The 72,089-nt window shown below is 38.5% G+C and overlaps 3 protein-coding genes and 1 pseudogene across 6 annotated transcripts; 3 read left to right on the forward strand and 1 right to left on the reverse strand.

Annotated features, from left to right (window-relative positions):
- Positions 1–6,663: 6,663 nt before the first annotated feature.
- Positions 6,664–7,721, forward strand: LOC144712389 (death domain associated protein). The gene has a single exon (XM_078586647.1). It carries the CDS (start codon positions 6,800–6,802, stop codon positions 7,313–7,315), a length of 516 nt encoding a protein of 171 aa, XP_078442773.1. The 5' UTR covers positions 6,664–6,799; the 3' UTR covers positions 7,316–7,721.
- Positions 7,722–21,442: 13,721 nt separating this feature from the next.
- Positions 21,443–22,689, forward strand: LOC144712488 (nicotinamidase 1 pseudogene; annotated as a pseudogene).
- A 16,579-nt stretch (positions 22,690–39,268) lies between these two features.
- Positions 39,269–43,109, reverse strand: LOC144711933 (WAT1-related protein At3g30340-like). 3 transcript variants are annotated; one of them, XM_078586090.1, is made up of 6 exons: positions 42,645–43,108; positions 42,328–42,390; positions 42,119–42,235; positions 41,426–41,822; positions 39,571–39,722; positions 39,269–39,500 (listed from the first exon to the last, which is right to left on the reverse strand). In XM_078586090.1, the coding sequence occupies exons 1-6, from the start codon at positions 42,833–42,835 to the stop codon at positions 39,338–39,340; spliced, it is 1,083 nt and encodes a 360-aa protein (XP_078442216.1). In that variant the 5' UTR covers positions 42,836–43,108; the 3' UTR covers positions 39,269–39,337. The 3 variants fall into 3 exon arrangements, with proteins under 3 accessions (XP_078442216.1, XP_078442217.1, XP_078442218.1); XM_078586091.1 differs by having other exon boundaries at positions 39,269–39,496; positions 42,645–43,102; XM_078586092.1 differs by lacking the exon at positions 42,328–42,390 and having other exon boundaries at positions 42,645–43,109.
- Positions 43,110–62,196: 19,087 nt separating this feature from the next.
- LOC144711604 (Calcium-binding endonuclease/exonuclease/phosphatase family) lies at positions 62,197–71,835 on the forward strand. 2 transcript variants are annotated; one of them, XM_078585585.1, is made up of 11 exons: positions 62,197–62,346; positions 62,843–62,965; positions 63,044–63,148; positions 63,209–63,314; positions 64,355–64,575; positions 64,659–64,735; positions 64,820–64,934; positions 70,733–70,858; positions 70,951–71,061; positions 71,155–71,262; positions 71,388–71,835. In XM_078585585.1, the coding sequence occupies exons 1-11, from the start codon at positions 62,239–62,241 to the stop codon at positions 71,616–71,618; spliced, it is 1,431 nt and encodes a 476-aa protein (XP_078441711.1). In that variant the 5' UTR covers positions 62,197–62,238; the 3' UTR covers positions 71,619–71,835. The 2 variants fall into 2 exon arrangements, with proteins under 2 accessions (XP_078441711.1, XP_078441712.1); XM_078585586.1 differs by lacking the exon at positions 62,197–62,346 and adding an exon at positions 62,550–62,748.
- The last annotated feature ends 254 nt before the right edge of the window (positions 71,836–72,089 follow it).

The raw sequence follows: 72,089 nt of genomic DNA on the forward strand, positions 1-72,089 counted from the left end.
GGTGTGATTGATCCAACAATCAGTGACCATTACGCACTTGATGAAGTCTGATCGGAGCTGAGGAGCTTCCCAACCATCAGAAAATGTTCTAAAGGCTATAAAAAAATCAGAAATAATTGGAAAAAATGCCTGAAAAAAATCAGAAAACCCCTAAAAAGGGGCATTTTCAAAAGGCCATTACTATTGATCCGGAGGGTTTTTGACTTAAAATTTTTTTGGTGGTTTCCTCTCATAACGCCCTATTTTCTAACAGCTAGACTGCATATAAATAGGCCTTGAAGTAATTTTAAGTTTATGTTTTGTTGTGTACTCAATTTGTTTGCAATGTTGTAAAAGAAAAGAGTTTTTCATAGCATCCAATTCTTATGTTCTTTGTGTGGCTTCTAGCAAATGCCTAGTCTGAGTGAAACAAAGCCCAAGGAGATGTAAAGAATTGTGTTTTCATCAAAGAGTTAGAGAATTCCTTCTCCTCTCATTAGTTGGTTCATGTTGGAGTAAGACGTCAAGACACCGGGCCAAAAGTATGGGTTCGTGAAGTTATGAATGTGAAGAGAGCATTACTTTCTCAGAGGTGAAAGCAAGCTTAGTTTAGGAGTCATTTTCATTTTAATAGTTTTATAAGAACCAATTTAGGTTTACATAAATACTCATAATTAAATATATTACTTAGATCTTTGTGTTTTGATCTTTGAAAGGAGATAAACACTTAAAGACTATTCAATCATCCTTCTCATCTCTCCATATTCTTAAAGAAAACTTAATTTAAAACTAGATACCTATCATCTCTGTGGATCAACCCTTGTTCACTCTATATTAGGTTATTTATGATTATGGAGTTATAAATTTTTTGTGTAAGTTTGATTTGCCTAAAACAACACATTATAAACACTTAAAAATCAACTTATCATTTCCCAAGAAGGATATTATTCTAGAACTAATAGGACCTGCAGAAAAGTAGCTAGAGCCCCTCAAAATCCTCTGACATATTTTCTCTAACACATTTTCTTTGACAAGATTATCTCTGACAGGATTTTATCTAAGATCCTCAAACAGATTTTCTCTAACTGGAACCGCTGACAAGATCCACAAACAGATTCATTTGTAATACAATTCTCTGAAAGAATCTTCTTCTATAGAGATATGCAGAATATCTCTGCTCTAACTTAGAGTTGCAGATCTTCTGTTTTGCCCCATCAATATTTTCTTCAGCTACACAAATATGTCCTTACAACTTCAATAGGCCCCTGAATCTGGAGCATATCTCTGCTTAAGCCTGTCAGGCTGCTTATCCTCTGTTTTAGTTTGTTAGAGTTATTTTTTCTGAATGTTTTAAGTTGTCCTTTCATTGGTATTGTCTGTATGGATGACCATGCACTTTTTGTGGCTTATATAAGGCCCCCATTTTCCCTTGAAGGACTATTATTGAAGTGTGTTGTTTTGTTGAAACTCTTGTTTGTCCCCTCTGTGTTTCATTGCTATAGAGTGCTTTAGTGCTTTTGGATTCAAAGACAACCCTTTTTGGACTCAAGGGTTGGAGAAGCTAGTTCTATGGACTCAAGACTTGGCTGCTTCAAGTTGAGAAAGGCCTATTGATTCCAGTCATGTTCCTACATTATTTGTGTGCATAGGCGGCATCACCTTATCACTCCCTGTGATTGGATTTGATCCAAACAGTTAAGACATCAACGATATCTTGATTTCAAACCTTGATCTATGTCCATGATAGTCATAATATTTTAATAATATTTCCCAAACCAAATTTGGGGTTAGTTACATACTTATTTGCTTTAATTGAACTGACCCTCATAAAAGCTTAAATGAGATCCAAAATGATTGTCTTGTCAAATGGTCTATGTTGAGGTGTCTATCACGGTGTAGGTTTCCGCTTCTAGTCCAAGTGATTTCTTGGAGTTCTCTTTTGCTCCAATTTTCATCCAAAACAAATTTATTTACCAAAGTCCTGTATTTCAAATAAAATTCTAAAAAAGGTTGTCACAATCCACTTGACTTAATGAATTAAGTGGGTTTAGTTTCCTTCATCAATAATTCCAAAAAAACAAGGACACATGAAAATAGTTTGATATTTTATCATTTGAACTTTACATGGTTTCTCATTTAATAATTGTTTGCATTATATGACATGACTCTTAAAGAAGGGCATAAGTGTGATCCTATATGATCCTCTTGTCTATTAGAGCTTTTTTCACATCCCCATTGTGGCCTTGGTTTCTTCTTCTTATCCAGCTCATGTATTGGACATATTTTTTCACTTTTTTCATCTACAAACTCACATTTTATTATCATAAGTCCTGTCTTTGATATCCAAACCCAATAAAATGTAACGAAAATATGCTAGACTCAAACACTGAGGTGGGTTTAGCATTGTATGACAATAAAATGCTAAATAATAGGAAAAAAAATAAAAATCAAGATTTTATAATTTAACTTTAAATGGGGGTTATTTTATTTATTTGACCTGACTCTTTAAAATGGCGTAATTGGGATCTAAAATGATCTTCATGTGTATTTAGCCTTTTTCCAGTTCCCTATTGTGGCCTAGGCTTCCTCTTTTGATCTAGTTGATATCTTTCATTTGTGCTTTCTCCAATTGCATCTAGAAATCAGAAATTTCTATACCTCAGTCATGTGTTACAAATAAATTCCAAGACAACATGAGAACCATCCACTTTGATCAAAGATTCAGGTGGATTTAGTTTTATGCATCAACAAAAAATGAAAAATGACATAAGAGAATAGTTCAAGACATCATAATTTCCCTTGGGAGAAGTGACTGATGATGTCAGTATTTTAATGGAAATTCTGAAGTAACCAAAATGTAAGTTATATATTTAAAAATTAAATGAAACAGAATGTATATATGTATTGTATTTTTTATTTTGTGTTTCTCTGTCCCTTATCCTGATTGGTATTATGGATATATAGTCTTATTGGAGGGGTTCTCTGATCCAAAGACAGGCCCCCATTAAAGAAGACAAGTCTGGTTTCTATAACTCATCCAATGCATGCACCGGGTTGATTCTATATATCGTCACATACTAAAAATGATAGATTTTGTACTTTATACATCCTTTCTATAAATTAGTCTCATTCTCACATCATTTATGTTAACCCAATCCATAAAGTGAGGAAATCATTTGTAAATGATGCAACCTTATATGATTCAAGTGAAACTAATTCCCATGTGAGCAAAAGCAATCATGGTGAGAAAGATAATGCACGAGCCCAAAAATATATCCAATAAATGTTTTCAAACAGCATTAGGAAAAAACCACATTTGTTTTAGTGAAATCCTTATTGCATTTCCTCCCAATTTTAACATCCTTTCCTGCCATCACCACATCCTCAACCACAGCCTTTTAAGAGACCACTAACCATAGGTATCTCAAGAATCTCATGTCACCCTCGCATATGATAGAAACAATGTATAAATTGAATGATCTGGTTGTAGAAGACATAGTATTATTTTCTTGTAGATGTGTCTTTATCTTTGAACACTTTATTCAAATCCTGTAGTTCATACCTGGTGGTAATATATGTGCCCGACAAGTCAATCACACATTCCGTACCTCGTTCAATATTAGTTAATAGAACATATTCTTTATATTTCACGTGTGACGCTTATAATGAAGTCTATGAGTTTATGATCGGACTTAGTGAATTATGATGGAATCATAATGCGGTTATCATTAATCTTGAGGCATGTGCTCTAAATATTCCTATTTGAAATATAATCGAGAATGACATCAAAGTATCTAGATAGAGTAGCACTATCTAGCCTCACTCACTCATATGATGAGTATGGTCAATCCCGTAGCCATTAGTGTGGAGACACTAAGGATAGATAGTGGGTGATTTTTAGTGGAAAGAGTTCACTGAATTAATCTGTACAAATTTGTCAATGGTATTATACCAAACTTCCAATCAGGTTTATTCACGTCATGCTTGTGTAAGTGGTCCGTAGACATGAGACACCAAAGACGTCTTCTAGACGGACAGATGTACTTTGACTATGACCTAGGTGTCCCTAATGATGGGATTCTAAATAGCCTTAGTTCGGGTGCATCAAGAAGTTAACGAAGATTAATGGGATCATCCGCCCTTGGAATAAGAGGTGATTACTCTAGGAAGACGACGTGATGAAGTCCTTGGCCAAGGCAGTGAAATGTGGGGAGAAGAGTTCTCTGATGATTTTCCAACGCATAGTACTAAGTAGGATGACCGACTAGGGTGTGATAGTTAACCATACCCGAAGTTGTCCTAGGAGTGTCTAGTGGATGGACTATATATCCACGGTAAGTGATGACGAATAGGTTTTATGAGTGAGTCAATACACACTCCTTTCTATCTTCTAGAGCAAGAGGTATAGCTTGGCACCCTACGGGTTGGAAACTCAACCTATTGATTGGATAAAATTGATCCGATATTAATTAATATATATGATGATATAGGTAATTAATTTCGAAAGCCAATAAAGGTTATTAGGCCACTAGCATTGTTAACTAGACTCGTACATGGGCCTAGAGGATCACACATAAATGGTCTTTTGGACGTCGCAAAATATACTTAAGTTTTCGACTTTGATGTAAAATATCTACTTAGTATAGATAGGGTAAGGCTCTGAACAAAATTCACCCAGCCCATAATTGTTCAGGGGTTTTTTCGTTCTTCTCCTTCTCCCATGGTTCCTCTCTATTCATGATGCAATCTGGACGACGTAACAACGATGATGGAAGTTGAATGGAGCTTGTGAATGTGAAAGAGAAGACTAGACCTGTAGAGGACCACGTGGATACTTCTAGAGGCTTCACACGTGAGCAGTTCCACATGACTCGTTCGAAGATTGAAGGAATCACGCATGTGATCTATGCTGAGGCAATTTGGTTCTTAGTTTTGTCTAGGCCATTACGATTCGTTAAGTTCTTCTGATGTCTATCATTTTGAGTTGTCCATCTAAATCAATGCCTCTAGAGCCCAACAATACCTACTATATGGTTTCCCTGTCATCCTCTGCAGTGTTCACACTTACAAAGACAGAAAAAGGAGTTACAGTTAGCAACTCATGATGTATTCAATGCAGTAACCTCTTTCTCCCCGTAACACTATTAAGTCATTTTGTTAAATATTTAATCTTGAGATTTATATTAATAAACATATATATGATAGTAGGTATATAGAAGGGAACTTAGGGTGACCTCTACAAAAGTTACGTGATTAAGATTTGATATTTATATCCGTTATCTTTTACCAGACAGAAAAAATGACAAAATAAGAAAGAAGATAAGAAAATATTGTTAAGATGAGAATCACATAAAATCAGTACACTAAAGAGGGTTGATTATAATTGAAACTATGAGGAATTCATTTTACAAGGTATGAGATGGTCAGAGAGAGGGAGAGAGAGATAGAGAGAGAGAGAGAGGTAGGAAGTAGACATGGTCCAAACCGTGCGAGCAAATCCCGCTCGTGCGGTTGGGCGCATGTGCGCTGCGATTGTGCGATCAATCGCACAGGATTTTAGCACACCGCACAAGGGTCGGTGCGGAGCGAAAATTTGCTGTTGTGCAAATTTTCAGTGTGACTGCCTCCTCCCCCCCCCCCCCCCAGCCCACGCCTTGGATTTTAGCACACCGCACAAGGGTCGATGCGGCGCGAAAATTTGCCGTTGTGCGAATTTTCAGTGTGACTGCCTCCTCCTCCCAGCCCACGCTTTGCCGCCGGCTTCCCACTCTAGCCCGCGCCTCCTCCGGCCTCCCCCTCTAGCCCACTCCGGCCGTCCCCGCCCCCGTTCCCCCCCCCGTTCCGCCACGCCGCACCTTCCCCGGCCCGCGCGCCCCCTCCTCTGCCCGCGCGCGCCCCTCCGCTCCTCCCCCTTATTATTAATTATATTAATAATTAAACATAGTAATTATACCACTTATATTAAGAATTAATATAGTTATTTTATTTTCCAAATCGCATTTAATTTTTTTAAAATCTTTCTAAATGTGCAAATTTAGTGCGCCGTGCGGTGCGCTTTTCCGCACAAAAGCGCACCGCACACCGCACTGGGCATTTTGTGCGTGCCAAAATTCGCACACTCAGTGCGAATTTTCGCACCGCACCGCACGACCATCTCTAGTAGGAAGAGGAATAGAGAGGGGGAGAGAGAGGGATAGCGAGAAACAGACAAAACGACAGAGAGATAAAGAGGAGAGAAAGAGACAAAAGGAAATAGAGAGACAGGGAGAAAGAAAGAGAGCAAGAGAGAGACAATGAGAGAAAGAGAGAGAGTGGAACGAAAGAAAGAAAGAAATGGAAGGGAGAAAAAGAGCGTGGAGGGAGAAAGAGGGAGTAGAGGGAGAAAGAGAGAGTGGAGAGAGCGAGAGAAAGAGAGAGTGGAGGGAGCGAGAGGAGAGAGAGTGGAGGGAGAATGAGACAGGGGAGAGAGAAAGAGAACGTGGAGGGAGAGAGAGGAAGAGAGAGAGTGGAGGAGAGAGAGAAATACATAAAGTGGAAGGAGAGAGGGAGAGAGAGGAAGAGAGAGAGTGGAGGAGAGAGAGAAATACATAAAGTGGAAGGAGAGAGGGAGAGAGAGGAAGAGAGAGAGTGGAGGAGAGAGAGAAATACATAAAGTGGAAGGAGAGAGGGAGAGAGAGGAGAGAAGAGAGAGACTTACACGGTTACCCCACCCGCCGACCCGTGAAGTTGTGGACCGCGATCATTGGAGAAGTCGAGAAGAGAACAAAGTTTCCCAAGGGAGAAGCCCAAGTCCTTTATCATTAATCTCTTCTCGGGAATAATGATCCTTGGTGGGGCGACAGCGGTATCGGCCTACGCGGCATCTCCAAAGCCGCAAAGCTCGCGACTCGCCCACAGCCGCTCATCTCCCGCGGCGGCGGCGGTCACCTTCGCCAAGCGGCAGCGGCGGTGGCGCCGCCAGGACCCGGCGGAGACCGACGGCTCCCCCGAGCCAGGTGAGGGCGGGCTCGAGCTCTTGGCTTCTCTCCAGTCCGAGCCCGTCTCGTGGAGTGGCGCCGAAGCCGAGCCGCCGCAGCCGGGAGCGGCGGCGCTGAGAGGCGCTGATATTCTTCGAGCGCTTCAGCAGAAGTCAGCCACCGCCGCTCCGAAGGGCGCGGCCGCCGCGAAGGCGACGAAGGGGAGGAGGCGCGGCGGTGCCGAGGGACAAGCGTTAGGAGAAGCTTGGGATTATGCCAACGTCAGGGACTTGGACGTGAAAAGCGACTGGGCGGGTCGCCTTGATGAGCTCGATAGGCTCCTCCATGAGCTCCAGGCGCAGCAGCAGCAGCGTGATTAACCAAAGTTGAGTTTTTTGTATAAACGCTCCCCTGATTACTTGTCTCTTTCTCGTCCTCCCCCTCTCCCTCTCTCGCTCCCCTTCTCTCGTTCTCTCTCCTTCTCTCTGCTTCTCTCTCCCTCTCTCCTTCTATCTCTCTCTCTCTCTCCTTCTATCTCGCTCTGTTTTTCTCTCCTTCTCTTGCTCTCTCTCCTTCTCTCTGCTTCTCTCGCTCTCTCTCTCTCTCCTCTCGCTCTCTATTTCTTGATCTTTCGGAAGAGAGAGATTTCCTGAATTTGACGATTTCTTTTCGTGGAGAGAGGACGAAGAAGATCATGACGAGGGAATGTGTCTTGAAATGTCCATGTCCCCTCTTCGTGAAATTAGAACTATGGCGATTCATGAAAAATTAATCAAATTATAGATATATCGTGACGTCGTTTGCTGTTGGTTTGCGTCGCAACTCCATTTCAGCTATGAAAACAGTGGTCTGTTGGTGTGACAACATATAAATGTTTTGTCCTCGGAATATGCATCTTGTATTAAGTCAATGATTAACATGTCATATATCATCCACTTACACAAATAACAGTCATGGTAAAGGTGTTACTCGACCGATATCGAATCTCATTTGTCAAGTTTGATCTTAATTTTTTACTATGATTAATAGGTATACATATCTTCGAATTGCAACAAAAAATTAAGCTCACTGTGAAATATTAAGATTTGGTTGAATTTACTAGAAAGACAATGGGCCTATCTCAAAATCTAAGAAGAATATTACATATCTCAGAAATCATATTCTCCTTGGTTTTATGTAGCACTATATCATCTCTCCTTCTCAACTTAATCAATTTTTGTTCCTGCTTAATCTCAATGTATCAAAGCAGTAGAGTTTCCTGTCCTATTCATGCCTCCACACAACCTGTATTTTCCTGTCACCTGTGCCACATCATGCACAACCTAACACATGTGATTCCCCATATCATACCCTATTGCTTGTGCCATTACATCATCTGCACCATCAATGCTGATATTATATTTTTCGAATGATATTCTGATTTTTCTGAATTTCAGGTATTTTAGAAATTTTCTTGACATTAAATTCATAAAGAAATTAATTATATAAGTCAATGTCTATTTGTGCATTAATTAAATGTTTGAATCCACTCTGCCTTCGGGCACAGTTTGATTTGTTTGGATAGTAGCCAAACATTAGTTAGTTACGGTGATTGGTGGCCGCCAGCCATTTGCTATGGTCAATGATTAGTTGTGTCGATCAAAGCAAAAATTTTGTATGATCTTTGAATTGAAAATGGGTGGCAATTGAAGAAGTGGAAATTTATATTCTAATTAATTTGGTCTGAGACTCAAGACGCTTGACAGATGAATTAACCACTTAATCAAAATGAAATTAATATACTTATTTCATTTAAGGTGCAAGGAGATGAGGCAAAATGTGATTAATTCCCTGATAATCTCAAAATTGGGGTAAAAATTATGTCGTTGAAAATTTGAGTTTAATCAATAAAATCTATAAACATTTACTCGTAAAAAACTTAGTTAGCAAGTGACAAGTAAGGGTCATCTCCACAGGAAATGAATATTAGGGAAAGTCGATCTCAATTGGGTGAAGCACGACGATGGGAAGAGTTATGTACATGGTAGTGAATGTGTGATGAGAGTGAACGATAATATAAGAGATGGCTAATTAGGGTTTTACTAATTAGGGATTTAGAATGGAGGATAATGAAGAAATGAGATGGGATCGTGACGATGGCGTGGCAGATGGTGGATACAGTGAGTGATGTAATGGTTTTGAGATGGGATGATGAGTTGAGTAAGGAGAAAAGAACAATAAAGGTAGGCGATGAGATCATCACGGTGTGAAAGGACACGTGAAATTGGGAAGAGTGGATGATATTGGATGATGAGGGAGTGTATGAATGATGGTAATGGATAAAGGTTATAGATTTTGAAGATGGTTAAACTAACTAACGTGTTGGCAATGATTCAATGTAAGGTGAAAGGCTAACCTTAGATCCCTCTATTTGGCCACGGTGTCTTCTTATTGCAAATCAACCTCCCACGTATTTGTTGAACCTCCCTAAGCACCAGAGGCCCCAAGGAACACTGACTTCTATGCTCAGCATGGGTCATTTGATGGCAATTTTGAGGGCATGTATTTGAAACACACTTAAAACATAGTTATGCGCAAATGTGTCACCTGTTGGGCAACTTTGAGAACTAGCATCAATGATAGAATTCAACTCACATTTAACATTTTGATTCCAATATTTGGGTTATCCAATTATTTCATGCCATAATGGTGATCCATAGTAACAATTGAGAATAAAGATATGATAAACAGTCTGGAATAATCCAACTTTAAAGTATGATATTTTATGATCCAAAAGGAATTTTGGAGTCAAAGATTGAGGGAATCTTCATATTTATTTATTTCATCCATCCACTATTTTTCATATTTAAATATACCCTCTGTCTATGTAAAAAGTATCTTTCAAAATGTTTCCTAATATTATCAATAAATTTCATGGTAGGCAATAAAGGGTTCATATTGAACTTATAACAGCTATAGTTGCTGGAAGTGGAAAAATAGGGTTATATTGCATTGCATGAGGATTACTATAACCTAGAGTTTCATGTTGATCATTTATGAAATAAGATAAAGTATACCATCACGAATTGGGATTACCGATAGCTTGAGATAATACATACCTAGCAACATGCTGTCTTACGAAACCACATATCACGAATGTCTGGACTTTTATATCGCTATTTCTTCGGGTAATCTACATTTTTTTAAGAAATTTGTTGCACCCACAACAATTTATACAATGACCGATAAGAGATGATGGTATCGAACGTCGACGGTGTCGTCGTCCGACGGATAAACCCTATTAGGTCGATGTAACTACGATGCAAAAATGAATGTCCTACGTATCATACATGCAAGCTCCGACTTGAGGGTGGCACCAAGCTCCTAGCTTGGACGGGTCACCGAGTGACGGAGATGGTGGTCTCTTGAACCTCACCGGAGCGTCGAAGTCGTCTACGACCGAACGGATTCAATCCGTAGCGCTCGCACATAACAGACATTCTCGTCCATACCAGTAAGACACTCAAGTATGACGTAGTTTTCTCTCAAAACCTCTCTCACCTACCCACCCCGAGCGCGGTGGAGTCAAGACAAAAATTTACTGCAAGCGGTAATTAAACGAGCGATGGGAGAGGACGACATACCTTGTCGACGTGGCTCGTGGTGCAGAATTTGTCGATGGTCGACGGCGGTCGAAGCTGGTGGAGCGGAGAGGCGCCGGAGAGTGTACGGCAGCTTGACGAGCAAGATGATGCTGGAACTCTAGGGTAAAGATCGAAGGAAGAGGGATCGTGGTCGGGGCTGAGAGGAGGCGGCTTAAGCGTAATTCTGAACTCTCGCGTGCCCCTTTGGAGGACTGGCGCAAGCAGATTCTGGCACGCGACGCGAGCAGAAATGTTCGGCACTTTGGCAGCACGCAGATCTAGGCACGGAGGACCACCGTTCTATCAATTGGTACTTTAGGAGTTTTGGCGATCGACTGAAGTCGAACCAACAGAGCAGTGGGTCAGATGGCGGGTGTCGATTGAGCTTCTGCTGTGTCCTAAAGTGGGAATTGTCGACAATGGGCGCTCCTCTTCGCGGGCGAGGGGGAGGGGCCTTTAAGCAGGCTCAAGAGCCTCGTTTGGTGGCGAATTGTTTGTTCCCTCAATCGGATTGATCGACGTTTCGGGATTCCGATCGATCAGAGGGTTCGTCCAGCTTGCCAGGGTGCTCGTTGGGGGACGTCCTTCGCTCAAGGGGAGGCGTCAAGAGTTGGCCCCGCGAGTAAATAAACCGGCCCCTTGAGAATTTACCGGTTCCCGTTCTCTGGCGTGCGCTGGGAGATCGGGCACATCGGGAATGAACTATGTGGGGGCAGGGAGGAGGACGGCCCTGGCAATAGTATTGCCGGGAATAGTCAAGTCTTCCCCTAGAATATCACGCACCCAATAATTGACATGTGCGGGCAATTTAGATAGCCGGAATTTTGTCCTTGCGGTGGAGTGCTCGGGCAAGGTGAGAGAACTCCGCCATGAGAATTGGCCGCCTAGAAGGAATGGACATCAATACTCCGATCAGAGAAAAATTGTGGGGGTAGGGAAGCGTTCCTGACCCCCCAATTTCCACCTTCTTCCCTTACGCTCCCTCTTCCTCTTCCTCTACATCTTCTCTTGATCGAATAAGGGAGACTAGACGAAAATCAAATGTAAACTTCTCAATTTCTCTTGGTCTGAATGTTTAGGGCACCCTCTCTTCCCTTACAAAGGGGAGAGGTCAATGGGTCACCAATTGAGTCAACAAGAGGGGGAAGAAAAGGGTCCAATTAAGGGGGCCCTTATAATGGGCCCCCTCATTACAAAATTAAAGGGTAAATTAAAAATAAAAAGAAGAAAAGGAAAACAAGAGACAAGGCCCAAGGAAGGGGGTCCAAAATGGATAAGGACCCTTCACGTGTCGACGATGAGGGACATACAGGACACGTCACAAATGCGACAAAAACACAGCAACGAAACAAGAAAAACACAAAACACGAGAAAGAACGAAGAAAACAAATCATGATAATTCAAGCAATTTCACCCAATCTTCGACGATGGTGTCAGACGGCACAGACGACGACGTCCACGATCTTTGATGGTGTGCGCCATCATTAAAATTTATTATGCTCATCCCTCATTGATTTTCATGTATAAAATTATTCAGAATTATTTGTGTGGCTTATTATATCAATTTCTCATAGCTTACTACTAATTCACCTTTACAACTATATTTATTTTTAGTCAGCAAATTGATTTTGTAATTTAAATTTTATTTTGGTTGTATTATTTATTTTTCAGAGTGAAAGATTCAACAGTTAAACCAATCAACATTAGCAAAGAAGAAACACCTCTCGTCCCCTTGGGCACATGATAATGCGGTTGATGTAACACAAAGAGTGCCGGGATTGAACGGCTCGTGTTACACCACAGGGAAGGGGCTTACGTATAGATATGTGGCAATGAGGAGGCATGATGCGAGTGTGTAAAAATCAATGAAGTACACGACAAAAGCTACAGACCTAGGGCGTAAGACCAGGATAACAACGCGAGGGGTCTTGATGATAAGCCTAAAATTAGTGAGTAAGCAAGGAGTCGAACCATAGGGAGGCACTAAGCAAGAACTTTTGTCCTATTTCAGACAATTAATTCAAGAATAAGTTAACTTTGGTCTTAATAGACTTCAATTATGTTTAATTCTGTTTATAATTAATCAAAATTAAGTAGAAACTTAATTTTGATCTTAATGTTTTCTCTCAAGACACTCAAGATACGATAATTTTGATTATAGTATCAGATTAATTTGGATTACCAATTTCCCAATCAAGATAACTTTTTAAAGATAATTTTTATTTATTAAAATTGTGAATTAATAATCAAGAAAGGGATTTTTTAAATTCGACTTTAAGATGGACAACTTTTTGGATGAAATTTTGGATTTAGGTTTTTTATATATTGAATTAAATTTTTAAACAACCAATTTTGAAATCTAGAGAGATAAAGTAGACGAATTAACCTAGAGAGGAAAAGTGGAAGAATTTGGGGGGAAATGGATTAAAGATGAAATTCGACCCTAATCAAAAGATCTAAGATGCCAAATTGGATGAAAATCAATGTAGAACTAATGATAAAAATCAGATCTTGAATCCAAATCAAAATGCAATGCTAATTTCATATCAAATCAACTTTAAGGGCATGAACATTTTGCCCATGCCATGGCATTTTAGAACCTTTCAATAAGAAATTCAAAAAGCAAAATACAAACATACAACTTTCAATGATGAATCAGGATCTGTCGACTTTTAAAGCATCACCTATGTCCTTCCTAGCCTCTATTTAAAAAGTGAATTTCACCTTCTTCCTAACCTCTATTCAAAAATCCAACCATATGGATTGTAGAGGGAAAAAAGACAAACATGCCCTCAAAATTTCAGCTGAATCGGACGGCTAGATCTCAAGATATCGCCATTTTACCAGTGTTTAATCTCAATTATTGGATTGTTTCATCTCTCTTCCACGCAGCTAAAAAATCTCTTTTTTTATTAGCTGATGTCTTTTCCTCATTTCCACATCCTCGGATTGTTTTCTGACATGTCTTTTTGTGCTTCCAAAGGTCGCAATCATCGCAAAATGATGTTGCGTTTGAACGGAGGAGAATGTGCCATGTCGTGCATGTTTTTTAAATCAATCGTAAAAGACAAAATACCCTTTTCGTTAGAAATTATTACACGCCATTTTTTATTGCTACGTGCATTTAATGCACATGGCAAATCGATTACCGTGTGTAATAAATATAATGAATATAGTCTTTTATACATGCACGTGCCGTCGGTTGACGCATGCAATAAATGCACCCGGCTAACCAACTGCGCGTATGAGGAATAGTCTTGCTTTATAAATGCATGTGGAGCTCGATTCTTGGCGTGCATTTATTACGTGAAAAAGTTAATAAAAAAACAACAGTTACCTTTTTCCTCGTCACCTATTCCAGTGGTTTTCGAGACAGTGATTTGCTCATTATGGCATCACGTCCGTTCTTTCGCTCTTAAAATCGCCCTGGCACTATTGAAGTCTTAGATCTCTCCAGTTGATCTTTAACCAGCAATACGCACATCAACAAATCAAAGAACGTAATGCCATAATGAGCCAAAAGCATTCAATGAAAGCATCCAATCATCTGCCCAAATTTTTGGGCAAATGACATGGATGCCACAAAAATTCAAAAGAAAAATCATTTAAAATACTAAATAAATCATTAAAAATATTCATTTAATTCTAAAATTCATTTCTTGGCTATAGAATTGTCAGAAAATTAGTAAAGCCTTTGCCAACCTCTAGCCAAGTATTTTATGCCCTGTAAAAAATATTTCTTCAATGCACTAAGGTTAAGTACCATGTAGAAAATACTAAAAAATTAGAAACAATCATAAAATCAGAGTGCAAGCCATTTATGTCCATTTATGTATGATAACATGCAAATATGGCCAACAAAACACACATATTTAATGTAATATACATCAATTGAAAATCATAATTTGCAACTTATCACTAGGGTAGCCGGCATGCTCCCAATGATCCAAATAATCAGCTCAAAGGTTGACGGGGTGGAGGACAATATCTGTCTGCAAGTGTCTACGACCATCGTCGAGAGCGACATGATCCAACATAGAGAACAAAATTCCTATCTCTAGACTCAATGGCTAACCTATGACTTGAAAATTCGTGGCACCACAGTAGAAGAGGACAACATTGGCAAAAATAATAATACTGAAGTAAAAGGGGAGAGGTGGTGTGACCTTTGGGTCGACGCCCGGACGCTCAAGGCCGTGTATTGCTTGTTAGTGACAGAAGTCGAGGGATCACTAGCTCGATAGTGAGCGTCATGGTTGCTTGGATAGATGGTGGGTGGCGGGCGGCCTCAAGTGGGAGACACATGGGCATCAATCGGATATTGGCAGGGGCAGTGGCAGGCATGCAAGGGATGCCTACGTGGGCATGATGGCGAGAGAGGTGGCGGGCTCAACAACAAGTGTGATTGCGAACGCAGCGGCAAGCACGGTGACAGGCACGATAGCGATTCTGCGATTGGTGCGCGGGAGCACAGGCGGGCGAGCCAGACCCTAGACGATGAGCGTGGCTGGCGGGCGCTAGGATGGTGCCTGCTAGGGTAGCCCTTGTGGAAAGCGACTAGGGCAGCCCTCACTGTCAGCGGCTAGGACAGCCCCTGTGGGCCGGGGTCACTCAAGGACGGCTATTTCAATGACTGGATACGGTCAGGGTCACTCAAGGACAGCAAGAGGCAATTAGCGATGCCTGGGGACAGTCGGGATGGCTGGTGATGGCCGGGGATGGCCGGAATTGGCCGTAGGGTCAGAAACTCAATGGGCTACCGCAAAGGCGGCAATCAAGGGCGACAACCTGGGGCAGTGACTGATGTCAGAAACTCGATGGGCATTCGTGGCGTGTGCGACGTTTGATCTTTTGACTGCAGCAGCAGTGGCGACGACCGTCAATTTGGCGGCGTCGTGATGATGACGCTTAAGGTATCCACTGACGAAAAAGGACATATAATGACGATAAGAGGAGGCGACTGATCTTCCGATGGCAGTATTGGCTTTGCAGTAGTGAAATGGCGGTGGAGGGTCATCCTGCGTTTGTTGACCTTGAGTCCATTCTAAAAAGCAGTATGATAAGTCTCCATGAAGTAGAAGGGCATGAGCCCAAAAAGTGAATAAAACTTCATATTTTCATCTATTGAATTTTGAGTGGTTCTTTGGGCATACCTTCACTTTTATAGGGTAGGGAGGGTTGCCCTAATGAGCCCAATTAAGGGAACTTCTAAAGCGCAGGACTTCCCCTAACGGCTGAACAAAAATGAAAAGACACGAAAAAGACGTCGAGAGCCCAAAACACAGGGGCCCTCAATAAAATCCATAACAAAAATAAACGTTCAGAAAATAAACAAACTATTGGATGCCTATCATCCAGCTAGATACTCGAAGATCCGGTCCTTCGTGTCGACTCAGGCTCTAGGGATCAGTTGCTGACGAGCTTGGGCTTGATCTTCCAGATTGGTCCTCCATTAGAGTTGGTGAGATATTCTCTCTTTTTCTCTATGACTTCTTCATGACTTTCCTTAGGTTATCTTCTTAGAAGATAGCCTAGATCCTCACATTTTTACACATTGTGATGGTCAGGTGTGCTTGCTAGAGTGTGCCCACTATTCACATCTACATTAATTGGAGGCACATATTTGTATCTGACTTTACTCTACCACTTAAAGTGTAGTTAGAAGTTGTGCTTTGTAAAATTCAATTACCTCAGACTGTGAGTGATCAAACATCACTGGCCCTACTGGACAATTGGCTATGGTAATTTTCAATTAGAATTGACTATTATTTGCTACTAGAAAATTCAATTAATTCCTGAAATTATTATATATAACTTGGTTAAATTAAATAAAATTTTACTTTTTAAAACCTTCACTCTATGTTATTGACCATCAGCCAATCTATGCTCACAGGTAATGTATAAATATTTTTTATGACACAAAATTTTAAATGACATCTTAAACCCAACTTTGTGCTTATCAATGTCTCACCTACCTGCCCAAAACCTTGGTTATTTCACACCATTCAACATAAGGAACAACCTAGTGCCTTCAACTGGAGGACTAATATTTATGTTCTACATGTTGTGCTATTCTCTGCCACTTGATGCCACATCTTTGCATGCCACATTGTGTCATATCGTTGCCTGCCACCTTATGCCATTTCACCACTACCTACCTCATAATCTCTTAATGACATGTGCCATGTGATCGCCATATGTTACATTATTTGATGTCATCACCATATCACCTATGAGAAATTCTATTTTGAAAGGACAATAGGTCTGTCGGATATTTCACTTCCGCACATTTTTCCAAAACCAAATCCAAAAATTCTGAAAATGCTTTAACTGAAGATTCACCGAAAGCTGTATCCCAAATCTTTTAAGCTTTAGAAAACATGAAAAACAAATGATTGGGATGAGGTTGAAGTAAATTAGTGGCCTGATTTAATTATGTTTGAAATGGTATATGTATGTTTGATGATATTATGAATCCATATAGTGCATTTAATTGATGAAAATTCAATTTCTACGAATCTAGAGAATTCTTATGAAAGTAATGAGATTATTAGCAGGAAAATGTTTACTTATGAAAATTAAGATTACAAATTTATATGTCCTTATGATAGTATTCATGGCATTAACAGTTTTTTGTATGCTAAAAGTGATATTCATATGGATGAATCTTGTGACCAACATGTGACAGTTTTAGGATAATTTTTTTTGAAGAAACTAATGTTTACTTTTGTCAATGCTTCATAACGCTGAGAGGTATTAGTATTCAAAAGGTCTTCAACCAAGACAAATCATAAGAATTTTACGAAAAATATGTTTTACCTATTGTCTTGATAGATTCTTTAATATACATTAAAAAATGTTATTCTTCAAATTTGTGTTGTAGTGAAAATTCATAGTTCACAAATAAAGTCATGATTATTTAGATACATTATATTTGTTGAAGTTTTGGGAAAAAACATTTTTGGGCCAAAATATTCATGAAAAAATCATGAAACACATTTTTTTGTATGGATATTGAATATCTCGTAAAGAAAAAATATAGTGACATAACGAAAATTATTTATTTTCTTTCAATGAATTTTATTTAGTTATTTTCTATGTATTATATTGTATTCTAGTTGATGTCTTTATTTAGTTATTTGCTCATTTCTCTTTTTTGAAAAAAAAGTTTTGGCGCTCCTTCGAGCTCCCTCTCGCCATTTTTGCCCGCGTACTCTCTCCCCGGCAACCTCCGGCGATCACCTTAGAAAAACCGTTGTGGCTCCCTTTGAAAAACCCTGCCTAATTTCCTCTCTTCTCGAATCGTGCTTACTTTTCTGCCGAAATTCACTAGACACATAACGAATCGTGCTTACTTTTCTACAGGAAGACATATTGCAATTAGGGATGTGAGCAGATTCCATCATTTTAGGCAGGGTTTATGTTCCTGTGGGGACTATTGGTGAACATTTGCAGAATAATTCCATCCCCAGGTCAGACTTTAAATTTCTCTGATCTTTTGGAGTTAATGATTGATAGATATTTGACCAAAGAACTATGGTTTGTTCTTACCGACTGTGCATTATTTTATCTTTGTGGAAACAGAAAATTCTTTGAATGGTAAGTTATGTGTCTTGAGAAACTGGAGTTCTTCCTTTTTGGTTGTTCATTCATCCATGTATTCTGATTCAGTGGCTTGCTACAAATATGTGATCTAGGTGGGTCTCGGAGTAAGCTTCAGTTAGGTAATTTTTAGATGATGCTAGTTTGGACGAAGTTCATGTTCAATCTTTTTTTATGATTTTAGAAAATATTTAGCTGGTTTTTATTTTCTTGCGATATACGTTGATTATCATACTTTAATGTTCACTCAGGTATTCTGACTCAAATCTAACGTTCTCATTTGATAGACATAATCACTGAGATTCACATTTTACACAGTATGTGACACAAACTTCTTGGAAATAGTTAACACACTAGAATTCCCAAAGGAGAATGTACAAGTTTATAGATCAGAGAAGAGGTTACACTATCACAAACTCTCTCTGGACTTAACTACTAAGCGATCACTCGCCCCCACTCTCTTCAGTACTTCTTAAGAGCCTTAGGAATCACTCCTTCTCTTGAGTGTTTTTCCTGGCTATACAATCATAATTATACATTTATATAGTGTCATATTTAGGTCGCTTGTTTTGGCAAAACAATTCGATTTTTATAGAATAGTAACCCGTGTTTGTAAGAATAGTGTACAGGGGCTGTATCTTGATTTTTGATACTCGCAATAAGATCAGATAAGGAAATATCTTGTAAAGATTCCATCTCCAATTGTTGCCTATCCAACCAATGTGTCAAGGTAATAGCGTTGCATTGAGGAAGGACGGGAGGATGAGATCTGGATAAGGAGTCGGCGACGATGTTGTTTTGTCCAGCTTTGTATTTGATCTCAAAACTGAATCCCATTAGCTTAGTTAACCATTTATGGTACCGAGGAGGCACTTCGGCTTGACCATTTAAATATTTCAAACTGAACTGGTCCGTAAGTATCAGGAATTTATCGAGTATTAGATAGTGCTTCCAATGTTGGACTGCTAACACGACTGCCATGAACTCCCTTTCATAAGTTGATTTGGATTGAGCTTTTAGCCCAACATCTTGCTAAAATACGCAATAGGATGAGATTCCTGGATTAACAGAGCACCAATTCCAGTCCATGAAGCATCCGTTTCTAAGATGAATGGTTTAGAAAAATCGGGTAATTGTAGTATAGGAGGTGAAGATAGTGCCAATTTTAAATTAAGAAATGCGGTCTCTGCCTCATGAGTCCAGTGGAAGTTGCCTTTCTTTAACAATGCAGTCAGAGGGCTTGCCTTTTCCGCATAATTTTTCACAAATCGTCGGTAGTAATTGGTGAGTCCAAAGAAATCCACGTAGTTGTTTCAGCGTTCCTGGTTTTGGCCATTCTTTGACAGCCTTAATCTTGCTTTCAACAGTTTCTACTCCCTTATCTGAAATCCAATGTCCCAGATATTCCACATGATCAGTGAATAAGGTACATTTGTTAGCATTGATCTTTAAATGATGTTGCTCTATGATTTGGAATACAGCGTCCAAATGCTGTTGATGCTCTTCTTTACTTTTGCTATACACCAATATATCGTCAAAGAAAACTAAAACAAAACGCCGGAGTTGGTGTTCGAAGATGGTTTTCATCAATTCTTGAAAGGTTGTTGGAGCATTAGTCAACCCAAATGGCATTACCAGGAATTCATAATGTCCATGATGAGTTTTAAAACCAGTTTTTTCTACATCAGCTTCGTGCATTCTTATTTGATAATAGCCAGATTTCAGGTCCAGTTTGGAGAATATGATGGCTCCTTGTAGCTCATCGAAAAGGTCGTCCATTAATGGAATTGGGTACCTATTAGGTATCGTTATTTTTTTCAAAGCCCTGTAATCCACACAAAGCCTCCAAGTGCCTTATATAGCGACATTCCAGTAATTCATTAATGAGTTTCTCCAATGACGATTTATGTTGATGTGAATATCTATAGGGTTTTTGGTTGATTGGTCTTGCCATTGGGTCTAGGACAATGCGGTGATCTACTGTTCTAGTTGGCGGCAAGGTTACAACTGAAGAGAAGACTGTGGGATATTTTTGTTGATATTCCGAGAAAACACCAGAACTAGAAGTAAGAGAAAATACCTGAACTGAGCCAGTGTTGCAGCATTCTTGCAATTTCCGGAGGTGTTGTTTACTATCAATGATGTTGTGTCCTGAAAAATAGGCATACACCTCTTTTAAACTTGCTATTGAATACTGCTGAAGAAAGTAGAGTTTCCGAGTTTGGGACTGACTTCACATTGTCGACCAGTGACACTGATGATGCTCCTGGTGCCTTTTGCTTCTTCAGATCCTGGATTTCAGTCTTTAGTTCAGCGAGTTGCTCCATCATTGCTTGAATCAAGTTGCTGTTCGATGTTGTCTGTGGTAACTGCAAATTGGTGCCTTCCTTTTGACCATCATCTATAGCGTTCCCCATACTCGGCAAATGAAAGCCAAATTCCAAGGATTTGACGGCTCTGATACCAATGATACAAACTTCTTGGAAATAGTTAACACACTAGAATTCCCAAAGGAGAATGTACAAGTTTATTGATCAGAGAAGAGGTTACACTATCACAAACTCTCTCTGGACTTAACTACTAAGCGATCACTCGCCCCCACTCTCTTCAGTACTTCTTAAGAGCCTTAGGAATCACTCCTTCTCTTGAGTGTTTTTTTCCTGGCTATACAATCATAATTATACATTTATATACTGTCATATTTAGGTAGTTATACTGCCTCTTTAGTTTGCCCCTACGAACATATCCAAATATGCTGTCTCTTGATCACCCCTCTCGGCTTCTTCTTCAAAAGGTGCTTGCGGTAGTTTCTCTTCATGTGCCTTAGTCGCCCAGCCTTCCAACGGTATATGTGAGCTCCTCTTCAGATAACTGTCATTTTTCATGCTCACTAGTGATTTAGTTCTTCTCTTATATACTAAAAGAAGATTCGTATCAGTATGATATATTCGTTTTCATTCAGTTTCGTACAATCAGAGGTTTTTTATTCATTTAAATGAATGATTTTATACTCTGATGATTAAGTGATCGCCCGAGTCCCATGATCCTGGATAAGTATCTGGCGATGAAGGCAATTTAATGAATGGTTTTATACTTTGATGATTGGGTAATCGCCTGCATTTTATTCTTTATCTGAAAATTTGATTTTCTTGCCTTCGTATCTTTACCCTGCTCGTCTTTTTCTTCAAGTAGAAGAATGTATATGTGGAAAGTAATAATTTGATGAAATGGGGCTACAATCTTAGGCCAACATGATTAAAACTGAGTACATAAACTTGCAGCATGAAGGGTGCTGTAGTTGGGGTTGCTACGACATCAGAAGACGCAAGTGCTGGCACGGGAGTATTAGATGTTGCTCCCGTCGGTGAATCATCAATTGCTCATGCTTGGCCTGCATCGTCTAGTGGTATTCCAATTACTCAAAAAGTATCCGTTGGAGATATCTTTGAAACACTCGATGAAGCACGTGAGAAGTGTACCAAGTACGCCAACTGCCCCCTTGGGCAGAAGAGTTCCAAGCACTTGCAATTCATTAGGTTTCTTTGTTTTCGTGGTGGTCAGGCATTGACGAAGCAATCCTCAGTTTCTACATAGTTCCAAAGAGAGAAGAGGACATTGAAATGTCAATGTCCATTCGTAATTAAGTTGCGGTTAAATCAAGCCTCGGGCGTCTATGAAGTGTATCAGATGAATAATCAGCACAATCACGATCTATTTACTGAAGCTGAGTTGGCTCAAATGCCGCAAAATCGCTTCATTCCGGACAAAGTGAAAACAAAAATGCTGGAGTTAAATGAAATTGGCATGCTCAGTTGCTCTCAAATGAAGACATTGGTAGAGCAGGAGCATTTCCCAGATGTTGCAGTTACGTGGACAATAAGAGACATTCACAATCTGTTACAGAAATCCTCTAGCCGAGCTCGCGAGACTAACGACTTTGTCAAATTATTGAAAGAGAAGTCCAATCACGGAAACATCTTAGTAAACAACCATGGAAACAATCTAGCCATCCATCCATGCATCTTTGAAACTATCCATCCTTGCATCTTTGAAATTATCCATCTATGTATGCATCTTAGTAAACAACCATGGAAACGCGTAGAGTTGACGTGGCTAGAAGAGGCAGAGAATGTGTCGCTGAGGCAAAAATCATGCATCGATGGGTTCCTCGGATCGAACAGGGAGGACGACTCGAACGCGTTTGCGGAATGTGTGAAAACCAAGCAGATTAAAGTGGTGAGATATCTATCTTTCTTCTCGATAAGGGTGTCATTTATTTAGATTACCCTAATATAAGGTGTCAGTTATTTATATGTTGGATTTCGCAGATACTGGCGTTGGGCATCTGCACAGACATTTGCATGCTGGATTTCATCGCGACGACACTGGCAGTACGCAACGTCGGTCTGGCGGCGCCCCTCGAGGACATCGTCTCTTGGAATGTTCAGGATCTAATGCACCATGTGGGTCTCTGCATCGCCGAAGGAAGAGGAGCCAAGATAGCACACCGAGTCTCCTTCTCCCACTAGCTCTATCACCATCATCGTAACAATTATATGTTCTATATGTTTGGCTGTTGATGAGATCAAATATTGCTTCATCTTTCTCTTTTTGAGTGGGACTTGTTGAGGGGAGAATGGATACTTGTATAAACAAAAAATATTTACAGAGATAACAAGATTAGCCCCACAGGCTGGCATCGATTTATAAAATGAATTTGAGCCGTGCTCTCTATCGGCTCTGCCTGAGAGCGGAGAGCGGAGAGGAGATGCTCAACATAGAGGTTAGTGATCTCAAAATTCCAATACCTTCAACAGCGTAAGGGACAACGCTGGAGCTCTTATCGTGTCCTTCCAATCGGATATGAGGTCCCTCGGGAACGTAATTACTCTCAACCGCATTGCAAACTTAGTATTCACAAGAGTCTAGAAGAGTACTCTATTATCTTTGCGTAACTTAATACCCTTTGAAGATGTAATAATATTGGCCAAGAAGATGTTATTTTATCACGTACAAAGACACATCAATGAATTTTTGGTGTACAAAAAGAATGAACGCTCCCTCGTCTGGTGTTGGCATCTGCACAGACATTTGCGTGCCTCATGGGTTTCATTTCAAGTTCACAGTTGAGGCTGTCTCTCCAAATCACACGTCCATTTTTCTTGAACTCAAGCACGAATCCAATTCCTGATTCTTCCTCAACCGGTCTGGGAACACACGTAGAAAGCTCTGCGGAGCGCCGCCTCTTCCAAATTGACGTGTGATTTGGACAGACAGCATCGACTGTGAAAAAGAGAGTTAAAGAGAAAGAGAAAAATGGACATGTGAACCACAGAGAGTCAAGAGAGTTAAAGAGAAAGAGAAAGTGAGCCACAGCGAGTCAAGGAGTGAGGGAGGGGGAGATCCTGAGATAATCGAGGGAGAGAGTGAAAGGGGAACCCGAAGACAGTCAAAGAGAGTGGGAGAGCCACTCAGAGTGAGAGAGAGAGAGAGAGAGAGCGAGAGAGAGAGAGCCAGTGAGAGTCAAAGACCGAGAGACAGAGAGAGACCCAGTTGAGAGTCACAGAGCGAGAGAAAGAGAGAAAGCCAGTAAAAGTCAGAGAGAGAGAGAGAGCCAGTGAGAGTCAAAGATCGAGAGAGAGAGAGCCACCCGACCAACCTCTTCGTCTTCTCAACCTCTTCTCCCTTGGTCTTGGAGTTCTTCCTGCCGCTCCACCCGAACCAGGCCTACCTCTTCTCCGGCTCATCATCGGAATTCTCCAAACTCAGCGCAGAGTCGAGCTAGAGCTTCTCCTCCGGCGTCAAGACGTCGTCGAAGCCGTCTGCCACCTCCCTCTTGTCGGCGGCGTCGGCGGCGAAGAGCTCCTCGTCGGTCATGTCGCCGGCGCCCTCGACTGAATGACGAGAGGGAGGGACATCCATCCCCCCTCGCCCTCTGGCGGCAATGAGAAGACACCTCGCCTCCCTCCCTCTCGTCAACCAGTCGAGGGAGCCGCCCGGTCGAGCTTCTTCTCATTGCCGCCAGAAGGAGGGACCGTCAGCGCTGACCGTGAGCCGCCCGGTCTGGGACCTCCATCCCGCCTCACCCTCTGGCGGCAATGAGAAGACGCCTCGCCTCCCTCCCTCTCGTCAACCGGTCGAGGGAGCCGCCCAGTCGAGCTTCTTCTCATTGCCGCCAGAGGGAGGGACCGCCGGCGCCGACCGCGAGCCGCCCGGTCTGGGACCTCCATCCCGCCTCACCCTATGGCGGCAATGAAAAGACGCCTCTCCTCCCTCCCTCGCCCTCTGGTCGCCTCCCTCCCTCGAGAAAAAAATGGAGGTAGAATCCCTCGAGATTCCACGGTACACGTCAAATTTTTTTTCAAAATTGAGAAATGAGGGGCCGTTTTTTTTTTTAATCTGACGTGTACCGGTTGCCCGAGATTCCACGGGGGCAACCGGTTGCCCGCGTAGCAGGGTCGTTATTTTAAAGGAAAGGCAAATGAGTTCAGTGAACATACTTATCTAATCAAACAGATCCTTCTTATTTGTCTAATACTCCCATTAAGTTGAATTGTCGTATGAGAAGGAAATATAAATCTGAATATACTCATGAACACAGAAATCCCTTTGTTCATGACATCCATGACAACATTCAAAAACAGGATCTTTGATATTCAACATTCCTATTTACTCCCCCACGATTCGCAAATTCTCACTCGCATAGGATGAGTTATTTCATTTTCATTTAAATAGACTCTTGATGTTAGGAAAACTAGGGGTTTCACTATTTTTCTGATCAGGGAAAAAAACTTGCATACCAATAGCATGCTCCTTTTAAGTAATAACTCACATTATGTGAAATAAAATGTTATATGCCTTTTAAATTGGTTTTCCCACCTCTTTAAGAAATCAAGAATATATAACAACATAACATAAATCTCAAATAAAAGAAAATTTTGAGGAGAAAAATATTTAAAAATTCATGGGGTTTCTTATCTTTAAAGCATATTTTCTTTTCATGTGCAAGCAAGTAAAAATGATAGTATAGTTAAACATGTGGATAAGTTCATTGATAGATGTGAGATTAACTGAAAGTCACAAATACAAAGATATAATGGTTGCTCATCCTTTGAATAGACAATATCCACCATCTACAATTAACATGAGAGGATATAATGGTGTAAGACTAAGGCTGGAGACAAAAAATGATTAATTTTCATATGAGATGGAAGTATTGATTGTAGCAAGTGTACATGAGATGGAAGCATGAGTTTCCTTAAAAACTCTAAAACATTTTGCTGCCTTAGTGTTTCTCCATGCTTCAAGTCCATTTTGAGTGATGCAGATGCCTACCAACCAAGAAGAATGAGCAACCAGTATGGAACTGCTTTGGAACCAAATGTGCATGTTGAGATCAATGAAACATGGCCTTATAGTGCAGTGGTCGCATTGAAGGATTTTACTCTCTGAAAAAGTCAACCACAGCAATTATCCTTACTTTTACTATCTCATCAAGTACCACCAAATCAGGAGTGATAATAATTTATGATTATGTGTTATTGGTGCATTTCATTTTAATTCTAAGTGTATATTATGTATTATTTAGGACTAATCGAAAAAAATAAATTACCTATCATATTCTAATTTTTTTAGTAATTATTTTGTGAGACTAACCATACCTGATTCTCTTGAATAAAGTGGATTATTTATAACAATTTATTGGAGTCTTATTAAAATGCATGACTTAGGTATGTAAATAGTAAATTCTGGATAAAAATGGGAGATGAATATAAGCCAAAGCAGTGAGCTAGATTAGAATAGGAGTCCTAATACTCAAGGAGGAAAAAAGGCCCAACTTAACCCTTTTAATAAACTATGTCACATGGCGGCAAGATTTGTGGAACTAATTCTTCCCTATTGGAGGTAAAATGAAAATGTGGACCAAGTCTGGATTTCCAGTAATAATTCCCCTAGTTTTCTGGAGTGAGATCCAAGGATGATGAACACTAGGGATTTTCTATTTAAACTTATTTTTTCCCTTCCTTGAATTATGATCCAGTACATTGTTGGAATCCTTAGTGAATCTGTTTTCTAAGTTTCAAACTGGGAATCCAAAAATCTGAATCTGTTGGTATAGAAGATAAGAATAAATAACATTATATTGGGCCCAAACCAGTTCGATGAAAATGTTGAAGTTTTTATTTTTCTTATTCTTCTCACATTTCTTTATTATGGCATTATTAGTTCATAAGATAGCTCATATGTGTACTGTTTCAATGTAACCAACCATGACTCACATGTCAAGAAAGTTAGACACTTGTCCTTGCAGCTCAATCCTTCATCTTGCCATGTAGAACCACACCTAACAGCTCCATACTTTGTGTCTAGGTGGCACGAAGAATATGTGGGTGACAGTAAACTATTCGTTTCTAATTCATCCTTTCATTCGAGTTTCCAAAATATTACTTAAAAGTAGTAGAGTTTATTAAAAATACATTAAAATTTATTTGATTAATTAAAAGTTATCCTTAAGTTTTTTTTTCATAGAATTTTATTCTTATAAAATCATGAAAATTTCATTAAACTAAATTCTTCACTGAAGATTCACATTTTCATCATTTAATGTCTACGGATTTAGCCCACACTCACTCCATAGTGAGTAAATTTGATTTTATCTTTTCATAAATCAGAATACTAAAGCAACATTTGAACCCTAATTTTTGTTTTATTATATATGCATCAATACAGAGTGCTAAATGCCACTATCATAAGGGAACTGAGGGAAGGCAGATGTAGTGAGTGACAATGTATAGGACGAATGAAGTCCAGTAGTGCAATACAAGAACAAGAAGAAAGACAGGGGACTAGAGTGCTAGGCATGAGTTGATCCTATACTTGTATAGTGTAAGTGAGGTGTTTTCACTGTGATATATTCTTCCCTAGAAATACAAAAAAATTTACAACATATTTTACTCTGAGGTGGTAAGTTCATATAGACATAAGTATTGAAAGATCAGATAGAGTTTCCTAAATTGGGCATGAAGAGAGAGATCTCAATGTTTGCACATCAAAAAGACCCTAATTTGGTGGTCTGAGATAATTTTATCTTATTTTATGAAACATATTAATAATGCTTCTAATATATTTTGTAGGGCACATACATAAAATGAGCATCTGTTAAAACTTATTTATGGAACTTTTCATGAAATCCCTTATGGGTGTGACCTTCTAGGCCTATGTATCACTCTAGTTAATAAATTTAATGGCCTAATAAAACTTATTAACTAACCTTATTAATTAGTTGTATCTACATATAGATTAATTAGCCATGGATCTATTGAACCAATGTATATAGGTTAAGTTTCTAGCTTGTGGGTGCAAAGTTGTACTTTATGAATTGGAAGATATACAGTAATTGAACTCTCATGGAATCTTTGACATGATCAGTTACTGTATCTATATTAATCTTAGTCATCTACTTTTTTTAGTTAATTTCCTCTTATGCCGAGGCCAGATGATCCCATCTTGACTTTGTAATTAGCTTCATGTTTTTCTTGTTCTATGAAACCTAAGACATGTTCTAATCCCATGATTAGACAATATTAAGTCTTAATCACAACATACTCATCCATCCACAATATATCCTTTGTGTCATAGATTAATGGACTAGTTATATGACTGTGATAAGAATCAACCTAGTTCACATTAAAGTATAATGCAACTTGGGGATTATTAGGGCTAAATTTAGTGAATTTTTACTCTAAAGAGCACCCACCATTTTTCCTTAGCGTTTCCATGCCAATGGCAATTGTGTCAATGATACTTATTGTATACATAAGATTAGACATTATTATTTTATCTGGATAGTTCCATGTGTGTCTTATCCATCGAATACAGATATTTACAATAAACACTAAAGGACCAGTGATCGTTGTATTGTGTCTCATCATAACTCTCTAATTCATTACACATATCTACCAATTTCATTATAAACATTATTGATGTAACACGAAGGATGCCAGGATCGAACGACTCATGTTACACCTTAGGGAGGGTGAGTAACTAGTGATGCAACGTTAATGGATGACGTAAGCATAGTAAGATCAATGAAAACATACGTCGGAGAACTGCTGACCTAGGGAGAGGGATCAGGTAGATGACATAAGGGTTCTAGGGTTATGGACAGGCTCCCAATGATCCGATAGATCAGCTCAAACACCAACGAAGTGGGGGACATCCATTGTCCACGTGCATCCACAATCGTCGATGAGAAGGAGTCTAATCCGACACCCAAAATGAAATTCCTATCTCTTGATTCGGTGGCCAAATCTACGACTCTAAATCCCTAGTGGTGTAGCATGTGATAACGGCACTGAAAGAGGTAATAATACTCAGGAAGGGAAGGAGGGTGTGCCATGTGGGCTGTTGTGTTTTGTGCCTTGATTCATCCATGGAAAATATGGTTTTTGTGATGCAGAAGCGTATTAATTGATTCATAATTGATCTTTGAAAACATATATTCAATGTACCTTGTGGAGAACTTTTTCCACCATTGACTTTGCCGCGTTCAGATCATCTTGAAGTCGTTCACCTGTCCAGCCTCTAGAAGTATCCATGCAATCACTTGGCGCTTAGATCTCCACCTTTCTTCTTCAACTCTCCTTGAAAATCTTGAAGATCTTATCACCATGAAGAAAATCTCCTTGGTTGACTAGAGAAGAAAGTAGAGTAGAGAAAGGTGGGGCTCTCAAATCTGGTTGGCCTGGGTGCTTGAAATGAGTGTCCCTTCCTTATTTTTATATTACTTAAGTTTTTCTCAAAAACCCTAAAAAGTAAATATAACCACCAATGCCCTTATGACCTTATGCGTGTGACCCTCAAAGCCCATGTATCATTCTACTTAATAACTTTAGTGGCCCAATAACAAGTATTGGTCAACCATATTAATTAACTATATCAACAAATATACTACCTGAGGATCGATTTAAACCAATCGATAGCCTCAGTTTCCAGCCCGTGGGGTTCCAAGCTACACCTCGCACTCTAAAAGGTACTAAGTAGTGCTTAAACTTTCTCATGGGTCCTTTACCGCCATCAGTTTCCGTATATGTATAATCCATCATCCACGGGAGACACTCGAATGACTTAGGGTTTGGTTTATTGTCAAACCCTAATCCATCATTCGATTAGTTGTGATGCGTAATGGGGATCATTGGAGAACCCCTTCTCGAATATATTGACTACCCTGGCCCGAGATTTGCTACATCATCTTCCTTGAGTAAATATACTCTTATTCAGAGCGTGGATGATCCCTTCTTCACCACTCAATTATCTCCATGAGCTTCTTACTACATCCAAGTTATGACTTATTTGAATCCCATGATAAGAGAATCGTAAGAAGTAGTTAAAATATAGACGTCCATTCACGAGATGTCCTTAGTGTCTAAGGGAAATTGATCACCTTATAAAACCGTAACATGAATCAACTTGTTTGACATTTAGGTATAATACCATTCGGGGCTTCACTCGTATCAATGAAGTGAACTCTTTTGCCAAAAATCACCCACTATCTATACTTAATGTTGCCACACTGATAGCCATAGGATCATATATACCTATTGTGAACTCATATATACTTACTGTTGCCCCACATCACCACAGGCTGAGATTATGGAACATCTATTCTTCCATAGTGAGACAACCCTAGATTGTTGGCATCACATCACACACCCTTGGCGTCCACTCCTTCCCATCCCACTGACCCCGTTTGAGAGTTTTGGCAAGATATTTCTCTCGCCAACACGCTCTAAACGGAGCCCCATCCTACACATCATCATAGCTTACTTACTATGGGAGATATGGAAAGGGCAAAATTCTTCTCGTTATGCAGGGACTCTCATGTGTGCTGCATATATCACGCGTCAAGTCAAGCTATGGATACGGCGCACCCACCATCTCATCTCGCCTCGCGACCGCATCTCAGCCCTCACGTGCGGCTTCCTTCACTCTTGGGGCATTTCGGTGACCCTTGCCCCTGTCCGCATTCAGCTACAGGTCGTCCGTTGGCTTCCACCGCCACTCAGCATCCTCAAACTAAATGTAGATGGTGCAGCCAATGGGAACCCGGGCCAATAGGGGGAGGTGGTATCCTCTGGGATCATACAGGGACTATTCTCTTCGCTTTTTCCTCTTTCTATGGCATACAAACTAATATAGTAGCCAAAGCTATGGCGATACGTGATGGTTTACTCCTTTGCAAGGAACGAAACCTTCACCACGTCGTCGTAGAATCAGACTCACAGGTCTTGGTTGACATGCTTCATGCAGGTACATGCCCTTAGCGGCGCCTACATCGCGTATGGTAGGACATCATGCGGTGCCGCCCTCGCACAACTAGTATACATCACCAACTGCGAGAAGGAAATCAGACAGCAGATGCCCTGGCCAACCATGCGGTACACACACAACACCCCTCCTCTCTTTTTCTTTCTTGGTAGGCCCTCCCTCCCTCAGCTCGGGGATGTTATCACGTGGAACGCCACAGCTTGCCGACTCTTCATACGCGTCGCATACTACCGAAGGAGGGCCCGTGGGAGTGGCGGATTGTGTGAAACAATAGCGGGGTGGATTGCGCACACTTCCACCATCGTAGCAACTCCATGGCCACTGCACTCTCTGCCCCCACTTTCGCTTAGAGAGAGCACAGCAAGTGAGGTCGCCACGCGCGAACTTCTCCGAGTTCCTGCTAGGTATCATTTATGTATCTTTTCCTTTCCTGCACATTGGCGTGGACGAGTGGGACCCGAGTGTAATTGGTATATTTATGCTCACTCCACGCCTATAAAAATTGATAAACACTCCACTTTATATATAAAATCCCCTTGGGTGTCATCCAGGGCATGGCTGGATCAGACTATGGGCACAACCACAGGGTTGGCCGTACACGGCACCGTGTTTTTTGCTTAAAAAAAATTAGGATCAGTTATAACAATAGTATAAGTAGGATCAGTCAATGTTATACTATCAGGATACTTTGTTGTCCATCTTAACTATCCATCGCATAGGAATTATCAGATCACTATATTATGATCGCATCATATTTCACTAGGTCATTGAAAGTATTCATGGACTTCATTATAACCATCACACTATAATAATAATGAATTTAACATTTTATTCAATGAACTTAAATAAACATGGTGGTGTGATTGGCTTGACGGCCACATAATATCCATCATGGGCCAGGGCACGAGAGATAACAGTGCGACATGAAACATTGTCCATGTAGGGAGTAGTTATAGGCAGCAATAATAGGAAGTGTGGAGGGCACTATCTAGGTCCGCCACGGAAACTAGACAGTTGTGGAGCAGCGCCACACGAGAGCAGTAGCACACACAAGCAGGGCCAGTCTGTGCAATATACGTGAGAACAGACCGCCGAGCAGGCATCGCAGGCACAAGCGTGGTAGTTTTGTGGCCTATAGATGGATGACGCATGTGGGCGTGCGGTTGAATGGGCTCCACACGTAAGCAGGTGTCCTGACGGGCGCACGAGTTGACTAGGCAGCCTAGCGGCAACATGCATGGACGGGCATCAGAACGGCGACACAATAGCAGGCGGCACCCTTGTACAAAACTCTACTACGAAGCGGATGTCGACACTGGATATGCGACGGCTGTTCTCCCGGCAATGACAACGACAACAAAGCCGGTGAACTTGGCGGTGGTGGGTCGTTAGACGATCGTCTTCCTAGAGGATAAGCAAGAAGATAGGTCTCTAGGGTGATGGAGAAGGGTAGGAATCCCAAAGCAGAAAAAACAAATCTCAAAGCTCAAATTTCTCAAATGGAATTCCAAAAATCTCACGAGGCATGGCTTCCGTTATATAGGTTAGGGAAGGTTACCCTAATGGGCCAAATTAGGGGGAAATGTCCAAAATGACAAGGACATCCCCCTAATGGCCCAAATTCAAACTAAAAACATGGAAAAAATGGGGGGAGCCCAAAACATGGGGACCCTCCTTAAAAGCCATAAAACAACTCACATAAAAGAAAACAAACCCAGAAGTTGGGATTCTTCACGTCGGCTCAGGCTCTACGACGCGGCTGCTCACAAACTTGGGCTTGAGCTTCAAGATGGTTCTCCATCAATTATACAATAACAGTAATGAATAATAATAATAGCTTCAATGAATTTAATTTTAATATAATTTTGTGATTTTTCAGATATCCACAAATTATTGGTTACTAATTTGTGTGAATACCTCGATAGTATTGTACCTGGTTTCCTACTATGTTTTTTCATGTTACAGTTTTATATTCAGTCCTTATATATGAGACAATAATGATATCTTATGAATTTATAGTGTATTTAAATTATGACTTCGAGCCCCTAATTATGTGACTCCAAAAATCATTTCTTATATGGAGAGGCAGGTTGATGAAGGTGATGAAGGTGATTGTGTGGTAGATCAGGGAACACCCTCCCTTGGTATGAAATGCTATACACTCAAGGAAGGCATTGGCTGGGTTGGTGAAATATTAGAAACTGGATTTTCAATGATTTCCTATTTTAATTCTTATTCCCTGAATTTTTAGTCCATCTTGGATTTATGTTCCCAACTTATTGTGGCCAGGCAAGTGCATCATATTTCTTTAATTCATTATTTTTCTACGTGCATAATAGAGGGATAGTTCATGTTTGATCTAGGATCTTAAACAAAAACCACTGCTCGGCTCTTGGGGGAATTGACAACAACGTTTATGAGATCTCATGTATGTTTAATTGGAAATTCTTCTACTTTTTCTCTACAAATATTAAAATGAATATAGTGAATATAAGCTTTCCAATGCATTATACCACACCAAACATTAATCATGTAAAAAAAGTTATAGCATATCTCATTACCTTATCATTGTGTATTGAACCCTTACACTATACTAGTAAAGGAAATTTTAATAAGTATTATAGCATAAATTAGAGTCTTAAAATGATATAATTAATCTTAATTTCTGGTTTATCAATAGGACATGTTCCTAGGATGTGGTATCACGCTCATTTAACCAACCACTCCCATCACTTAATCTTAATTGGCTCAGCCACACTGAATTCAAAAAACATATAGGTCAATCCCATATGCGATATTTTAAAACTCTAAGCACCTATATAAATTTTGCATCAAATTGTATTTCATATCTCCAATACCCAATCTCCACACCAATGGGCTCTGCATGTGTCACTAGGCTCCCTTTACATATGGGTGTGAACTTGTGATCTATTTGTTTCACCACATAGGCTTGGGAGGCATTTGTATTGCTACCTTGACATGGTACACTTGTTCCCATTCTGACACGCTTGCTAGCTGGGTTGAGCAGTGCTACGTTCCCTAGCCAGTGTCTAGTTTGAATAGTTGCTGCTCTAGCTGGCAGGATGCTGCCCATTCCTTATATTTTCCCTTTTATAATTCAACCCCAAAAACAAAAGACAATGAGCTACTGACAAGAATGACATCCACCAATCCATTCCACCTGTTAAAATTTGAATATCAAAATAAACATGATTGAATGACATCAAATATTGAGCATGTGAATCATCTCAAATTCATAATATAAAATATGAAATTAACACGATAGACCTTTTAATTAATGGAATTCAATTTTATAATAAAAATGTGAATAACATGAACATGAATATACCAAAATATTTTTAAAAACTATATTAATGCATGTGTAAAATTGGATTTGTCAAACAAAGGGACTTAGGGTATGTAATCTCTCCTTACATTGTCTCATCTTTTTCAGTAATTATTACTTTAATTATACTTCCTCATACCTTTCATGATATTTTAATTTCCATAATTAGCTCTTAACCCATCATCATCACCCTACTCCACCACAACACCTTGTTGTCCTATCCCCACTAAACCATCATAAATATTCACATTAATTTACACTCACTTGTATCTCTTGATCCATTGTCTCATCATGTTAGTGTCTCTTCATTTCACCATCAATCTCTCTTTTCTACTAATTAGTTTTTTTATACTACCAAACATCTTTTGTCATTCATATTGGTATATAATCATCATTCATATTTCTATATTTCCCTCCTTCGACAATCTCGTATTTTCATACACCTCCTCTCCCATCTTCAATTTGCAGTTAAATATCCGCAATCACCAATCCATTTGGAGACGACCCATACTTATCCTATCCTATATTTATTCATGTACAGGTTCTCATAAATTTTATTATTAAACTCAAAAGCAGCTTATAACATGCATTAATATAACGTTAATATTACAATATTTACATGTTTTGTTGCACTAAATTGGTTAATATGTGCGTTATCAATCTTATATGGTGAATCTATTTTTAGATTGTTTTTTTTAATTTTAAAGTATTTTTAGGCTTTTTAATGACATCTTATTCGGAAAGAAACTAATTTTTGAGTCGTAATATGTTTTTTCCTGATTTTTTTGACATAATAGTCATGAATATATGATTTTTCTAGGTTAGTATATATACATATATACATATATGTTTTGGCTTTATATATAATTTTACATGAACTAGTAATGGACTTTTGGTTTTAATTTCCATTGCGCCACGTGTTGCCATTTGATTCATCAAATCTGTTTTAATTTTTGTGGCCTAGATCTGGATGAAGATTTCAAAATGATTCACTACAGAAGACTTTAGCAAATTCATATGGCATTAATAAAATCATGTAACGAAGTACCTCGGCACAAATCCCATCCGTGAATTCTTGGGTCTCCAAGTGAGACGAGCTGACCTGCTCAAGTGTGCAGCCTCTAGAAATATCCACGAGGCCCTCAGCACGTCCGATCTCCTCCTTCTCATTGACGAGCCACATTCAATCTGCGTCACAGCCATAACGTTGTCTCAATTGCACCGATAGTGGAGAGGAGGTGTGGAGAGAAGGTTGAAGAAGGGGAAGGCCCCTAAACAATTTTGGCATGGATGAATTTTATTTATAGCCTTTACCTATTTGTACTAAGTGGGTATTTTCACAAAACCCCCCAAAACTTAAGTATATCTTCTATCATCCAAGAGTCCATTCGCGTGTGACCCTCTAAGTCCATGTACCAGCCTAGTTAATGACTCGAGCGACCTAATAACCTTTATTGGCCTTACAAATTAATCAACTATATCACCATATATATTAATTGACATTGAATCGATTTAACCTAATCATTAGGTTGAGTATCCAACATGTGAGGTGCCAAGCTACACCTCGCGCTATAGAAGATACAAAGGAGTGTGTATCGACTCACTCATGGGATATGTTCATCATCGGCTATCGTATACATATAGTCCCTCATCCACTTGATGCTTCTAGGATGACTTAGGGTATGGTCAACTGTCGAACCCTAATTGGTCATCTAAGTTAGTATTGATGCATTCAGAAATCATCAAAGAACTCTTCTTTGATATTTCACTGCCTTAGCCAAGGACTTCACTGCATCGTCTTCCTTGAGCTGTCACCTCTTATATTGAAGGTAGATGATCCCATCGTTACCACTCAATCCTCTTCGCAAACTTCTTGATGCACCCAAACTAAGACTATTTAGAATCTCATGATTAGGGACACGTAAGTCATAGTCAAAGTACAACTTTCTGTCAGCAAGGTGTCTTTGGCGTCTCAATTCTAAGGACCACTCATACAATCGTGACGTAAATGAACTGAATAATATCACGTTTGATATAATACCATTCAGGGATTCATATGGATCAATTCAGTGATGGCTACAAGACCGTTCATACATATCATATGAGTGAGGCTAGATAGTGTTATTATATCCGGATACTTCGATGTCCTTTTTGCGTATCCTTCAAATAGGAAGATTTTGAGCACATGCTTAAAGACTAGTGATCTCCGTATTACGATCTCATCATAATTCGCTAAGTGAGATCATGTATTCATGGACTTCATTATAAGCATCACACATGCAGTACAATGAATAAGTTCTACTAATGAACATGGAATGAGATATGGAATTTGTGATTGCTTGTTGGCCACATATATTTCCGTCAAAATGGAGATGAATGGATTATCCCAAATAATAATTGGCATCACCCGATCAGTAAAACGATACCCCTATGGCATTTGTGACTGAAAATTGTTTCTTATAATTTTAACTATAGTGATAACGTGGCCCAGGAAAAGGAGCTATTTTATTTGGAATAATTCAATAAGTAGGACGAGAATATTTGAATTAAAATACTGATAATTTTTTATTGTCTTCTCTTTTGACATGTTAAAATGCATGGTGTCGATGACATGTCACACGACACGTTTCCGGCATGTGTACATGTCACTAATGTGTCCATATTTATAAGGTTTTCTTTTAAAAACATGTTGACGTGGTGCACGCCACCACATCACATGTGTATTCTCCTTTTTATATTCATTTTATTATAAAAAAAAATATTATATCATTACAATACATTTTTCTTTCTCTTGTAAGGACACTTGGTTTAGCTTACGTTGTTGATTGAAGATGATGAGGAAAAATTTCAGCTGATTATTGCATTATACATAATTCTAAATAGCGAAAACCATAAAAACAATGCAGTAATGATGACAAGGATGAGGAGAGAAAAAATGTTGAATTCAACCAACAGCTAACAGTCGTCCAACTTAAGGGCGTGTTATGTGACGATCTAGAATGCCAACTAAGATGAAATTTCGGGAGCAGCTTTGCCTTTATCCCTTCTACTTATAGTTAGATCTATAAATTGAGCACCTTGATGTTTGTCAAAAACATCTTTAAACTCACTTTTTCTTAGAGATGCAAATTGAAAGAGATTGAGGTTTTGAAGGTCCACCAAGGGTTTCCTTGCTGTCTTGAGTACTTGGAGAAAGTAAAATGAGAAGAGAAGAGGCTGATTTGCACCAGGAAACTGCCCTAACCCCGGCAGAACATAGGAATCTAAGGTTAGTCTCCAGCCTTACATTGATTCATATTCATCGCGTACCATCTATACCTTCATCTATGTCACACATCTTTTTCATTTCCATCCATGCCATCCTTCATCTATGTCACACATTACCTACATCATCATGATCTCATCTCATGCTCTTCCCCATATGCCTCAAAAGCCCAAAACAATTGTTTTCCTCCAACTCATTTCTCACTCATCTCCGACATCTACCATCTTCACCTAATGTCTTCACCTATCATATACCCTCATTTCCATTCACTCTATTCACATCACCTTCACTATTTCTCCTCTCATTAATGGTCACATCTTTATTAAACACCCAGAACCAACCCTCTCATCTCACCATTTCCATTTAATGCTACCTCTTACTCTATATCTATCTCTTCTCATCCTACAAGAAATACTATATAGAGATAATTAAAACCCTAATATATGTTCCTTGCAGAGACAACCCATACTCACCCATTACCTAGAATTATTACATGAGTATTGGTTTATAATTGATATTTATTAAACTCAAATTGACAACCTAAATTTGAGCTCATCAGCTCCCAAAAACATAAAGTAAAATCAATTTTATTTTATCATTCACTTTATACTCAATATGTTCATTTCGTGTAGCCTTGCATGAAATTACGTTTAAATATGTATTATGATAGTGAATTTATAACACTTTTCAAGAACTAGAAGAGAAGATACACTAAATAAGATGTGATAGTAAGTTGATAGAAAATAGCTTTTAGACCGTTGGAAGTCAAATAAATATTACGACAAATAAGTAAATGTATAATATATATTGTATTTCTTTTAATAATTTACTAAAAACTAAACAAACATATCAGGGCATGTTGTTAACATATAATTTATTCATCTTATACGCAGAGTTGAGATTCATTCTTAATTTCAACAATTAGTGATTGTGAAAAAATAAAGTGTGTTCAAAAATAAAATAAAAAATATTTATCTTAATGGCATAATGCTCTTACATATTTATTTGGTATCTCATATGAGCGTTATTAGCTAATTTGTGTAATAAAACCCAAGTTATGTGATGAAATGTCTACTTTGTGATATCCAAAGAAAACATATGATTACATGTTATTTTATGATCTGGCCACATCCGAACCTAAACTGTAGCATCAAGGCCATTATGATAATGATTTTTCTACTCTGAATCATGAGGGTGAATAAAAAATAAAATTTGGTCTGGTACCTTGTGATCATGTCGAAGACAACTTGAGTCTGTACTTAATGGGTAACTCAAAGAGCTTTGAGTATTTATTGATATCATGGAAAAGTGAATATATTATTTATCAATGAGAAAAGTTTCAGGAGAGTTAACTTTTTGGTCACAAAATGAAAGATTCAAAGCCGATACATACTTAGGACCCCATTACTTGTTGAATGGCTGATTAGTTACATTTAAAATTTTTCAACAGTTTATAACGTAGATTCAAAAGCTGAACATGTAGTATAAAATATTAAGGATATTTTGCTATTGTATGGTGCTCATTATTTGATTTATTCACTAGTGCAACGAATATAATAATAAACAACCAGATTCCAATTAATGCTTAGTTTAATATTTAATTCATTGAGAATGGCATTCAATAAAAATATTCAAATATCTTGAAAGTTCCATTTTTTAAAAAGCAAGAAACTGATCTTATAGACCGATCCAGCCATGCCCTGCACTCTACTCAGGAAGATTTTATATACTTAAAAGTTTAGTGTTCCATATGGGTAGCAAGCATGGAGCCAGCCCACTCGGGCCCACTACAGAAAGGAAATGCATAAATATGTTGATACTTTGAAATTTATTTCTGAAATTGATAAGATATACCAAGAGAAGAAGATAAGATATTGTACAACAATTTAAAAGCACCGTAGACCCTTATTTCTCATTATTCTCTTTTAAAAACTGGGTGATCGCCATCAGTAAACTTTTCGGCAGCAGTCCTGTCACGCGTGCGGAGGATTTTGTTAACCACCACGTCACATCAACAGGTAATCCGTCGCTTCTTTCTCACCGTGTGCGTGCTTGACTGTCCTTGTTGAGATTGACGTATATGCGATTTCTAACTTTACTTTTCTCCGTTCACTTCCATCCGCTAATTCTAATCGAGGATAGAGAGCGGTAACAGTAATCTCAAAGAAGCTTGGAGAGAAAAGTACTTTGAAAATTATCAAACCAAAACTGCAGAAATGGTTTGCTATAAAATGGTGCATCAAGGCCATAACAAGTCCTTCATAATGGTTCCTTGGGCTTTTGAATATCCTCTACTTCTTGGAGTTGCTCTACTTGTAATGTTGTGCTTGAAATCTCCTTGTTCTTGCCCCAGAGTAGACAGTATAAACCAAGAATCGCAAGAAGAGAACCCACAACACTGCCTTGATAGAAGGAGATCGATAAAATTAAGTTAAGGGATAGACTGAAGTGAAGGGTTTGCGTTGCGTGTACCTTCCCAAGTAAAGAGGCTCGTGCACGAAGGACAAGTCGACAACGGCCGCGGACATCTGGATAACGGGTGTGAATGCTGCAGGGAAGACGGGGCCTCTCTTGCTGATGCACCAGAGCATGACAAGAAATCCTATCCCCGATCCCACAGATCCCTAAATTGCACCATGAAGCTTCATATAATCGACAGAAAGAGTAGTATCGATATGATCGATAAATAAAGAGAGAGCCAGAAGACACACAAAAGAGAGAGAGAGAGAGAGAGAGAGAGAGAATGAAAGAAAAGAGAGAAGAGAGAGGTGAGGGAAAGAGAGGTGAGGGATAGAAAGAGAGCGAAGAGAGAGTAAGAGAGAATAGAGGGAAAGAGAAGAGAGACATAGAAAGAGAAAGAAGAGAGAAAGAGAGAAGAGAGGGAAAGAGAAGAGAGGGGGTAGAAAGAGAGAAGATAGGGATAGAAAGAGGGAGAAGAGAGGGTGAGAGAGAGAAGAGAGACATAGAGAGAGAACGAAGAGAGGGTAAGAGATAGAAGAGAAGATAAGAGAAGGGTAGAAAAGGAGAGAAGAGTGGGTGAGAGATAGAAGAGAAGATAAGAGAAGGGTAGAAAAGGAGAGAAGAGAGGGTGAGAGATAGAAGAGAAGATAAGAAAGGGGTAGAAAAGGAGAGAAGAGAGGGTGAGAGATAGAATAAAAGATAAGAGAGGGGTAGAAAAGGAGAGAAGAGAGGGTGAGAGATAGAAGAGAAGATAAGAGAGGGGTAGAAAAGGAGAGAAGAAGATAGGGTGAGAGATAGAAGAGAAGATAAGAGAGGGGTAGAAAAGGAGAGAAGATAGGGTGAGACGTAGAATAAAAGATAAGAGAGGGATAAAAAGAAAGAGAAGAGAGGGTGAGTAAGAGAGAGAGACAAGGGACAGAAAGAGAGGGAGCGAGAAAAAAGAGAGAGAAAGAGATGGAGAGAGAGGGACGGAGAGAGAGAGGGATAGAGAGGGCCAGAAGAGATGGAGAGAGAGGGACAGAAGAGAGGGAGAAAAAGAAAGGGTGATACAGAGAAAGAGAAGGGCAGAGAGAGACACAAGTGAGAAAATGAGAGGAACAGAGAAAGACAAAATAAAGAGAGAGGGGAAGAGAAAGAAAAGGAGAGGGACAGAGGGAGACAGAAGAAAGAAAGAGAGTGAGAGAGAGGGAGAGAAAGAGGGACAGACAGAGAAAGGAAGGGAAGATAGAAGAGAGAGAGAGAGAAGAAAGAGGCAAAGAGATGGAGATAAACAAGGGAAGAGGAAAAGATGGAGAGAGACGGGAAGTAAAAAAGGGAAGAGAGTAGGAGAGACAGAAGAGAGAGAAAGAGAAAGAGAGATAAAGAGAAAGAATAGAGGGGGAAAGAGAGTAAGAGAGACAGAGAAAGAGAGCTAGAGAGAGAATAGATGGGGATAAGAGAGTAAGAGCGAGAGACAGAGAGGGAGCAGGAGTATAATGATAGAATAGAGGGAAAGAGGGTGAGAGGGAAAGAGGATAAAAAGAGAAATAGAGGGGGAAAAGAGAGTGAGAGAGACACAAAGAGAGAGAGTAAGAGAGAGAATAGAGGGGGGGAGGAGAGTGAGTGCGACACAGAGAGAGGGAAAGAGAGTGAGAGCGACACAGAGAGAGATAGCAAGAGGATAAAGAGAGAAAATAGAAGGGGGACAAGAGAGTGAGAGAGACCCAAAGAGAGAGAGTAAGAGAGAGAATAGACGGGGGAAAGAGAATGAGAGCGACACAGAGATAGAGCAAGTGAGATAAATAGACGGAATAGAGGGGGAAAAGAGAGTGAGAGAGACAGATAGAGAGAGATATAATCCATCCAAACGATAAGGACAAGAAGTTACTGCGTAGAGGATGGCGATTAAAGACATCTTTTTCTTCACAGCGGCGAACGAAGAACCCCCGTCGATGGCGAGAGTCAACACCGCAGACTGCAGAAAGCTTATAAAGAAGATAATGGCAGTGCAGCTGTATAGAGCTGGGTATTCCTTATTGACTTTTGACTGAAGGATGAACCAAGAGCACCATAACATAGAAGCGGCGATCAGGGCCACTGCGCCAATCGTCCAATGACCGCCGTTTACGGCGGCCACTGGCGGCGCCGCCGGGTGTTCAAAGTTCCCTGCGCGAGTCAGGGAAATTCCCTTGTAGAAGGTGAGAACCATTGCGCCGACAGCGCCGATGGCAGCACCTCCAACCTTGGCCACGCCAATTCTACTCCTAAGATTGAGCCGCTCTAACCTACGTGCATAAAAAATATGTAAGAGACAAGTGAGTGAAGAGACAATGATTCATAAAATAATTTCGGCAGTCTGGATCGCTCAATATTCTATAGACGTGCATTATTGCGGGATCGATGACGAGACGGGTCGCATATGGAGACCTCTCAAGATAACAGCAACAGGTGTCACGATCCTGTTGAGTGCTCAGTCGCATAATCTAAACGGAGATCCCCTATTCGCTAAGATTTTCAAGGAGACATTACAGAAGAGCTCTGCGTCTAAGGACGGGACGGAGAAGCATAAGAAGGGCCTGACCTGAATATCAGTGCAACCACGAAAGTGATGACAGGCGTCATGTTAAGGAAGGCGCAGGCGAAGGTAGCAGAAGTCTCCCTCATCCCCACGTTGAAGAGATACTGTGTGAGGGTTGCCCTGAGAAAGAACAGGAAAAACGAAGTCATTGTGAGCTGGTTTATTTTTATCGTCGCTTCTCTCTATAATGGAAGAAGCGTTTCGCCTAATACCCAAACAAACCGCAGAGGAAAAGCCTGGTACACATCCCGACGGTAAGTTGTGGTCTTTTTCCCCTGCATCGGCACCGAGAGAGAGAGAGAGAGGGAGGGAGAGAGAGAGGTGAAAAGAGAAGAGAGAGAGAGGATAGAGAGAGAGAGATGAAAAGAAAAGAGAGAGAGAGGATAGAGAGAGAGAGAGAGATGAAAAGAAAAGAGAGAGAGAGATGAAGAGAGAGAGAGAGTTGAAAAGAGAGAGAAAGAGTCAAGAGCCCAAGGGTCAGTCTAAAGTCAAAAGGGGAGAGGAGGGTGAGACTGAGAAAGATTTAGACCTCTCACGGCAACAGGCAATTGGAATCATGAAGACAGTAGCGACGAGTTGCCGAAGAGTGATGATCACGAGGCAGCTCGTCCCCTCATCTATTGCCTTCTTGATGAGTGAGTTCATAACTCCCAGGGCGATGTTCGCCGCAAGCATCGCCAACGCCGGAAGCCACTTGTCAGATCGCGCCTCGACCACCATGGCTTCTGAAAGGATCTGCTTCGAAGGCCACCTCAGCGATTTCTATCTCCTCCTCTTCTACTTAACATGCACCTATTCCTTATCGTCGCTAGTACCCTATTTTAGCTGATTTCACTCCTCTTTCGTCAGCTATTTGATAATGGTACATCCGATCAATCCTAAGTCTTACAGTGCCTTTGGATTCTCGGGCCCAGCTTCTGTCGTCCCTTGGCCTTTCATGATCTTAAAACTCCATTGCAGACTTCTCTCTTTTTGTCGTAAGCCTTTCATTTCTCCGGGAAAGAGAAAAAAAAAACACATGTCTCGTTTTTGTTGGCGACAGATTGGACGAGCAAGATATGAACGGAAATTTTCAGTCAGACGTGGTTGATGGGAAGCCAATTTCAAAGCATATCATGCGATTCTCCACTTTTCTTCTTCTTTTGTTTATTCATTTGTTTCTCATTTTCTTGTCTTACTAAACATTTTCGCATAACTAGGAAGATAAGAGATAACAGCTGTCTCGAAAGTAGGTTCAAACTTCTATGACATGGTCTTCCAAGATAGCGCGTTCCATTCACTCCGTGCATTATTCTCCCGAGTGATAACTCCAATATTTATCCCCCTTGTTATGCGCCGGTTATGCCAAACGATACATCAAATTCAATAAAAGAAACTAGCGTCAGATCTTTCTACGATCATGATAAACTTTTTTGCGTAGATATATAAATAATACACCCCCCTTCCATATTTGAAAGACATCATGACAATTTTCATGAGTGAAACTGCTATTTTAACCATTGAAACTATGATTGCCTTAAAGCACTGTGGTAACTTTCGTGTAACATCCTTTAAAAAATATATCAATAAAATAGTTTTAGTAGCTGATGATTGAAGCTTATAACAATCTGCCTATCATCATGTTCTAGAAATCACCTATCCGCTGCGATCATTTTGTAAATAACTATCAGAACGTATAATTAATAGGTTTGAAGAAATTATATTACATAATTTTCTTCGCTCATTAACGCACACTATATTTATCAAGTAGTTTATTTTCTATTGGATAAAATGAAACATAACATCTGAAAGTAACTCATATACTAAAATCTGTAAAATAATGATCACAGAATTTTCTCATTGGTAATTTTGCATCCTACCTCATTGGTAATGAAACTAATATAATCTATGGAGTAGGTATGGGTGTAGTAACATACATTTATAATATGCATTTTGATAACAAGCTAATCATTCAATTAATATCATGTTTTTACATGTTTATTTGGATTAGAATAATCATACATGCATCTTACCAAGCTTAAAGGGATTACATTTATTTTAGAATGATATTCTCAGTAATTTGGATTTTTTGGTTTTTGCATGATAGTTTTTAACAGCATAAATGTGAATAAATATTTTTTAGTTATAATATTTTTGAATTTTCTGATGTAAAATTCATAAATATTAATTTTTTTGAATCGGAATACATCTTTTGGAACTAGAAAATTTATATTTTACTTTAAAGGGATCTTACTGCTATTAATCATACTCTACCTCGTGTTACCACAATTATAAATACACATTGAATAAAGAACAAACATTATTTTTCCAATACTTAGCTACAAGAACCATTTAGAAAAAGAAGCATTATGCCATTACAACTCATAATGCCATAATGGGTGAATTTGAAGGTAAATCTTGCCCTGTTGGCCATCTGGTGCATTGGTAAACCACAAGGAGAGAAAATATCTACAACTCAGAACCCTTAATAATCTCAAAATCAGGGTTTAAACTTGTTGGTTTTTTGGTGATTATTCAATAAAAATATAATGTGTACTCACTTCGTAATCTTAACTAGTGTCTCCACAGGGAACAGTGATTAAGGCTTTTATATACTTAATACAGTGATTGAGATGAGATGTGATACATACTAATTACGAATCATGATAGGAGAAAATGTAAGGCAAGATAATGATATGATGTTTAGGATAGTGGTGAGTAGTTAGTGATAACTTAAGTTTGAGAACGTCAAGCGAATGCGAGAATGAAATAATAATGGCGTGAAGAGTGACGAGAATGAGGAATGAGGAACAGAATGATTCAAATATGGTAATTGGTGAATATGTTAACAAGAAGACGATGAAGTGAAGGTGATAAGCTGTGATTTAGAGAAATTATGGAGGTAATGTGCTGGCGAGATTTGGTAGTGAAATTGATCTAAACTAACGACGATGCCAAGAAAGAACAATGAAAGGCAAAGATGCTTACTGTAAATCTTTGCATTTTGCCACGATCATGGCACTTTGCTTCTTCCCGCACACCCAACACACCAAGAACACCCTTGATGATGAATCTCAAAAACTCACTATCTTTCAATCAGCCCACATGAGTAGGAAACAAGTTTAAGGATGAATTAGATAGTGATCTACCCCTCTATTTATAGTGGTTTCAGCTCGATCAGACCTCTAGACCGTCACATATTCCACTTTGAAGTTGGAGCAATCCTAGCCATCAATTTTTCTCTCTCCTCATCATTAGTGCTGACGCTTCCTCTTTTTCTGTTTTCTGATAAGTTGCCCAATCGTCAGATGTTTAATTATTGTGTAATCATGTTCCAAGGAGAAAAAGAAAAAAATGGCTTTAAATACTATTTTTGAATATTTGTGACATGGCAGTGTGTTGCCGCAAAACACGTCCTGGTATTCAATTTTTTACTTGACTTTTAGAGAATGGCATGCTGAAAATTGTTCTTCTCATCAGAAGAAGGGCAAAGATTCCCCAATCATTGCTTGGCGTGCCATGCATTTCCGTATGTCATGTCACCATTTACCTCTCTTTTTAATCAATTCAAGTGCTACATGTATGTGGCATATGTACTACAGCAACTTTTGACTTTTCTCTTGCCTCTTTTAGTTTAATTTTTTTCATGATGTATGAATCGCATTTATTGTGATTTAAATTGCACCTTTTTCTGTGGGTCCACATCACCGCTGCGAATAAAAAATAAAAGATAGTGTCAGATAATGATTGTTGCATTGTGGCATCAGGATTTGTGATGCTATAATTGCACCTTTGTGAAATGATTAGGATAGATAATCATTTCAGACACTCATGATTGGTGATGACTTGAATGGTGACACATTGCAGTTGCATATTTAAAGCAAACAATATATTAATAAGTCATTATGAAATAGATAGCAAGTTATAAAAAAAAATATTTTGACTTTGAAAATTCATATCTCAATGAATATAAGGTCTAAAAAAATCATGAAAAAAAATATTCCAAATCATAATAAATTAAATTATTCAAGAATCTAATGTCGGAAGAATCCTTAAAAATATAGTTGAATCTGCTAAAATTAAAATATCACTCTAAAAATAGGTTTAATCATTTAAAGGTTGATAACACACATTTATAACGATTTTAATGCATAAACAATTGTTTATGTCCCAGAAAGAACACAATAAATTGTGTTATGAACTGTCTAATTTCAAATACAATATATACCAATCCATAAGGAGTTTTAGGCTAGAACATTAACGGTACATCTTTCTCTCATTGAAACCTTTAAATCTGTAAGCCCCTACATTGGTAAGTCAAGTGAAATAAAGTGTTTTTGGGATCTATAAGCTCTCTTGGATAAAATCGTTAATCAAAGTTTAAATAAAAAATAAAAGTGGAAAAAAGAGAAATGGAAGGGCTCTTCCACTGTGCAAATCACCTTGATCCTTATGAGAATATAAAGATCCACAGTGACCTTCTTGTACATAAATTGTAATCTAGTTCTCAACACACATCTATCCAGAATAATAAACCCACACTCATGCATCCATCTTATGATCATCCTTATCTATTTCACATCATCCACCATCATCCACATGGCTCCTTAGTCCATTTTTATAAACATTTATATGGCTTATTTTTCACATATATCTATTCATAAATTTTTTCTCATAGTTATTATCTTATATAGTATCTCTTCTCATCCCTGATCATCATTCAAAAATAATTAATTCCCTAATTAGTATTCACTGTGGAGACAACCCTTCCTCCCTACAAACTAATCTAATTTTTTTACCAAATGTAAATTATAATTTTTACTAAGGAGCTCAATTTTCCAGTGTAAGTTAAACCCTCACTTTTGAACTAATACATTTTATATATCATGGCACCTCTCCAACTCCAACCACGGGCAAGAACCCGCGTCGCCCCCAAGCATCTGGGCCTTGGCTCATAGGTATCCCCGTCCCTCCACATATTTCAGTATTATTACTTTCTTCATTGTCATCCTCGCATGCTCTTTTGCCAAGATTTTCTAATCTTAGGTTTAACTACCAGATCGAGAGATAGGAAATTTTGCTCCTAGTGTCAGATTTGTGTCGCTGTCAATGATGGTTGTGGATGCTATTGGATAGTGATTGTCCTCCACCCTGTCAGCCTTCGAGCTGGTCCCTCGGGTCATTAGGAGCCTATACACTACTAGACATGGTTGTTATGTTCTATTCGTTTGAAACGAACAATAAATTTGCTCAAAAGAACCACACAAGGCCTTGTTTTTTGTTCTGTTCTTTTTTTTAGCAAAAACAAAAAAAAATTGCACATTCAAACAAAATTGGCACAAAGTGAACATTAGAACCACACACAAGTCTGTGGGATGACCTGTTCAAATTTGATATTTTTCTGTGTGGAAAACCGAACAGAACGAATAATTTGCACAAATTTGCACAAAAGGAGTTAAACAACCATGTCTATCCACTACTTGAGACCCCTCGTGTTGTCTATCAGGTCTGTCTCCCTAAGTCAGTGAATTCTGACGTATATTTTCATTGTTTTTTACTACACTTGCATCACCCATCCACATTTGCATCTCAGATTATCTGCCCCTCCCTGTGGTGTAACACATGGCATTCGATCCCGGCCCCATCGTTTTACATCACCATCCCCCATATTCATCAATACACTCAGATTTTTATTTTTCTTAACTCATGTCTTCATCCTTTTTTTCTAGGTCTTCATTATTTATAGCCTAGGTTTTCATCATTCCCCATATCTCCACCAAAATCCACAGCTCATATTGGCCTCATATCCACTACTCGCCAGCGCATATTCACCACCAACTCCATCACAGCCAATACCATTCTTTCATTCATCAAGTTCACCCCACTCACACCACAACTTTCAATCATCACCATGAGCTGCCAAAGTGCCATCTACGGTATTTAATTAAAATTAATCAGGATTTCTTAATGGAAAATTTCAAAATAACCCAAATTATTCTATCAATGTGGATCAATTATGTTAATTAGGATACATATTTTTATGCTTCATAAACTTATTTTCAATTATTTTGGCTATTTTTATTTCATTAAATTAGGTTTAATCTTGAAATAAATATTAAAATCTAAAACATGGAAATTTAAAATAAAATTCACTTATCAATAATTGCTCCCTATGGATTCAATCCTTGCTTGCCTAGTGGTTGTAAGGAAAATTATAAATATTGTTTCACAAACCAGAGTACTTAAACAATATTTCTAACCCTAACTTGAGGGTCATTAGATGTATGTGATGAAAGTGATAAGATCATAGGACATTATGGATATAACCCAAATAATTATATCAAGATATTATAGTCTAGGACATGGAGACCAACCCTACGTCCTTATTTCTTTGCGAGGACCATGCAGATTTTCAGGTGTGGGTCAGCTCCATTTCTTTTTTCTCAACATCCTGAAGAGATTAATCTTATAAAATTATATTAAAATACCATATAAAAAATAAAATTCAAAAATATTTATATAATTTTAATATTTACTAAGATGCATTCTTGATCAATCAATGAAAATAAGCACATTAATACATGAAATTACTAGTAAACATTGTCTGTTATTTGTGAATCAAACGAAAGGTCTTAAGTTACATGGAGTTCCCTTAACATTTTTCAGTCGTCATCATCATTTTTAGGTTGAATCTATCTCATCCTATCATCACATGACATTCCAGCATTTTCATTGTTTCTTAATCCATCATCATCGTACCATCACTAAACTCTCATAAACATTTATGTACATTTTCACATATACACTTACCTGTATCTCTCCATCCGCTTTTTCATCCCACCATCCTCTATTTATTTCATCCTCCCTCTCTCTCACTCACCATCCATCTCTGATCAATATCTCCTAGATCCCATCTCCTATCTTTCCGATAATCTCTCATATATATAGGCATTGGCTATCACCTTCTCACCTCACCATTTCACTCATCTCGCTATCTTGTATTTTATAAATATCTTGTCTCATCACTTTAACTATCGCATAAAGATTATATTCAAAATTATAATCACTACTCCCTCTAATAATTATTCCATCTCTAACTACTTTCTTCATACTATTTTTTTCTTTATACTATTTTGAGTTTATAAAAAACACTATTCATCTCAGAAAACTGATTTTTAGGGTCATTATAAAAAATTAAAGTAAAAAAGTAAATAATTCCCTTGAATACTTCAGATTGTATCTGATTTGATGCGTTGATATTGGAGGTTCTAGATGAGTTGATCTTCTCATCAAATAATTGCCCTTGGTTAGTTCATATTAGGAAAATGGATAGAAGGAAAATATAGGTCACAGATACAAAATCTGTAACTATTTTGATGAATTTAAGGCTTCATAAAAACATAAATTTTGCCAGATGCACAAAAGTACTTGACAAGACTTATGTTAAAATTTTATCTTTGATTATGTGGATGTCATCTATTTTACAAAGTTTACAAACCTAAAGAGTTGTCTTATTACTCAGGATTTCTGGTATTGTGTCAGGGTTCTCATTGAGGTCCTTTTGTGAGCATCTCATCCCTGAGGATTGTTTGAGATGTATGGAGTGCCCCATGGTTCCTTGAGTGCTAGACACAAAAAGGGATGACCTGAACTAGGTTGTTTTTTGTCACTAACCACTCGCATACTGGCTGCTCAGGATCCTCATGTCAAGCTTGTTATCCTAACCGTCTCCTCTACTCTATTATGAATAGCTTTCTTCTTTTAATACTTCACATTACGTGACTCATAAACTCACTCCTATTGATCCAGCCTATTGTTGTAATAGCTTGCTTCGCGGGTCGCTTATACCCACTGTGGTGTGGCTTAACCAGAGTGGGCGCAGCAATAGGCTTGTCTATCTGGTCGGACACATAGAAGCATGATTAGTTTCACAGATCTCATCGCAATAGCCATAGTAAAATCCTTCTTGTTGTACAAAAATGAAGGTGTGGTTTGAACGACTAGGTCTATCATCATATCTGGCACCTCAAGAAGGTACATCCCAAGTATCAAGTACATCAGCATGTGTTATAATCATATGTCGATGATTTTTTTAACAATCATACGTAGTCGGGGAGTGGTTCTTGACCATGATCAATGTTTAAGATGAGATTCACGCAGCAGAATAAATACAACTAAAATTATACCTGATCAAACACACAATCATGATATCATGTTCCTTGGAATCAAGTCTACTAGAATATTTTTGTCATAAAAAGTCATTTTATGTGACACTAACATACATTATTTTGAGATATACACATCGTCTCTCCTCATCTTCTTCTCAATAAATGACACCAAAATTTTCAAGGTCTTCTTAAAATTCCAGTCATATTAGGATGGGATAGTGCTCAAGGATAAGGTACATAGAGGAAGGGTATCTACGGACAAACTCACATGGGTTTGTTTCAATCAGGTTTGGATACTTGCGCTTCTAAAATCCTCCAACTTCCCATGAACCTATTGCATGTGACTATCTAAGCCCATGCCCAGGCCAGTTAATTATTTTATTAGCTCAGTAATTCTTTATTAACTTAACCGATTACTTAGTTATAAATGATGTATAAATGAATAAAGCTTGGATTATTCAACACAATAAATAGGTGAAGTTCTCCCATGTGAAATGCTGATGTAGCCCAGAATCTCATCTCTTTAGGCCCATTAATGGATGGTGGCCCAAGATGGAGAATCTTATAGAAGCTGACAGGATCTGCATAAAATCACCTATAGACCCACAAAACTCTCTATCAGATTATGTGCCACAAATATTCACAAAACATCTGAAACAAGTTTTCAGTACCGGAGATCTTATGTTTGACTTTTCACGATCTTTTAGAGTCTTCTGGCAGATTTTACAAGCCCTAGAATCTGCATAATATCTCTAATCATACCTGGCAGGCTTCTAACATTATTTTGTATCGTATTTATGTAATTAATTCCAATGTTTTACATTGTTTTTTCACGGTTAATCTCCTTATGGATGATCTTGAACCCTTAGTGGCCTATATAAGGCCCCATCGTAACCTTGAAGGATCATTATTAAACTTTTAAAGCATCCTTTTTATTGAGAAACCCCTTCCTCTCCTTCTATAGTTCTCATTTTTTGATAGTGATCTAGTACTTTCAGACTCAGCCACAATACCCTTGTGAACTCAAAGATTGAAGAGGCTAGTTATATTGATTTAGCATTTGATTGCTTCGAGTAGGACAAGGCTTGCGGAGTTAACTCATGTTTCTACTATGCCATTTTTAATAATTTGGCAGATTCATTTATATAATCATTTTTCAGATTTGAATGAATTGGTTTCTAAAATCATGCATGATATGTGCACTTACAAATTCCAATTAATGCATGTATTTTATCACTTTCACGGCTATATGTTGTTTAGAAGTTGGAATTAGAATATATGTTTATTGATATAAGATGAACAAATTCTATTCCATGCATCAGTTCATATGTAATATAAAATTTTCCATTTTATGAATTTAACATGATTATGATAATGAATACAACCTAAAGATGCTAAGTAAAAATAATGATTACTAAAGAGATGAAAAGAGAACAAGAAAAAGGGGGCTGAAGCCAGGCAGAACCTCAGATACAGCAGTGCCCAGAGGTGATAAGGCAGCAGCCTAAGGCTACACTTCAGCCACATGCTAAGAGAGCAGATGACAACACGACTAAAAAAGTACACGATATCAGTCCCCGTGTGCGCAGGCCCGGGAGGTCCTTCCTTTCTTTCTTTCTTTAAAATTCAAATGCTATATGGTTTGGAATATTATATACCACGATGAACTTTGGATGCTGGTAACCACGAGACCTTTAGAAAACTACGAGGATGAAGAAAAAAATACACTAAAGATAATTGATGAGAGTGCTCGCCATCATGGTACATGAGTATAGTGGACGATTGATCAACCTTTAGGTGAAGGTGTATTGGATGAAACATCTGTGTATTTTTATGTTATTAATTTAAAATGCATATACTATTTATTTAAATAATTATCATATAAAATGTCTCAGGTGACTAATTACAATTGTGTAAAATGAGTTTGATTTGAAAAATATGATTATTTCTAGGAATTGTATTTGTTGGTACATATTAAGTGGAATTACAAAGAAAATATTATTTTCATTTATAATTTGCACCGAAAAAGACCTTAATGTTAAGATCGTCTTCCATAGATTTTTTCTACGACTTGTGAAGTTTATATTCAACACAAATTATTCCCACCCTGAGTATCAACCCATAAATATGTGGCTGTGACTTTTGAAATAGATTTTGTAAACTTAAAAATAAAATATATAATTTTTCCCTGCAGTTATACAAATAAAGATTTTTAGATCATTTCATTTGGTGCATGCACTGTAAAAAATAAATAGACTCTCAAATGGCTTAAATAAATCATAATGAAGAACAGCACATGAGAAATGAGGAATGTCTGACGCCAGGCGTATTTAAATATTTGAATTGGCATTTCCTATGTATGTTGGCTATTCCACTTTATGGATTCATAGACTAATATTGTCTAGACTATTATATTAATGTTCTTGTTAATTCATTTTATACATATCGGAAAAATTATTTTTATTGAAATATCATTCCAAATTCATTCTTGTTGCGATTTAGCTAAATGATCTTATAATTGAGTGAACAAATATAAGTTAAAATTGTAATAACTATTTCAAAAGTTGAAATATAGACGTTATTAGAATTTCATGAGGGCTTCTAAGGTCAAATAGGAGAAAACTTTGAAATTCAATCAAGAAGAAGCTATGATATGATATTTAGAGGAGATGACCCTCCAACCATCCATCAAAGACTTTGGGGAGTTCATGAGATAAGGTCTCTGATGGTTTTTGCAAAACTAAAATGATAATACTTTTTTTTCTTTTTACTGATTAAACATTGAGAGGCTTTAATTTTTATCCTAATCATTCCCACAAATAATAAGTTTTTATTCTGGCTTAAAACCATTAAAATAAAAGCAAAGTATATTTATAAATTTTAAGTATCTCAATCAATCAGCTAAAAGGTCATTTGAAAGCTAAAGACGAGCCCTTTGTTGAACATTATTTTGAAGCAAGCTCTATTGAACATTTGAAATTTGTAATCCCATATCTTCTAAATATCTCACCTTTCCATTCGTGAAATTAATAATTTTATATATTATCAAAAATTCATGTTAATTATCTGGAAAATAACTAATAAAGTTCTATTTGTGAAAAGCCACTTTGATTTCATTTTGACAATTTTGTAGTAAATTATTATTGTGATGTATTATATTAAATTTTCATCACTATTCTGCATGGTTTAATTAAAATGTTATTAGAGTTTTCAAAAACGGATTGGGGGCCAAGCAAGAGAAGGCTTTAGGGACCATTTATGAGTATGCTTAGGGAAAGACTCAGAGGAAGTGGCTAATGGATTTTTATGGTTTGAAAGAAAATTTATTTGGATTCTTTTACACAAATATATATTCCTTTTGATTAATTCATACAAATTGTGTCCAAAGCATAATTGAAATGATAAGCGAGTTATGATCAGCGGATACTATGATGGATGATTTTCTTTAAATATGTATCCTAAACATTCATATTCATAGGATATTTCAGAAAGAAATTAAATATCCAAATACAATAGCACTCAATTGATTATGATGAATCCAAGTTTATTTTCATACCTAGATGTCAACACGGTCAATTCATGTCATGCTTATGCAAGTGGCCCTTAGAGTTGAGACATTGAAGATATGTTTTAGACAGATGGTTGTGTTTTGAATGTCACCTAAAAGGATATAATCATGAGATTTTAAATGAATGTATCTTGGATGCAACACTAAGTCTGTATGAGAAGCTGAACCCAATGAGATAATATAATGAAGTCCTTTTAAATGATTGTGTAAATATCATAAAGTCTGTATTAAGATAATTTGTTAATGCATTATCATAACTATGATATGATTAGTTTTTGATAGTTGTCCACAGTCCCTCTAGAAGTGTTGTGCAAATGTAAGATTATATTTACATGTTAACTAATGCTACACAGGTTCTATGAGAGAGTGTTGAACTCTTTGTACCTTCTATAATACATGGTGGAGCTTCACACTATATATTTTTGCAACTCTATATATCATCTTGATTTAATCAATTCATGAACAATTTACTAGTGTTTAAAATATATTTATTACTAGAGCTGGCCAATTAAGTGTTATTGAACTACTAAAGTCATTAATTAGACAGGTATGAGGTCATGCACATCAGTTTTATTAGGCATCAAAGGGTGTAGTTAAATGTAAAGGGTTTTTAAGAAAAACTCACTTAAGTAACCAAACGTCCCAATTGCAAAACACCTATGCAACAATATACTCCCCCTTTGTCTCCTTTTATTATTGGTTGCCTTCCCCTTATTGTGTAACTCGAATATGTTGTGTTCTAAGTCCATGATTGACACAATATTTTACAAATTCTCATATGGGGACAAACTAAAACCATAATCAGCTCTGAAACAGGTTCCTTGATTAAAAAAATGATGATCAAATCACCTTTGCACCAATTAGGTTTGTAATTTATTAGTTACTCTAAGTAAGAAAGTCATATCTCCATGATTCTTGACATGTTGAATTTCCTCCACCGTAATGAGCCCCCTTCACTTCCATGGTTTCCTTTTTTCCATTACATCAGGGTGGGAGGGCATCAAAGGAGAGAAGAAAAAAAACGATGAGCAGCTAAATAATTACGGGATTGGTGAATTTGATTTGAGGCCATATCTCATTTATTAGTAATGGGAACTTTTCATAAAACTCTAAATTTTATTTATTTATTGTGACATACTGAAGACCATTCACATGTGATGCTATAGGCCTATGCATTAATCTAGTTAATGAATCCAACATTATTAATTATCTATATTGATAAATATAGTCCCATAACCTATATTTTACAACATTATTAATCATCTATATTTATAAATAGATTAAATAGTCAAGGATTGATTTGAACCAATTAATTAGTTGAGTTTCTAGAAAGTGGGGTTTCGAGGTATACCTTATGCCACAAAAGATGCTGAGGATTTAATATATTCTATCATACAACCCTTACCATCATCAATTGTTGTGGACATATAATCCCATGTCTGCTTTATGCTCATAATATGGCTAGGGTATGGTTCACTATCAAACCCTAATCAGTCATTCCAATCAGTAATGGTGCATTAAAAAATCATCAAAGAACTCTTATCCAATATTCCATTACCTTGGCCAAAGACTTCATCGCATTGACTTCCTTGATCTGTCTCATCGCATACTACGGGCAGAAAATCCCAGTCGTAATCACTCATTGCATTGTCTTCAGCTCGATCGGAGTTGTAGATCAAAAGTTATGGTTGTTTAAAGTTGAACCAATCCTAGCCCTTGATTTCCTTATTTCTCCTCGTCAGCGTCCTCATTTTATGTTTCCATTAAGAAGTCAAACTACTTGAGATTACGTGCATTTGTGTTCTGCGCGTGCCCTTTTCGGAGTCCACGTGTACCTAAAGAAAGACAAAAAGAAAAGGTGAAATAATAAATAAAAGAAGAAGAAAGAAAAACTCATTCTCGAGCCTGACATGGCGACCGACGCATCAGTGCACTCCACATCACCCCCATCTTATTTTTTTTTGTTTTAAATAAGTGGACACGAGTGCGCCACATCGCTCGCGCCATTTAAATGAAAAAATAAATTAAATGTGTTTTTTTCTCCTTGCACTTCGGTCCACGAGTCGCGCCACCGTGCTACAAAAAACATGTCAGTTATAAGCACAATCATCGCGTCATGAATTGTGAAGCGATGATTGCCTGGCTAATGATTGGCTGGCGTCAATCATCAGAGAGCGCTATGATTCAACGAATCAAACAACGACGCGTGATGTCGCAAATAAAAGTGCTAAAAATATACTTTAAATTTCACTATTAATTAAAATAAAAGCCCAAAAACTACTTATTTATATTTTTTGACTTAGAAAATTCATATTTTTCCAAATCAAATGTCAAAAAATTCCAGAAAAATCATATTCTATCTCAAAAATTATATTATTTTAGAATCTATTTTACAAAAATTCCCAAAAAAGTACATAAAAAATGAAGAAAATTCATGAATTCATTGTAAAACTAAATTTAATTATTTTGAGCTTGATAATATGCAAATATTGAGTGATCTAATGCAAATAGACACGAAAATATGATCATATTAATGTACTAAATATGCATGTAATCAGAAAACTGTAAATTCTATCAATGGGACGCATATGCTATATTCAAAACGCATCCATACAAATATCTTTTGTCTCTCAGCTTTATGGATATAACTTACAAAACAATGACATGAGTGAACCTGGTTGCAATTTTGGTATAACACCATTTAGGGGTTCATGTGGGTCAATTAAGTGAAATATTTCCCCAAATAGTATCCAATATTTGTCCTCACTACCCTCACATCAATATCTATGATATCGATTATACCCATCATACAAGTGGGAATAGATAGTGATATTTTGTATAGATATTTTGATGTCATTCTCCAGTATACATTTGAAATAATAATCAGAAAAAAGTTGAAAAAAAATTTAATCTCTTTATGATGATTTCATCTTAATTTACTTGATATTTTCATGTATTGGCTTTCCAGCCATAAAGGATGAGAAGATCAGCGCATGCCTTTGTGAGCACTGATCAAATATAGAATCAGGATATCTATTGTGTCAAGGACATTGTGGATATCTATAGATTTTGAACATGTCTATAACTTGAGACAACATGTTCAAGAACTCAATGGTAGAAATCTATAAAGTTTTCTACTTCCTGTAAGGTGATTCAAACCTATAAAGGTTTAATTTCTCAAAGAAAATTATAATTTTATTCTTATTTACTCCACTATGCTAATCTCATATCAGATTGTCAAGTGTGGCACAGCCCAAAGATGTTCTTTCTCCCTCCATGAAAGGCTTAGCGATCTGAAGAGATTAGATCAGTATAGAGTTTTTGCCGAACTAAAATGATCCAATATGTATGTATTAATGATTGACCATTGAAAAAGATTTTTATTTCTCCTAAGATCAGTAGTTTTGGTGATGAAATGATATGATGAAGATCGATGTGTTAAATGTTCTGACAAATCACTCGCCCAAATGGTATTTCAGAGCCAAAATTATGACCCTTGTTGAGATTAATTTTAATATTTTAAATTAGGTTTCAATAATGTGACATTCCGGACCATCAATTTATTAACCATGGGATAGTTTTTCATCGATGAATTTTAGAATTTTTAATAATTCGCTACATGTAAGGATTGAAGTTTGAACATCAATCTATTGACTAAAAAAAATGCATAAAGCATTTTTTTGATCAATTTAAACATGTATAAAGCATTAAATGAGGCTTTGATCCTTTAATCAACTCTCTATGACCATGATAAATTTATGAAACAAAAGTAAATTCAACCTCTCATGAAAGTTGACATGATAATGGTAAAGAGAACTGAGATATGATCTCATTAAAGAAAACTAAAGATGAACTCATCATCAAAATTGAAAGATTTGAAAATTTGCCACAGGATTAACGAGCCAAATCATTCATTTTTAATTTAAAATTATATGATAATAATGACATATCTTCCATCACTGATTAATTTTTTAATTGAAAAAATAGTTATTTCATTTGTCAAATTAAATGGGCAATGTATATTTTAATATGTTGGCCAATATTCTCTAACTTATTTGAATATATTTTTAAAATCATCAATAAAATATCAAAATATTATATTAAAATCATAAGAATTATAAAACACATTTGAGTGTAATAATTTATGAATTTTATGGAGTTAAAATATAAAAATAATGACCGTTACGAATTTTTTTGAAACTTTGAATGGATTACAAAATCATACTGATAAATCTTTTAAAAAGATCATTATTCAAATGGTGACTCTCTTTCATTAAATGCACCAAAGGTTTTTCTGATAAGTCTTATCATTGAGTCAATGCAGAAAGGAAAGTTCTAAGAACATGATTATTGTCACTCCTTATGAACAACGAAACAACTAAATCATTTTAACATACAAGCATATTATCTGATTCTATCACTTAGTAAATTAGTAAAATAAAATAGAATAAGAAGGGATAGAATAAGAAGAGGTCATTGTCTTTAAATTTCAAGACATAATTTGATAACTATCTCATAACACAAAGAATATGCTTACAACAAATTTTATATTATTCATACAGTTAATGAATTTACATATCGTATTAGCAATGAAATTTCATAAGAATTAATTTGTTTTTTTATGAATACCAGTATCAGCACATTATGAATGTCTATACATAAAGTTGATTAGTTAGACAAGTAAAAAAAATTACTGATAATGAAAATTTTTAGTATCATCTATTTGGATTAGGGGAAAATTTATGTTGCCTTCTTCAACAGAAAGTTTATTGTTGATAAGCCCAAACATAGTGGTTTTATGTTGTTAATATATAACTTCCAATAATACTCTTATGAGTAATAAAGGAGCAGTACCTGGTTGATTCACTGGGAAGTGGAATTTTAATTTTGCAAAAAAATTTCTTAGCTTTGGAATTAAGAATTAAATTAAAAAGTCAAAATATAATTTAAGGATTTTTCGGATTTGATAGAAGTTATATTACAATTGAAATCTAAGGATATGATTTAAAATATTTTAATTTTAGAAAGAAGAAGTATATTTATTTGGTTTCAAAAATGTATATATAGCTAAACCCAAAGCAAAAATGAGTGTAAGTAATGATTATCTTTTACGGATTTATTATAATTTATTAAATTTTAAAATAAAGAAATAATAACTAAAATTTTCTAAATTTAATATTTTTACTTAATTTTTAGATTCTAAAAAATTCATGATTACTTTTCCAACGGTTAGCAATAATGGGTGGCAGAATCAATAGACAATGGCAGGCATGGACCCGTTATCATGGGCTCCAAGTCAAGGGATCTGTTCAGGTTGGATCACCATAAAGGAATCAGACTGTCAAACTTTTATTATCCAAATAATGAAATGGGTTGGGGTTCAACCAAAAGTAGAAAAAAAATTTTGAATGGGATCCAAACATGGAAGGGTAAGTGGAAGAATTTTTTACAAAACTTTGTGTATAAATGAATATGTCAGTCAGGTTCAAAAAGATAAAAAAATTGGATTCTAGAGAGATAAATTGGCAGAGAATGGGCGCAGTAAGGAAGTGATATAAAAAGTTAGAGAAGTAGGGGAATTGGATGGGGATGATAGTAAAACTTAAGATTTGATTCCTAAATTGCTGATTCTCAATGATTGGATCCTTGCATTTTTCCAAGATTGGGAGTTATTCCCTACAAGAATAGGATTAGCAAAACTGTTTCATCGACCATGTTGAACAACTAGAATTCTAGGGAGCCTTTTCATGCTGGCTAGCCACTCAAGCAAGTCCAGAATGAGGTCGGGAAAGGGAGAAATTGGATATTTATACATATAGCATGATCTAAAATGTTGCTCATTTTTTTTCCCTACCTTTCCATCCTTTCATTTTTTCAAATTGGTTTTATCCAAATATTGTGATCCGGACTATAGTGGAAGCTAGATGGAGTTGTGTAGGGAACCAGGATGTGGACCATCCCTCTAACTTTTTCTTTGAACCAAAAACCAATATCCTCAGTTGAAAAGTGATAGTCATGACATTTTTCTTTGACCATTGTGATAAATCATTTTAACCCATAATGATGTGCATTTATGATCATTTAGATGAAATTATGCACATAAAATAGATCAAACTACTACTAAAAATAGCATGTTATTTTTTATCGTCATGTGTACATTTTTTGGATGCATTACCTACCATTTATGGTTGGTAATAATTAACGGCTGTAAATTGTGGGTGATGCCCATACTCCATCAAGCTTGATGTGCATAGTGCACACCCCTACCCCCAGATTAGCAGGCCTAACAGTTGTGCTCATTGTATGGCCCATAATTCTGAGTGTTCATGTGACCACGAATGCCTCCATAGTGCCTATGACCACTATCTAGCTATAGTTTACTCTCATATTAAGGTAATTTTTTAATAAACTATTATAAATACTACAAAAAAGTAACACATGCATACATTCTTTAGTATCCCAAATATAGATCATTAAAAATATATAACTATTCTAAATAGATATTTCTCATCTATAATTTTTATTTTATAAACCTAGAAATTTCAGAATTTTAATTCCTAAATCCGTGTAGATCAACCCCTTGAGTGCCCAATATCCTTTTAGAATGATTAAGGCAATGAATCTTATACAAGATTTTGGCAGTCTTAAATAAAAGAATGACTAAAACATCTAGGTTTGGGCTTATGACTTACCTTGATGGATTAAGGGACAAAATAAGGGAGGGTTACACTTAGACTATTTTGGAGGTCAAGGGCAAAAGAGCTCACTGATACCGTGTTTTATTTCTTTATGTATCCTTCCATAGTACCTTTTTACGAAGTCAAAGTTGGTTCAGTGGTCTAATAACTATGTATCAAGATAGACATGGGGCAGAATCAAAGGAATTGTCCAAATCTGTACAAAAAAATTTTAAAAATTCCTATCATGTAGTGTCTTCCAAGATAGATATTCAACTAAATAGGATATCTAGTTATTAGATTAAATACCTAAGATATTTTTATAAACAATTTTAATTCCCACTTTTATTCTCTTTGGGTATATCTCTTTTCATCATATAATATGAAAAATATATGTGGGGGAGGCTGTATCTAATCTGTCAAAATTTACTTTCTTCCCATTGCCATTTCAATATAGCTGGCTAGTGTATGAATCCGCATAAAGTAAACTTAGGAAACCATTAATATAGAAGGAAAAAATAAAATACAAAAAATTGCATCCACTATTTTAAACTTAAATAAAATTAATAATACAATCCTCCCACATCTCAATATTTTAAAAGAGAATGTATAAACTTTAATATTGATATATCTTCTACACCTTTTCCACTTAACATTCAACGAAATATATTATAACAATATCTTCTTACACTAAAATATTCATTGACTCTTCTCTCAGGTATCACTCTCTTGTTTCAACATGATCTCTAAACAATAATATTAAACTACACTATAATATTATACTCATTTGTATATGTATACACACACACAAAATATCATCAGAATAACATTCTAGACCTCTCCTCGATAATGTGTTCTTCATATATTCATCAATTCCCACATGATCACTCTCTCCCCCATTCCCATCTTACCAATACAAATGATATTACTGTAGTATATCCTAGTACCCTTGTGTGGCTCTAAATCTGATCTTACCTCAAGTCACAAATCCTTGAGGAAATAGAAAAATAGTCATCAGAATACAAATGAGGATGATCAAATCCTTTAAATATTATATTCATCAACAGAGAATACCAAATCTATAAATATTATTACCAAGGACACCAAGAGAATAACAAGCATTAAATTCATGCATCATTGGCAGACATTCAACCTAATGTTACGCGCATGGTTTCCTAGAGTTTGTTGAAAACTTATCAATCATTTAATTGGTTTTCATTCATAGAATTATCCGCCCAATTAAGCAGTGATTCATCAAAACCATTTTAAATAGGTAGGCGTTGCCAAACACTTAAAAAACAACTGATTATTCAGTTTTGTGTCTTGGAAGTTGAATAAATTCATCTTTTATAGGAAGGCTGTCACTGTACAACACGCCCTGTTGCCAATGCTCTTTATTTTAGTGTGGGCACGCGCGATGAAGATGATGTTTCAGAAAATCCTGACCGTCCAGGCGTTCACAGATCCGATCTGATCGACGTGGCGCCTCAAAAACGCAGCGAATCGACAACCTGATCCACGTGGCACATGGGACCCACCGCATATCCTCTCGATTACGCGTGGACTGAGTCGGAAATTTAAAATAAAGTTATTCATTATAAATTCAAGCTATCATTAGCGAGGCTTAATTATCTCAATCTCGGGTTATGGGAGGATTAGTTTCTATAATTGAAGTATTTAGTGTGATCTACAGTTCATCCTGTAGTGTAGAATTTCAAACGATCAAGATCGATGGAAGCGAGAAGCCGTGGCGATTTTGGATCGTGTTCTTCTTCGGGCGCTTCAATCTCCGGCGACGTCGACAACGCGGCGAAGATCAGGCCAGAAGTTGTTCTCGTGGTAGAGATGACGATTCCTGCCTCGTTTTTTTTTTGATTAATTATATCGAATGTTTGAATGTTGCGTCGGATTTCTCTGTTTTCTGCGGCGATTCCGGTTTTGATTCTGTTGCTGACGGTTGCGGTGGGACCTGACGACGATGGATTCTTGCCGGCTCTTGCTTCCTCTTCAAGCGAATGACGATCAAGCATCTCGTGGACGTGATTTATCCTCGCAGCGCTTCCTGATTGAATTTTCCTTGTGTTGCATCCGATTTTTTCTGAAGTCTTATGGTGGAAGAGAACCGAAAGAAGAACCTCGTGCCAGCCGACTTATACATCGATTTTCTCCTTGATTTCTTCTTCTTACGCGTAAACGTCGGCTGAGAAAAAACCCTAGGTTTTCTCAAGAACTCCGGATATGGTGAATCCGTTGTCCCCCGTTTTCTTCGCTGTTCTGTTCTGCTCCGATTCGACGATTACTTCTGAAGAATTCTTCTGCCTTGGCGATTTTATAGGGCGAAGTTTGGGGGTCGGCGGCGAGCAGGAGAAGCAGGGGCAACCGTGGGATCGACGATTACTCCGTCTCTTGCACCACTTTCAATATCCTCGCCCCGATTTATAAGCGTCTCGACAAAGAAGTTCGTTCCGACGATCGATTCTCACGGAATTTCTTCAGTTTTTTTAGAATTTGCTTACTGATTACTCCTCTTTCGCAGGACCAGAGTCAAAGGGAGAGTCAGTATAAGACTTACTGGCTGAGCAGGAACAAAAGAATACTTGATCGGCTTCTTGCGGAGAAGTCTTCCATCATCTGTCTACAGGTGTGTGTTTCTTGACCGTCGTCTCATGTGTCATCTTTGTTTACTTAGTCTTTTTGACAGGAGGTGTGGGTCGGGAACGAAGAACTAGTTGGGTTGTATGAGAAAACGCTGGAGGATGCTGGCTATGTCTGCTTCAAGCTTGCTCGCACAAACAACAAAGGAGATGGTGATCTTTTCCTGACATTCTTCCTCAAATTCTGATGTTCGTCAGCTCTTTTGTTGGTCACCTTAGCTTTTAGTCTAATATCAATTGCTAACCGTGCTTTGATTGTGAATATTCGATTGTTTTGATGAAGATCAAGTGTAGTCTTGTTATGTAAAAGATAGGTCTCAAAAAATAGGTTTTTGTAAAGAATGGTATTATATCGGATTTGTTAATAGATTTTATAATTATTTCTTTATTAAAACAAGAATCTACCCATGCTCCAAGGAAATGGGCTAGATTCGGTAACGTTTGAAAACAACTTGACAAAAAGAAAGCTTTTATTCTAATCAAAATTCTTTACCCATTTTGAAAGAGTGATTGTGATACCCTCCTTCACTCGCCGTAGTGCCCAGAGGAGAGATCAAGCCAGAAGAACTCAAATGAAAACCAACAATGCATAACACATTCATTCAACGAAGGATTCCCAGTCACAGATAGAGTTCAGAGAAGAAAAACAAAAGTGGATAGGGGGATCGAATGGGACGAACTCTCGAAGGAGGCGCTCTCCCTCTGGTCGCGGCCCTGTCCCGCTTCCAGCTGTCAGTTGTGGTTGCAACTGCCCATCGACAACGTCGAAAACGCCAATGCCCTGGGGTTTCCCACTTGCAGCTATTTAAGCTGCATTGGCACGTGAGAGGCCCCTTCGCACGTGCTCTTCACGCCTGAGTTCTTCTTTTCTTTCTTTGATATTTCTTGGAGAAGAAACGACTTGTATCAGATTGTCACCTGTTGTTTACCTTCTCTCAGAGCTGGAATCTCACTCTGTTCATCTTAGATCATGTATCATTTGCCAAAATAGATATTAAAAACCCATCTTCGTATCCCTGCGATCACTTTTCCTTGTTATTAAATTTTGCAGACTTCCTTCTGTCAGAAGCAGGATTCTTGCTGTGCTCATCCTAAGTCATTCATCTTCTGCCAAATTTGCAGTTATAAACAAGTCTTCATGCCTCTGTTATCATTTTTCTGCTCTGAAAGATTGATGAATTTTGATGATACAGGTCTACTGACTGCCCTCCGGAGAGATAATTTTAGGGTTTTAAACTACAGGGAGCTGCTCTTCAATGATTTTGGCGACCGTGTTGCGCAGCTCCTCCATGTTGAATCTGTCCTCCCTTTCTGGCACAGCTGGCAAAGAAATGTCCGGCAGGAATTCCTCATAGTCAACACCCATTTACTCTTTCCACATGATTACCGTTTATGCATCGTCCGACTGCACCAGGTCTGTGAATCTGTCTGTAATTATTATCTTCTCTGTGTAAAAATATATATAAACTTACCGTGGGATTCAACTTTTATTCTCAGGTTTACAAGATCCTTCAGTATGTGGAATCTTACCAGAAAGAGCACAAGCTGAATCCAATACCTATCATCCTTTGTGGGTGGGTGCACTTTGGAAATTTCTTTTTTTAAAACGTTTGCTTTAATTGTAAAGTTTACAAAATTGTTTCTTGGTCTTGTTTTAGGGACTGGAATGGGAGTAAACGGGGGCGGGTGTACAAATTTCTTAGGTCCCAAGGCTTTGTATCCTCCTATGATACTGCTCACAGCTACACTGACAGTGATGCTGATGCTCACAAGGTAATTGAGAAATCAGTGGGGAGGAGATAAAGAGAGGAAGAAGAGAGAGAAAGTAGAGAGGGAGTGAGAGAGTGGAGAGAGGGAGGAAAAACTACACACAAATTAGGGGCCAAAAAAGATCTTTTTTAGATCAGAAAAAGACCCCTTATTTATAGCTTTACAATGAAGAATCAAAGGGAGGGAGGTGACCATACTAGGGAGGTGACCAGACCCCTTCTAACGGCCATATTTTTTTTTTTTAAAAATATGGCTGTTAGAAGGGCCTGTCCAACGGCTATAAATTTATAGCCGTTGGACAGGATGGATTTATTGGGTCATTTAATGACCCAATATCCACCTTTAGTGGGTTTAATATTGGGCCCATAGGGACCCAATATTAAACCCTAATCGGGCCCACTATTGGGCCCTTAGTGGGCCTTACGTGGACCCTTAATGGGATTTGGGCCTGCCCTTTTCCTGCATTTATCTTGGTCTTTTTTATATGATTACAATGGCCTTAGGCCCACTTAGTTAGTTGTTTCATCTTGCTTCTTGGGCTCATGATCTAACACCCCCCCTCAAGTTGGGTATAGATGTTAATCATGCCCAACTTGGACACTAAAGCTTGAAATTGGGGCCCCGCAATGCCCTTGGTCAGCAAGTCGGCCGTCTGCTCCAGAGTAGAGATGTACTGGGGAATGATGAAGCCTTCGTCGATGCTTTGTTTGATGTAGTGCCTGGCCACCCGTGCATGCTTGGTGCGCTCGTGCTGGACTGGGTTCTTGGCCAGTGCAATGGCTGACTTGCTATCTGAAAACAGAACCATACCCTTGTCTTGGTATAGTCGTAGGTCTTGTAGAATGCCTTTTAGCCACATTCCCTCGCAAACTCCTTCTTCAGTGCTCAAGCTCAGCTTCGCACTGGACAGGGAGACCTCCTTCTGCTTCTTACTGCGCCATGTCACCAAGTTCCCCCCAATGAAACTGCAGTAACCTGAGGTTGACCGGCTGTCCTCGAAAGAACCTGCATAGTCCGAGTCAGTAAACAAAACGACAGTAGGCTCACCTCCAGATCTGAACAATTGGCCTTGTCCAATGGTCCCCTTTAGGTAGGCCAGAATGCGGTTTGCGGCCCCTTGGTGTGACTCCCGCGGATCATTCATAAACTGGCTCAGGGAGTTCACTGCAAATGCTATATCTGGCCTGGTGTGGTTCAGATATAACAGCTTACCAATGAGCCTTTGGAAGGATGTCTTGTCGATAGGTGCATCCTTGTCATGTTGTTCCACCTTTAGCTTCACGCTTACATCGACCGGAGTGGCTGCTGGGCGGCAGTCCAAGTTCCCTGTCTCCTTTAGTAAATCAAAGGTATACTTATGTTGGGTTAGTACAATTCCTAATTTCGAATATACCACTTCAATTCCTAGGAAGTATGTCATCAATCCCAATGATTTAATATCAAAAGAGGACGACAAGTGTTTTTCAAGATTCTGAATTTCTGCACTGTCATTTCCCGTGATGATAATATCATCTACATAGACTATCAGAATAGCTATCTTACCATTATCACAGTGCTTAATAAAAAGAGTATGATCACCCTCACTTTGCAAGTATCCTGCTGCTATCATTACCTTTGAGAATTTTCCAAACCAAGCCCTGGGGGACTGTTTCAGTCCATAGAGTGACTTCTTAAGGTGACATACATCTCCTAAATTTTTACTTAGACAATAACCTGGTGGGGGTGCCATATATACCTCTTCCTCTAAATCTCCATGCAAAAAGGCATTTTTTACATCATATTGATAAAGTTTCCATCCATAAATAGCAGCAAGTGCGATTAAGATTCTTACCGTGTTCAACTTGGCAACTGGGGCAAATGTCTCATTATAATCTATGCCATATGACTGTGTATACCCTTGGGCCACCAGCCTGGCCTTGTATCTGGCAATGGATCCATCTGAGTGGTGTTTGACGGTGAAGACCCATCTACTACCCACTACCTTCTTTCCCTGTGGAAGTGGACCCATCTCCCAAGTCTTGTTCCTTACTAGTGCCTCCATTTCTTCATTCATGGCTTGCTGCCATTCCGGTAAGGACATAGCTTCTCGGAAATTCTTAGGGACTGATACCGTCATTAGTGCATGAACTATATCTTTATATTCAGGTGAAAAACGGGTATACGACAAATAGTTGCTTACCGGATACCGCTTGGTCTTGGTGCATTGCCGTGTCCCTTTCCGGACGGCAATGGACCACCCACTGTCGCTCGGATGAGTCTCAAGAGCCTGGACTTCGTCCTCACATGGGCTGTCCTCTGGTGCTTGAGATCCTTCCCCTGCTGAAGTTGGAATATCAATCTCAGCAGAGGTAAACTCACCTTGGTTTGATGATGGGATCATTCTGAACTCGTCATCTTCAGTCCTTTCCTCAGATTTGTCCATGTAGGCCTCAGCACGCTCCCTTTCGTCATGGTACATGTGCAATTCATCAAACTGTGCGTCTGCCGAGACGAAAAAACTTCTCGTTGGTGGATGATAACACTTGTAGCCTTTCTGGGTGTTAGAGTATCCCAGGAAGATGCATTTCAGGGCTCGATGATCCAATTTTCCTGCATAGTGATCGTGGATATATACTGTACAGCCAAATATCCTGGCTGGTAAGTTAGTCTTCAAGCTTACTTTTGAAAAAACAGAAGATAAAAGGTCAATTGGGGCACTAAAATTCAAAGTTTTAGATGCTGTTCTGTTTATTAAATGTGTAGCCGTTGCTACTGCTTCTGTCCAATACCTTTTTGGACAATTTCCTTGGAACAATAGGGCTCTTGCAGTGGACATAATATGTCCAATTTTCCTCTCAGCAAGCCCATTTTGCTGAGGGGTGTTTACACATGAAGACTGATGAACTATCCCATTTCTTCCGAAGTATTGATTGACTTCCTGGCAAAAGAATTCTCTAGCGTTATCCGATCTAAATCGCTGGATTTTTTTACCAAACTGATTGTGAATCATTTCACAAAATAGTTGGATGACTGCTGGGACTTCATCTTTGGATTTCAATAGATATACCCATGTATATCTAGAGAAATCATCCACAAAAAGGATGAACCATCTGTGTTGCGTCAATCCGGGCATGGAGCATGGTCCCCATACATCACTGTGAACGCATTCGAAGGCTGATAACACCCTATGATTTGTATTAGGGTACGATGACCTTTTGTGTTTAGCATATTGACAACTTTCACACATAAGTTGATCGAAAATAACCCCTTTAAATAAATCCGGATACGAATGTTTTAAAATATGAAATGAGGGATGTCCTAGACGCCTATGGAGAAGGGTGATGCGTTCTGCACTCTGGGCAGCATAGGTCACCCTCTGCTCCCCACCTTCCCCTAGTCCATCCAGCATGAGAAGTCCCCCTCTCCTGCTAACTGAGGAAATCTTCTGCCCGGTGCCCTTTAGACAGAGAAAACACTCATCAGAGTCTAGACTAAATTGCCACCCAGTATCATCTACCAACTGAGTTAAAGACAATAAGTTTGCCTTTAAATCGGGTACATGTAACACCCCCTTCAAGATTTTCCCCTTAACCTTAATAGATCCTTTTCCATCTACCCTTAATATCCCACCATTAGCAGTAAATACCTTTAAATTACTAGTTTCGGTTTCATAAGAGAAAAATAAGTTTTTGTGGGGTGACATATGATCTGTCGCCCCTGAATCCAAAATCCAATTTTCAGAAATAGCTGCATTATTATTAAAGGTAGTTAGTGCGAAGATTTTACCTGTCTGTGCCAGTGAGGTGGAGCTGAATTTCTGCAGCAGTTTGTTTACCTCAGACTGCATTTGCAGAATTTTCTGAAGGTCGGCATCTTCTTCCTTCTTCCCGGAGGGTTGCGTTTCCTCCCCTTCACTAGTCAGGTAGGCTTTCTTGTGCTGTCCAGGGTTCCATGTGCCTTTCCGGACCTGCTCCTCTTTCCATGCCAGTTTGGGGCACTCCTTTTTGATGTGCCCTGGCTTCCTGCAATATCCACAGATGAGATCCGAGGTGTTACCTTCTTTTGGTGACGCCTTGGGCTGCTGTGGAGCAGTGGTCTGTGCTGCTGAAGAATTCGAATTGCTTTGTCCCTCCTTCTTTGCCAAGTGGACTACCGTGGTTGATGTGGTGGTTCCACTTCCCTTGGTGCTGATTGTCTTGCGACTTTCAGCACCTTGCAACTCCGAAATTGCTTCCTCCAAAGTGGGAAATCGTTCCCTATGGAGAAGCTGACTCCTGAGCACTTCATACTCCGGGTTGAGACCCATCAGGAACTGAATTGTTCTGTAGGTCACCTCCCGGATGTAGGAAGGGTGGTCCCTATCCCCGGCAGGGAATAGAAGGTCCAATTCCCTCCAAATTGCTTTGAGCTTTGCTGAGTAGGAGGAGATACTCATGCTGCCTTGCTTCAATTTCCGCTCTTGTTCTCGGAGATCATAGACTCGGAAGTACTTGTGCACTTCTGCACACGACTTGTTGATTTCCTTCCACAAATCTCGAACAATGTTGACCAGGAGGTAATCATCCTTCTGCTCTTCCTCCATATTCTTTATCATCCAATTCATGATGAGGGCCTCTTCGGAGTCCCAAATATCCATTGCGTATGCGTCTTCCATTGGTGGTGCTTCAGTCAGATGTTTCCCAAGGTAAGCTGCCTTGAGAGTTCTTTGGGCCAGCGTGACCCACTTCTGGCCGTTGCGGCCATTATACTTCATGTCGAGGTCCGGTAGAGTGATTCTGACCGGGGCAGGTGCAGGGGCAGAGGTGATGGCTGCTGCACTTGCTGGAGCCACTGGGGCAGCAGCCATGGCAGACAATTCTTCAGACTCCCTTTCAGCTCTGGCACTCATCCTGCTTCTGGTCTTCCCCATCAACTTCAAGCTTTGATCCCTCTGAAGTGGAGCTTCAAAAAAAGAACTGCAACTGGAGCCTTCAAGTCCCTCAAACAGGGCTTCAATCTTGCTGCAAAGAGGGCTGCTTTTAGGGCTGAAGAAGGACTTCAGAAAGGAGCTGCAACTAGGGCCTCCAAATCCTTCAATAGCACTTCAATCTCCTGCAATCAGGGCTGCATTCAGGGCTGCAAACAGGCTCAGATCGAGCTCTGCTCTGATACCATGAGAAATCAGTGGGGAGGAGATAAAGAGAGGAAGAAGAGAGAGAAAGTAGAGAGGGAGTGAGAGAGTGGAGAGAGGGAGGAAAACTACACACAAATTAGGGGCCAAAAAAGATCTTTTTAGATCAGAAAAAGACCCCTTATTTATAGCTTTACAATGAAGAATCAAAGGGAGGGAGGTGACCATACTAGGGAGGTGACCAGACCCCTTCTAACGGCCATATTTTTTTTTTTTAAAAATATGGCTGTTAGAAGGGCCTGTCCAACGGCTATAAATTTATAGCCGTTGGACAGGATGGATTTATTGGGTCATTTAATGACCCAATATCCACCTTTAGTGGGTTTAATATTGGGCCCATAGGGACCCAATATTAAACCCTAATCGGGCCCACTATTGGGCCCTTAGTGGGCCTTACGTGGACCCTTAATGGGATTTGGGCCTGCCCTTTTCCTGCATTTATCTTGGTCTTTTTTATATGATTACAATGGCCTTAGGCCCACTTAGTTAGTTGTTTCATCTTGCTTCTTGGGCTTATGATCTAACAGTAATCATCCCCATTAATCTCTCTCTCCATATATCTATCAATGTAGCCATCAATTTATCAATCTATCCATCTATTTCTCGCGTTTTCTTTGGAATGAATTTGATTAATGCATGTCCATCCTTAAAGTGGGTTAGCCATCGGAACCACCGGGGGAACATATGCGGGGTAGATTTCATATGGCTTCTGAATCCTAACAAGTCCCGGAAGCCACTCAAGACCAGCTGGAATGAATCCGTTTTTAGCACAATTAAGGTAATCGTGTCTCAATGAACGTAATAAAGCTCTGAGTGATCATGATTCTTGGACATAGTATCAGTTTATCCTTTGTCTTCCTCCCTTCTCAGTACTTTCTCCATGAGGCCTCCATGTCTGAGGAAGATGCCTTCGCGTTCCTCAAGGCTGGTAGCCATGGTGATTACATCACCTACTCTACCTTCTGTGAAGCTCTCTGCCAGGTAAACCACTTATACAAAGGGAATCATGATATCCATCGTCATCATCATCATTTCCTTATCAATGATTTTATCTTGATGCCTTTTCATCCACAGTTGCACTTATCAGGCCACCCGTGCGGCCTGAGTGCAGAGGAGATCCAAGATCTATGGGAGCATGCAGATGCCACAAGGGACGGCGTGGTGAACTATGCTGAATTTCAGGTCTGATCTTACTTTAGATGATAATGAGCTTGACTTGGATCAACATAGTCATCATGATGCGGCTCATCATCATGGTCTTCTCTGTCATTCATTATGTCTCTGATTTTGAATTATGGGTTGCCCAGCGGCGGATTTGGAACCAAGATGAGGCCGAGGTTGAAGAGGAGACTGCTGATGAGGACCAAAATTGTGACAGAGAAGGCCTCTCAATGGGTTTTGATGTGAAGAACGCTGCGCTTTTTCCACCCGAGGCCGAGAAGGGAATGTGGCCAGAGAATTACTCCCTCTCCGACCATGCGCCTCTCACCGTCATCTTCTCTCCAGTGCGGGTGCCGTGCACCCAGCCCATCTGCTGACCTCAGCCCCTTCTCCCTTCAGGTCAATTGTTTCATAAAACTCCTGGGGTTTGGCTTTTATTATGTTGACAAGTTAAAATACATCATAAAAGTTATTTAGCCCTGAGGGAATTCAGTGTCAATCAGCTCATCACTTAGTTCAATGTCTTGCCATCACAACAGATTTTTGTCCAAGTAATGTGACAATGAGTCAAACAATGTATGGATTATTATAACATTGACGGGGTTTTCCCAGCGTGTTAATTTTCGAGGCATCAAGACATGGGTCCAAGTTCATCAGCTTGGGTATCTAAAATTGCTTGACTTGTATACCGATAACTTGGACATCCAATTCGAATTCATAAACTGAAGGCAAAGATATTATGTACCTTCCTATTTTAAGGTTGACAAGGAATGTATTCGTCTCAAATATGACTAAGTGGGGCTTCAGCTCAGGAGTTGAGAAAAATTTACAATGGATGAGGCCAACTC

Source organism: Wolffia australiana, chromosome 14 (assembly GCF_029677425.1).
Source record: "Wolffia australiana isolate 7733 chromosome 14, ASM2967742v1".
Classification (NCBI taxonomy): Eukaryota; Viridiplantae; Streptophyta; class Magnoliopsida; order Alismatales; family Araceae; genus Wolffia; species Wolffia australiana.

What these genes read in the sequence shown, in the direction of transcription:
- LOC144712389 (XM_078586647.1), top strand. Translation starts at nt 6,800, where the DNA reads ATGATCCTTGGTGGGGCGACAGCGGTATCGGCCTACGCGGCATCTCCA.
- LOC144711933 (XM_078586090.1), bottom strand. Translation starts at nt 42,835, where the DNA reads ATGGTGGTCGAGGCGCGATCTGACAAGTGGCTTCCGGCGTTGGCGATG. An exon ending in TAATCGCCATCCTCTACGCA is followed by an intron (nt 39,723 to 41,425) that starts GTAACTTCTTGT and finishes GGTGCAATTTAG; the next exon opens with GGATCTGTGGGATCGGGGAT. An exon ending in GAGCCTCTTTACTTGGGAAG is followed by an intron (nt 39,501 to 39,570) that starts GTACACGCAACG and finishes CCTTCTATCAAG; the next exon opens with GCAGTGTTGTGGGTTCTCTT.
- LOC144711604 (XM_078585585.1), top strand. Translation starts at nt 62,239, where the DNA reads ATGGAAGCGAGAAGCCGTGGCGATTTTGGATCGTGTTCTTCTTCGGGC. An exon ending in ATAAGCGTCTCGACAAAGAA is followed by an intron (nt 62,966 to 63,043) that starts GTTCGTTCCGAC and finishes CCTCTTTCGCAG; the next exon opens with GACCAGAGTCAAAGGGAGAG. An exon ending in TGAACTATGCTGAATTTCAG is followed by an intron (nt 71,263 to 71,387) that starts GTCTGATCTTAC and finishes TGGGTTGCCCAG; the next exon opens with CGGCGGATTTGGAACCAAGA.